This window comes from Zootoca vivipara, chromosome Z1 (assembly GCF_965207765.1).
Source record: "Zootoca vivipara chromosome Z1, rZooViv2.hap1.1, whole genome shotgun sequence".
NCBI lineage: Eukaryota > Metazoa > Chordata > Lepidosauria > Squamata > Lacertidae > Zootoca > Zootoca vivipara.
The window spans coordinates 2,963,790-3,035,878 of record NC_142583.1 but is presented as its reverse complement, the minus strand read 5'-3'; the positions used below and the strand labels follow the sequence as shown (position 1 = coordinate 3,035,878).

The 72,089-nt window shown below is 42.9% G+C and overlaps 1 protein-coding gene across 5 annotated transcripts; it reads right to left on the bottom strand.

Annotated features, from left to right (window-relative positions):
* Positions 1–24,385: 24,385 nt before the first annotated feature.
* Positions 24,386–70,616, bottom strand: LOC132592688 (uncharacterized). 5 transcript variants are annotated; one of them, XR_015946927.1, is made up of 9 exons: positions 70,515–70,616; positions 69,541–69,685; positions 68,415–68,496; positions 66,149–66,273; positions 53,165–53,309; positions 49,867–49,908; positions 32,317–32,439; positions 29,076–29,229; positions 24,386–25,133 (listed from the first exon to the last, which is right to left on the bottom strand). XR_015946927.1 is itself a non-coding variant. In XM_088657401.1 (6 exons), exons 2-6 carry the CDS (start codon positions 69,541–69,543, stop codon positions 32,361–32,363), a joined length of 390 nt encoding a protein of 129 aa, XP_088513527.1. In that variant the 5' UTR covers positions 69,544–69,685; positions 70,515–70,616; the 3' UTR covers positions 30,291–32,360. The 5 variants fall into 5 exon arrangements, 1 of the variants encoding a protein (XP_088513527.1); XR_015946925.1 differs by having other exon boundaries at positions 24,387–25,133; positions 53,169–53,309; positions 66,149–66,269; XR_015946924.1 differs by having other exon boundaries at positions 24,419–25,133; positions 53,169–53,309.
* Between the last annotated feature and the right edge of the window lie 1,473 nt (positions 70,617–72,089).

Genomic DNA, 72,089 nt, shown 5'->3' with positions numbered 1-72,089 from the left:
TTTTCAAGATAGGATCATAACTAGCAAATCCAGGGAAGTTTCTTTTCCCTGTTTAAAATCTGAAATAATTTTTGCCCTCTTTGTCAGCTGAAAAATCCCATAGAATCATAGGATCATAGTATTGCAAAGTTGGAAGGGACCCCAAGGGTCATCTAGGGAAACCCCCTGCAATGCAGGAAAGCCAAGTATAGAATCATAGAATCATAGAGTTGGAAGAGACGACAAGGGCCATCCAGTCCAACCCCCTGCCAAGCAGGAAACACCATCAAAGCATTCCTGACATATGCCTGTCAAGCCTCTGCTTAAAGACCTCCAAAGAAGGAGACTCCACCACACTCCTTGGCAGCAAATTCCACTGCCGAACAGCTCTTACTGTCAGGAAGTTCTTCCTAATGTTTAGGTGGAATCGTCTTTCTTGTAGTTTGAATCCATTGCTCCGTGTCCGATTCTCTGGAGCAGCAGAAAGCAACCTTTCACCCTCCTCTATATGACATCCTTTTATATATTTGAACATGGCTATCATATCACCCCTTAACCTTTTCTTCTCCAGGCTAAACATACCCAGCTCCCTAAGTATACAGATTACCTATACTGGCTTAGCAAGAACAGCAAACTTTAATAATAAAAGCAGAAGATCAAAGGACATAGGGTGGTTTCTTTATACGGTAGCTGCACATATGCAGCACCTAGCTGAAGGATTTTAATTCGGGAATAGAATGTATAATTAAAACAGACACGGGCTCGAGGAAGAAGTGTAGGTGATACACTTCAATCAGATTCATCCTACTGCAGTCCACAACATTGCCCCAATTATTTGCAGTCCACAACATTGCCCCAATTATTTGAGGTGCTGTCAGGTGGAAATGTTTTAAGAAACACTAACAGCCTCGTTTTTCTGCAGTTTTTCTCCAGATTGTAGCATGGTGCTACAAAAATTGCAAGTGGGTCCTAAAATTGAATATTCTGTTTCTGGAATGGCTAGTATTCAATGTAATATTCCCATTTCCCACGGTTTGTTTTTCAGCCGGAACTCAGTTGCCTTTGCCATTATAAGAGAACAAGTTCATGGTGACTTCCTGCACCTCTTTTTCTAGCAAAATAGCACTGAATATTCCTCTTTTGCTTATGCAGCATACATTTAAGTGACAGGACTAGGCTGAGATTAAAGGCGGTGTTGCCTGAGACGCATATTCCAGCCCTTTTTAATGTAACCATGTTGCCATTTTGTATTTTGTCTTTGCTGGAAGGAAGTTTTGGGCCTGAGATGAAAATTAGACGATGTTAAGTGCTATTCTAGGGGTGAAAACAGGTTACAAATTTACCACATGGGAAGGTATTCTACCACGTAGCCATTAGATCCTTTTCAATAAAAAATGTGGTCTGATGGGTTTCTTTCCCTACCATACATTCTAGCATGTGGTGGTTATTGTTTATTAAATTTCTATACTGCCCTTCATCTGCAGGCCACCCAGGTGGTATACAAGATAAAAACTCAAAAACACATAACATAGTAACAAATGAAACACATAGTTCAAAAGGCCGTAGAGGAACATTTTCATCTGGTGCCTGAAGATATGTAAGGAAGGCTCCAGGCGAGCCTCCCTGGGGAGAGCATTTCACAAATGGAGAGCCACTGCAGAAAAATTCCATTCGCGTTTTGCTACCCTCTGGACCTCTTGTGCAGGAGGCACATGAAGAAAGGTCTCAGAGGATGATCACAGGATCTGGATTCTAGTGACATATGCTGCAGTAGTGCCATGAGAAGGGAGGGAGGCAAGCCAGACAGTTTAAACAGGTCCTCCATCTTCTTAACTCTACTGATGCCACCCATTTGATATCTGCCCCTGCCATAGCTGCCAAGTCTCCCGTATTCCCCGGGAAATCCCCATTTTTCCAGCTGTTCCTAGCTGAAAAAATGGATTTTTTTGTTTTTCCCCAGTTTATTCTGGCGCGGCGGCCATTTTGGAACTGGGCAGAGCATGCCCAGAAGCGACTTTTGATGCTGCTCTGCCCAGTTCCAAAATGGCTGCAGTGCGACTTCTGGCGCGGTGGCCATTTTGGAACTGGGCAAAGCAGCATCAAAAGTCACTTCTGAGCATGCTCCGCCCAGTTCCAAAATGGCGGCAGCGCTACTTCCAGTCTGCCATTTCTGGCCCGGTCCCTTATTTCTCTGACAGCAACTTGGCAGGTATGGTTGTTACAGGTATAGATGGTTCATTGAATAATTCCATCCCAAACTAAATTAAGCTTTAAGGGTCATGACCAGCACATGTTTAAATGGGGGAAGGTGTAGTAGACTTTCAGTCAATGCAAACAGGAACTGGGCAGGAAGAGCGAACAGTCTCTCATGTACCATGGATCTTTGAGGGGATATTACTGAGACTTTTTTTACAGGCATCATAAGAGGCACCATGGTGGCAAGATTTTATTGGAAGAGGCTCAAGTAGATGGTATCCACATTGCTGACTGTATTGGTAGGTTGCTATTGTTTCTAGGCATGCACATACTTCTTTTCTTTCAGTTCTATATACATCTGCTCAAAATTAAGTCCCCATGAGTTCAATAGGACTTCCTTCCTCCTCACCAGGGCCAGCCAAGCAAATGAACTCAGATCTCAGACCACCAGTACCCACCTACTGCCTAACCTAGGGCAAACCAAGGTTGCTCTTGCCTGCCGCCTTTTGGCATTTTCCATTTTGCTGGCGTAACTAGGTGATATTTAATATAAGTGAAGCTTTCCTCCATCAGTGGTTTGGCTGATAGAAGATTAAAGTATTTGGCCATCATCACCTCATTACAAACCATTTCTCTTGCAATGATTAAACTGGGAAATAAAATGAAAGTGAGAATCGAGAGCTTGTTATATTACTTATAGGTTTTGCTTGTTATAACAGGTAGACTTCCATTTCTCCCTCCCAACACCCCCCCTTTTTTTAGTTTGTAAATCACCTCTTTAGATAATTGCAACCATTTACATGTTATATCCAGGCTTGAGTGAATGCACAACTGGGGATGTTTCAGTCATGTGAGCTCATACTTAGGGAGATGATTTCCTGGAACTGAATGCATTTGAACAGTGGCAGACCTTGAAGTCTCACATTTCAGCAGCGCCCTATGTGCATAGCTGCCAAGTCTCCCGTTTTCCCCGGGAAACCCCCGTTTTTACTTACCTTTTCCCGGTGGTCCCCCGTATCACTTCGTCTCCCGTTTTTCTCCGTTATTTTCTCCTGCCGGCGGCCTTTTTTTTCTTTCTGATTTGCCCTTCTATGGGCACAAAAAATGCCCGCCGTCGGCTTCAAAAGTCGCATCTACGCATGACCAGAAGTGCGTAGATGCGACTTCCGGTGTCGGCGGCGGCCATTTTGGTGCCCATAGATGGGCGGGGCAACACCGGAAGTTGCGTTGACGCACTTCCGGTCATGCGTAGAAGCTACTTTTGAAGCCGGCGGTGGCCATTTTTGGTGCCCATAGAAGGGCAAAGCGACACCGGAAGTTACGTCGACACAACTTCCAGTGTCACACGGCTGCCGGTCCCGGATTCTGCAGTCCGGGACTTGGAAGGTAAGCCTATATGTTGTCTAACACACACACACACACACACACACCCCAACCTCAACCTCTTGCTTTCCATTTTACATTAGAGTTGTGGCATTCCCCCCCTTCCCTGGCTCCACACTCAGTGAGACGAAACTGGCCGTGCTCCCCTGAATCCACCTCTGATTTGATTGGCATTCTAATTCTCTTCTCCCTCCCCTGACAATTTTGCCTCCTTGCCCCCCATCCACAAGCACGGGACCCTTTTCAAATTCAGGTTTCTGAGGCCTTCACACTTTTTGGCTGCTTTCTCAGCCCCTGCTCGTTCCATTATGGTGACCCACATGTCTGTGCCATGAAGGCAGCTTGACAAATCAATGTCAAAGGCTTCACCAGCACCACAAAATCCCTTAGCACATTATAATATAGAAATTCGCTTCTTTACTTTGGCGGCTTTAAACTAGGCCCTTCAGATTCTCTTGGCAGGGCTATGTGGTTTTACAGGATTGGCTTCTCTGTTTTGTTTAAGGATATATCACAAGCAATTCTTTTAGAACTTTAAGCATGCAATAAAAAAAAATAAAGATGACTAATAGCTGTTTAGCAAGTAATGATGGCTTAGCAATATTTACCACTCTGATTTAGCCTCTCTGGCTCCATTACTTAGGGTATTTTCCTGAATTAAACTCCCCTCAGTTCTACAGCCAAGAGCTGTCCACCAGAGAGAGAGAAAACATCTTGTATCCTCCAGAAAGAATGATTTCATATTTCTAATAAGATCTTGTAACTGCTAACCAAAAAGGGTTCTTGTGCATATTCTATCAAGTCGCTTATCAAATTAGCTGCATTAAAGCAGAATATCCTTTGCCTTATTTAAAATATTTTCATCAACTGTCACTTTTATTCAAGTTTTGATGACCACCAGACCAAATGCAACCACTGGGGACCTGATAATTTTTTGTATTTTTCCTGCCTCCCTTGGACCACAAAACAGTGTGTGGGTTAATCACATGGCAGGCCTCTCTGTGTGGCTGCATTTGGCCACATGAGACACAAGTAGGGATGGTGATGAAGTTTGTGAAAAGTAAGAAAAAGAGTCCATTCCTTTAGAGTTCACACAGAAACCAAGCTCTTGCCTTACATGCAAGAGTTCTCAATTGGTCTTTGATACCAGCATTTCTTTCTGTGTGCAAGAGACATATATATATATATATATATATATATATATATATATATATATATATATCAGTATACAGCAAGAGTGCAACTATAATGCAGCCGTAATACTAATAAACAGTGCTTTTTTCTGGGGGTACGCAGGGGTATGCATAGCTCAAAACGTTTTGTGAATCTTCGTACTTTTGTCCATTTACTGTATTTATTTTTCCCAATTTGAACTATAAAATGGTGATTTTCTTGATTCAAAATGAGAGTACTCCTAAACATTTTTTTAGAAATAAAGCACAACTAAAAATAACAAATAATAACAAAATGGAGACTGCAGTTATACTCAACACATATATTTTGGCAGCAAAAAGAATACTATTTACAAAATCTAATACTTTTAACTAAATCATAACTGATTTCTCAAAAGCTCTGTGAGACAGACTAACAGGTACTATTAGCCAAATGACTAACAAGGCCCATTTGCTAAATGAACCTTATGAGGAACAGTTGAGGGAGTTGGGTATGTTTAGGAGCCTGAGAGAAGATATGATAGCCATCTTCAAATACCTCAAGGGCTGTCACATGGAAGAGGGAACAAGTTTGTTTTCTCCTGCTCTGGAGGGTCAGACCCGAACCAATGGGTTCAAGAACGATCTGACAATAAGAATTGTTTGACAATGGAATGGACTCCCTCAGAAGGTGGTGGACTCTCCTTCCTTGGAAGTTCAGAAGCAGAGATTGGATGGCCATTTTTTTCAGTGGGGGTTGAAGTTCTGAGTCAAAGGACCTCATTCCTTTCAGTGGTTTTGAGTATGGCCTTCTGGTACCGATATACTTAATTTTTGTCCATTCTACCTGCTTACAAACTTGATCATAACAAGAGAATATCCATATGAAATTTAAGGACTACGCTGCATTGTTCCTCTTCCTATATATGGCACACGGGATCAGATTTAATTTTTTTTGAAAAAATCCCTAACAATTTCACCAAAAATCTGACGTTATCCAATTCACTCAGTGTTGCTGGATTCAAACTCCCATCAGCCCTGGCCACGGCTGGCCAAATATCAAGGACAGGGGTGGATTCAGGGCAGGGCGAGTGGTGTAGTTGCACCAGGTACTCAGCCAAGAAGAGCACCTTCTCAAAGCTTGGTAAGCACTTACAGGTTTTGGGAAAGCTCTAGGATTTGTCCAGAGCCTCATGCCTCCTTCCAAAATCCTGGCTTAAGCCAGAACCACAAGGACTGAGGGTTGGGTGACAAATGGCCTTGCATAGGGCAGCATATTACTAAACTCCACCCCTGTCAGGGAGGTAAAGTCCAAAAACATATAGAATACTACTGGCTCCCTGTCTTTGATATAATTACTACAGCAATCATCACACGCTGTACATAAGCCATCCTGAACTGGTTGAGGAATTCTTCTCCCCTCCAATAAATTGTTTAGACAACTGTAAGCCTCTTTCAGCAAATTTTCTGTTTGGAAGCCTGACCACCGACTTCACTATCAGCATCAGAGAAATTGTTTGGATCGTTATTATTATTGTTATCATTAGTAGCAGCCGTTCATTTCTATACTCACCCTTCATCCAAATAATGCAGGGTGGCATACAACGCAATTATTTTAAGCCTATAAAATAAAACTTCAGTATATCTTAAAACATCATAAAAAGGAACATAAAAATAAACTGACAGTGAAGAGCGGTCTCCATGACTCAAGCGTGTACTAATGCTTCAGCTTCTCCAAAGGCCTGAATAAATAGAGATGCCTTTAAAAGGAGACTAACCTTTGCAATTCAAGAAACCTTTAATAAAAAATATTTTAAAACTAAAGAAAAAGGAGACTAAAAGATAGAACTCTTGCTAGCTCCAGTTGTACCTCCAGCAGAAGGGCATTTCCACCCATGGGCTGCCACGTTGGAGAATGCAGTGCCCTATGTCATTGCCAACTTGGGGGCACCCATTCCTGGAACCACCATAATGGCCTAGGGGCAATGAGACAGTCCATAACATTGTTGTTGTTTAATCGTTTAGTCATGTCCGACTCTTCATCTATCCATTCTCAGATGTGCACATACAATGGGCAATACCACATCCTGTCCCCTTCTTTCCAAGAAGCGAAGAGCTAAGTCATATTCCTTGCATGCTGTTGTATCTAGGGTAGCTGTTATTGCATGAACCAGAGTTTGTTGTTGTTTAGTCGTTTAGTCGTGTCCGACTCTTCGTGACCCCATGGACCAGAGCACGCCAGGCACTCCTGTCTTGCACTGCCTCCCGCAGTTTGGTCAAACTCATGTTCGTAGCTTCGAAAACACTGTCCAACCATCTCATCCTCTGTCGTCCCCTTCTCCTTGTGAAGGGGATCGTGAAGCTGTGGCTTCCAACATATATTAAAACCTAATGAAGCATTATCTCCTTGGCTCAGGGGTCGCATAACTCCAAATCCTCCAACATTTCTCTGATGAAAATAGGGGCATCCTAAGGAAAAGTGGGACATTCCAAGACCAAATCAGAAACCAGTAAATCAGTAAATCCGGGGCTGTCCCTAGAAAATAGGGAGGCTTGAACTTCAGAAGGCTGTTCCATTCAGATGAAAATGGCCTCTCCCTTAGTTGTTCATTTTGCTTTGTTTTAAACCAATCTTTAGTTGTTGTTTTTAGCTGTTTTTAAAACTATGTTTTATGGAATATTTGTAAATTGCCTTGAGGCATATAGAAAAGGTGATTCATAAATATAAATAATATGAGAATAATGATATGTCACCATGGGGAATATAAGGCTAATTCAACCTAAAGCACACAGGCCACTGTAGGTTTAGCACAGAATTGGTTCTTTAATTTGTGAACTGCAATAAAATAACAGTTTAAACAGGTAAGGATTGGTTTGATACAAAAACAATTATTTTAAAAAATGTCCATAATTCAAAGTGAAATTCTTAACCATTATCAGATGGAGGAAACCACACAGGAATGCATAATAAAGTTTTCAAGACCCAGTAAGATTGCTGTAATAGTACTTTTTTGTCAAACATAAAAACATATTATTGATTTTATGAATAAATACATTTTCTTCAATGATTTAGAAAGCTCTGTGTATTCATATACAGACAGTGTTTAGAATATGTAGCAGCCAGTATGTCTGCAGATATATTTATGTTGGGCTGTTTAGATTGGCTACACCTCTGTAATAATTTATAACAGTTTCAATGTAAACCTGCCATTGAGGAGGTCATAAAGGTCCTGCGTTTTAACCATCATAGTTTCAGATAAAGCCACAAAACTATTTCTCGAAGGAAATCTCCAGTTAAACCTGAAATGTCTTAGGGACAAAAAAAATGGTTTTTTTATTTAAGTAATTTTGACGACCCATAAAGGCTGCATTTTAACTCAGTGTTTGATATTTCAGAACCAGTGATAACTTAGAATGCATTTTTGTTTTGTTTTATGGCAGAACCACTTCACCAGCACTTATTAATACAAAATTTCACCCATTCATCGATGGCTGAGTAAGACAAAGGGGCTGTTCACTCAAAAGTGTACATTATGCCCCCAGAATGTTAGAATAAACACATTAGAGATTTCTCCCACCACACCCAAGCAATGGAGGCAGAGCGATAGTCTTTGTGCTCCATTTGGTATATTTTCCAGTATGCAGACCTGGGGAAAGTTGGGGAGAGAAGGCACTTTTAACCATGTAATGAAAACATTTTTCTACTTTAATAGCTTTTTTAATGATAAGCTAAAATTCATTTTTCTAAAGTTTTGATGCATGTTGCTATATTGTGAAGTCACAGCAATTTTAAAATGCCATTTGATTAGAAACAATCAAGTATTTCTGTATTTGTGTCATTTTATTTATGAAATATTTATACCACCCTTCATCCAAGGATCACAGGGTAGTTTTCAATATAAAACCACAAAAATGCATACCATAATAACAAACAAAAACAATACACCCTCCACAAAGACAGTTTAAAAGACCATATATCGTTTAATTGGCCAAAAGGCCTGGGAGAAGTGGAACACTTTTTTCATGGTGTCTAAAGATATGTAATGAAGGTGCCAGGCGAGTCTCCCTGGGGAAAGCATTCCACAAGTGCCTGGAGTCCAGCGACTGAGGAGGGAGCACAAGGGCTTCTGCCTCTTGGATTTGTGTGACTGTCCAGGCTTGTGTGTGTGTTTGTTTCTGGCCGGTGACCTTGGAAGTGTGCTCTCCCTGAGCACATGGTCTGAGGGGGCGGGGCTTCTGTGGAGTCAGGTGAGTCAGGTGACTAGCTGTGGGCGGAGTTTAACCCATCTTTTAGATTTAGGGGAGCTAGTCTTAAACGTTTATTGGGGGAGAGCTAGGCTTCTTCTTCTTCTTCTTCTTCTTCTTCTTCTTCCTCCTCCTCCTCCTCCTCCTCCTCCTCCTCCTCCCTGACTTCAAGCTTTTCAACATGGAGGGTAAGGGAACAACTGCAGTCACCTGCAATTCCTGCGCAATGTTTGTATTCTTGCCAAACGATGTAGGCAGCTACACCTGCAGCAATTGCAAGTTGATTGCCCTACTAGAAGACAAGGTCCAGCAACTTCAGGCTCGTGTATCTACGCTCCAGAGAATTAAAGAGCTGGAGCTTTTCTTGGATGCAGCAGAGCACACTGTCTGCACCAAGGAGGAGACAGGGGACATCCCTGAGGAGGAGGTCAGTTCCCCAACACAGGAACCAGATGTATGGAGGAACGTGACTCATAGAAGTAGAAGGCCCAGGGATCGCTCTGAGGGTTTAGAACTACACAATCGATTTGAAGTGCTCTCCCTTAACATGGAAGATGAAGAACAGACTCCATTTGAAGATCTCTCCCTCATCACAGTTGATCAGAAATATGAAGACGAGCAGCAAAGTCAGTCCTCCAGGAATATGCAGGTGACCTTGTAAGGGACAACACATGGAAGAATCCCGACCGAGCCTATGAGGAGGCGTGTAGTGGTGATAGGGGATTCCCTACTGAGGGGTACAGAAGCAGTGATCTGTGGGCCTGATAAGACGTCTCGAGAGGTGTGCTGTCTCCCTGGGGCCAAGATTCAAGATGTAACGGAACGGCTGCAAGGAATCATAAAACCCACTGACAAATACCCCTTCCTTTTGGTCCATGTGGGAACCAATGGCACTGCAAACCATAGGCTTCAGAAGATCAAAAATGATTATGAGGCTCTCGGCAGGAAGTTGAAGCAATTAAATGCACAAATTGTCATCTCATCTGTCCTCCCAGTTGAACGACGTGGCACAGGGAGAGAGGGGAAAATAGGGGAAGTGAACAACTGGCTTCGCAAATGGTGCAAGAAGGAACGGTTTGGATTCTTAGATCACGGTCTGCAGTTTCTTGAAGATGGACTTCTGGCATGTGATGGGCTGCACCTCACAAGCATTGGGAGGAAAGTTTTTGCCATGAAACTCAAAAACCTCATCAGGAGGTCTTTAAACTGACTTATGTGGGGGAGGGAGACAGTGGTCCTGAAGGTAGGAGTCTACCAAGTGCTGAAGATGATCACCCAAATGTCAAGGACCAAATGGAGCAAACAGCACACAAACTTAGTGGTGGGAGGAAAAAATCCTTAAATAAGAGACATGGGGGAATGATCAATGGTCTTCAATGTCTGTATACTAATGCACAGAGCATGGAAAATAAACAAGATGAATTTGAGCTCTTGGTACAGCAAACTAAATATGACATAATAGGCATCACTGAAACCTGGTGGGATGAGTCTCATGATTGGAATGTAGTAATAGAGGGATACAATCTATTTTGGAGAAATAGACCAAACAGGAAAGAAGGAGGAGTGTCGTTATACGTCAGGGATGTGTATACCTGTGAAGAGATCCAGGATTTAAAACTTCAAAGCCATATTGAGAGTATCTGGGTCAAAATTAAAGGAGAGAAAAATAACAGTGATTTCATTGTGGGATCTCACTGTGGGATCTGAAGAAGTGTGCATGCACACGAAAGCTCATACCTATGACAAACTTAGTTGGTCTCTAAGGTGCTACTGGAAGGATTTTTTTATTTTGTTTTGACTGCGTCAGACCAACACGGCTACCTACCTGTAACTCATTGTGGGAGTTTACTATAGATCCCCAAGCCAAACTAAGGACACAGATGAAGCCTTCCTGGAACAGATGACCAAGCATTCAAAAGGAAGTGAGATAGTAGTAATGGGGGATTTCAACTATCCTGATATTTGTTGGATGTCAAACTCAGCCAAGAGCATAAGGTCGAACAGATTCCTCACTGGCCTTGCAGACAACTTCATTGTCCAGAAAGTGGGAGAAGCAACAAGAGGATCAGCCATTTTAGATCTGATCCTAACCAATAGTGATGACCTGGTTAGTGGGGTAGAAGTGGCAGGATCATTAGGTGGGAGTGACCATGCTCTTCTGAAGTTTATTATACAGCAGAAAGGAGCAACCAAGCATACTAAGACTCATATTCTAGACTTTAAGAAAGCCAACTTCAGAAAACTTAGGGAAATGCTGGGTGAAATCCCATGGACAGAAATACTAAAAGGGAAGGGAGTTCATGATGGTTGGGAGTTTGTTAAAAGGGAGATACTAAAAGCACAACTTCAGGCAATACCAATGAGACGGAAACATGGAAGGTGCCTAAAGAAGCCAGGGTGGCTATCTAAAGAACTTTTAACTGAGTTAAGATTTAAAAGGGATATGTACAAAAAATGGGAAAGGGGGAAACCACCACAGAGGAATTCAAACAAATAGCCAGCACGTGTAGAGACAAAGTCAGAAAAGCTAAAGCACAGAATGAACTCAGGCTTGCTAGAGAGGTTAAAAGCAACAAAAGGGGCTTTTATGGGTATGTCTGTAGCAAAAGGAAGAACAAGGAAACTGTGGGGTCACTTAGAGGAGAAGATGGTGAAATGCAAACAGGGGACAGAGAAAGGGCAGAACTCTTCAATGCCTTCATTGCCTCAGTCTTCTCCAAAAAAAGAAAACAATGCCGGACCTGAAGAATATGGAGCAGATGATTCAGCAGGGGAAACACAGCCCAGAACAAGTAAGGAGGTAGTACAAGAATACTTGGCTAGTTTAGATGTATTCAAGTCTCCAGGGCCAGATGAACTAAATCCAAGAGTATTAAAAGAACTGGCAGAGGTGATTTCAGAACCACTGGCAATAATCTTTGAGAATTCCTGGAGAACAGGCGAAGTCCCAGCAGACTGGAGGAGGGCAAATGTTGTCCCTATTTTCAAAAAGGGGAAAAGAGAGGACCCAAACAATTACCGCCCAGTCAGCCTGACATCAATACCAGGAAAGATTCTAGAGCAGATCATTAAGCAAATGGTCTGTGAGCACCTAGAAAGAAACACTGATCACTAAAAGTCAGCATGGGTTTCTGAAAAATAAGTCATGTCAGACTAATCTGATCTCATTTTTTGACAGAATTACAAGTCTGGTAGATGAAGGGAATGCTGTGGATATAGCCTATCTTGATTTCAGCAAGGCCTTTGACAAGGTACCCCATGATATGCTTGTAAAGAAGCTGGTAAAATGTGGGCTAGACAATGCTACCATTCAGTGGATTTGTAACTGGCTGGCTGACCGAACCCAAAGGGTGCTCATCAATGGCTCCTCTTCATCCTGGAGAGAAGTGACTAGCGGGGTGCCACAGGGTTCTGTCTTGGGCCCAGTCTTATTCAACATCTTTATCAATGACTTGGATAATGGGCTTGAGGGCACCCTGATCAAGTTTGCAGATGACACCAAATTGGGAGGGGTGGCTAATACCCCAGAGGACAGGATCACACTTCAAGATGACCTTAACAGATTAGACAACTGGGCCAAAGCAAGCAAGATGAATTTTAACAGGGGGAAATGTAAAGTACTACACTTGGGCAAAAAAAAATGAAAGGCACAAATACAGGATTGGAGACACCTGGCTTGAGAGCAGTACATGTGTAAAGGATCTAGGAGTCCTGGTAGAAACTTGACATGAATCAACAGTGTGATGCAGCAGCTAAAAAGCCAATGCAATTCTGCACTGCATCAATAGGAGTACAGCATCTAGATCAAGGGAAGTAATAGTAGCACTGACCCTCTGGTCAGACCTCACCTGGAATACTGTTTCCAGTTCTGGGAACCACAGTTCAAGAAGGATACTGACAAGCTGGAACGTGTTCAGAGGAAGGCAACCAAAATGGTCAAAGGCCTGGAAACAATGCCTTATGAGGAACGGCTTAGGGAGCTGGGCATGTTTAGGCTGGAGAAGAGAAGGTTAAGGGGTGATATGATAGCCATGTTCAAATATATAAAAGGATGTCATATAGAGGAGGGAGAAAGGTTGTTTTCTGCTGCTCCAGAGAAGCGGACATGGAGCAATGGATTCAAACTACAAGAAAGAAGATTCCACCTAAACATTAGGAAGAACTTCCTGACAGTAAGAGCTGTTCGGCAGTGGAATTTGCTGCCAAGGAGTGTGGTGGAGTCTCCTTCTTTGGAGATCTTTTAAGCAGAGGCTTGACAGCCATCTGTCAGGAATGCTTTGATGGTGTTTCTTGCTTGGCAGGGGGTTGTACTGGATGGCCCTTGTGGTCTCTTCCAACTCTATGATTCTATGATTCTATGTGCCAACAAAGAAAAGACCTGTTCTCATGTTTCCACCCTCCGGACTTCTCACAGAGGAGGCACACAAAGACAGGCCTCGGGTGATTATTTCAGGGTCCAGGTTGGTTGAAATGGAGAGAGGCAGTCCTTGAGGTCTTGAGCCATTTAAGGCTTTATAGGTAAAAAAAAAACCACCACATTGAATTGCTCAGCAATTTAGAGGTAAGTGGACGAAGAAAAAAGGATGGGTAGATTACCGTATATTCCCATGTATAAGACGAGGTTTTTTGATTTAAAAATTACGTTAAAAAAATGGATAGTGCAGAAGGTGGACTAGCGATTGGTTGCTGCCGTGAGCAGGAGATAGGTAGGCTGGCACTGCGGCAATTGGGCAGGTGATTGGCGGCTGCTGGTGGTGATCAGGTAGTCAATTGTTGGCTTCGGCAGCACATGCTATCGTCAGTGTTGTTCCGGTGGATGAGCAATTTAAGGCAATCCCCCCCCTCTCTTAAAAAAAGCTAAGCAACTCTGGGCAACCCTCCCGAAAAAAAGCTTAACAACTCGTGACAATCTCCCCTCATTTTATTAATTTGTAGTGCCCCCCCAACACGGTAGGGCGTGTTAAATACGGTAGATTAATTTTCGTTTTTAATTTGCGTTGTCATTTGCCCAACAGTGGCATTAGGGTTTCCTGTGCTCCTTGCCCTGTCTCTGAAAGACAGACCCCAATGTGCCTTATGAAACCATCGAGGGACACATGCTTGCAAAAAACGATGCCTGTATGCATCTTAGTGTGGCCTGGCCTCACCCTGGGGTCCCAAAGCTGTGTGGTTCTTCCACTTTTCTCTCCATGTCCCTATGCAGCGGCTGCACACTATACTTCCATCATATATTACTTGTGCTAGAGTGAAAGTCAGCTAAGAGTATTTCTTAGAAAAAGAAAAAGAAAATGGAACATTTTCACAGGTGCTGCCCAAGTCTTTCTGCCATCAATTGGCTTAAACAAAATGAACTTTATTGACACTTTAACAAGGGGAAGCATTTCCCTGAATGACTGCCTTATTCAAACATTACACTACAGAAATAGCTTAAGTGGAAAGGGAATTTCTGTTGTTCTTTATAGGACTCTCAAGGTCAAAAGGCAATTATGGTGTGCAAAGACATTCCTCCCTAAAAGAGATGGTGCAGTGTTTGGTTTTTCTGCTGCAGTGTGAAGCCTGCTTCCCCCTTGCACCATCTACATTCCTTTAACACAGATATTGTACCATCCAGACATTGAGGACTATAGCTCCCATCAACTCTAACCATTGGCCATGCTGCCTGGGCCTGATGGGAGTTGGAGTCCAAATTCTGAAGGGCACCACATACCCCTGCTTTAACAACATATGTAAAGGTAAAGGGACCCCTGACCATTAGGTCCAGTCGTGACAGACTCTGGGGTTGCGGTGCTCATCTCACATTATTGGCCGAGGCGTGGGATGCAAAGGGTTAAGTGCAGTCAAGTCACAACAATCCCTAAATAGTCCACTTGGAGGACTGAGGAGGAACACATGACTAAGCATAGTTTCCTGTTCCTCCAAATGAAATGAGATGGGGAAAGCGGCAGATAAATTCTCCAGCAAGCAGCCTGTTATGTACTGAGCTGAATCCTAGAACAATAGGATTCAGAATCAGCGGGAGCTACCCAATCCAACTCCAGGTGGAAGTGAATCCTCAACCTGATTGGCCTGCTGGAGCAGCCAATCAGGCGGCTGGCAGAAGTGAATCTGCTACCTGATTGGCCTGTAGGAGCAGCCAATCAGGCTGCAGGCAGAAGTCAATCCACAATATAATTGGCCCACAGGTGTAGCCCTGAAGTAGCCAATCACGCAAGGCCCATTGTGTAAATAATGTATATAAGCAGACGGTTTGGGGAAAAGAGCCATTCGTCTTCTCTTCTCCTCCTTGATGACTATGAGCTGAATAAAGAGCATGAAATTCACTCTTGACTCCGAGTATATTTCACTGGCGACGAAGGTGGGATCCTGCTGAGCTGACCGCCACCACGCACTGCACCGCAGCACCGCCACCTGCTGCACCGCTGCATCGCACCGTGCATCCAGGCTTCAGCTCCAGGACCCAAGGAACCCAGAATGGCAACCGACAGCAGCTTCTCGCCATTCAAACCAGCATCAGGAGACTGGGAAGGGTACGCCGCCCGTTTCAACTTCCTCCTGCAAGCGAAAGAAGTCACCAATGATGCCATGAAGAGGGCAACATTCTTCAGCGTCTGTGGAGAGGAGACGTTTGAAATCGCCCGGGCTCTCCTTGCACCTAGAGATGTCGCTACCGTCTCTTACAAAACAATAATGGAACGGCTGAAGGAGCACTTCTCACCACAGCCCTCGGTGGTAGCTTGCCGAAATGCCTTCTACGCAAAGCGGCAAGCCCCGGGGGAAACCATAACTGGGTTTGTGACCTCCCTCCGCCAAGCTGCCCGGTTATGCAACTTCTCAGAGTTGGAGAACATGCTTCGTGACCGCCTCGTCGGTGGCCTGAGGGACGAGATGTTGCAACGACGCCTCTACGCCAAAAAAGACCTCACGTTCCAGATTGCTCTGGAGGAAGCCCTGGCAACCGAAGCCGCCGAGAGGTCAACGCAAGAGGCACGACCGGCCCCGCCATCCCAACCGAGGGTCTACCACGAAGACCTCACCGACGAATCCGAATCTGACAGGGAGGAAGTACACCGAGTACAGCGGCGCACTCAAGCAGCACACACACCACAGCAGCCTCGACGAGAAGGAGGGAACTGTGCAAGCTGCGGGGAGAACCACGAGAGGAGGACCTGTCGTTTCCGCAACGCAGAGTGCAGGCAGTGCAGAAAATTGGGACACATCGCCCGGGTGTGTCAGGCTCGACTCACTCGTCGACAAGCATCAGATGACCGACCCAGGAGCCCCAGGTCACACGGCACCATGCACCAAGGCAACTCGACGGAGATCACGGACTACCAGGTATTCCAGTTGCCCCATCCCAGCACAGAGAAAATTTATATAGAGGTACAGATAGAGGGAGCCCCATGCCGCATGGAGCTGGACACGGGTTCAACTCTATCCATAATCTCGGCCCGAACATTAAGGGAACTGTGCCCTAATGGGGGTCCCAAACTAAGGCCGGCCCCATTCACCCTCCGGGACTTCCAGAAACGTAAGGTCCCTACTATGGGGGTTGGGACCTTCAGGGTGCAATATCGAGGGCGAAAGCAACAATTGGACTTGCTGGTAGTTAAGGGCCCCTACGTTAGCTTACTGGGACTGGCATGGTTTGGACCTCTGGGGCTAGCCGTTACCGGGGTGAACCGCACTAGCTTACAAGTGGACGTGGACGCCATATGCAAAGAGTTTCCAGGGGTTTTCGATGGGGCATTGGGACGATATACAGGACCCCCCATTGCCCTACAGCTAGACCCCGCTGTACGACCCATCAGGCACAAGAAGTTGCGCACCATTCCACAAAAGATAGGGTCATCTCCCGGGTCCTGGACTGGGTGTGGCGAGGATGGCCCAGCAGCAGCCCCGGGCCAGAATTCGCTGGCTACACAAACCGCAAACATGAACTGTCGGCCCACAAGGGGTGCCTGTTATGGGGAAGCAGGGTTGTTGTTCCCCAGCCCCTCCGCAAAAGGGTCCTCACAGCCCTACACGAGACACACCCAGGGGTAGTGAGGATGAAGGCCCTTGCCAGGAGTTATGTGTGGTGGCCGGGGATTGACAGAGAGATAGAGGCCTGGGTCCAACACTGCCAGACCTGCCAAGAATCCCGCCCGGATCCCCCAAGGGCCCCAGTCCAGCCCTGGGAGTCCGCCCGACATCCATGGTCACGCTTGCACGTGGACTTCGCTGGCCCCTTCCAGGGAAAAACATTCTTCATAGTGGTGGATTCCTACACCAAATGGCTGGAGGTTGCACTGGTACCATCCACTTCTACGGCGGCGGCCATCCGGGTACTACGTAAGCTGTTTGCGACCCACGGGCTCCCTGACACCCTCGTCTCGGACAATGGAACCGCATTCACGTCAGAGGAGTTCCAGACCTTCACAGCGCAGAACGCCATCCGCCACATCCGCTCAGCACCATTCCACCCTGCCACCAATGGCCAAGCGGAGCGCATGGTGCGGACCACCAAGGACAGCCTCCGCCGCATGACACAAGGGGACTGGGAATACCGCCTTGCCGCATTTCTTCTAGCACAGCACAGCACCCCAAGCACAACGACGGGCCGGAGCCCAGCTGAATTACTAATGGGCCGGCGCCTTGCAACTAGACTGGACCGACTTCACCCCGACAGAGCTCAGGATGAGGTAGTGGTGGGGAAAGGCAGGAACCCCCGGACATTTGTGGCCCAGGACCCAGTGTATGCAAAGAATTTTGGGGCAGGCCCAGCATGGGTACCCGCCACAGTCACCAAGGTGACCGGTCCCGTGTCGTACGAGGTACTAACGGAAGGGGGGCAATGTTGGCGCCGCCACTGCGACCAGCTACGGCGACGATTCCCAGGAGGAACCCGGGAGGAGAGCGGGACAGAGGGGTCCCAAGGGGACAGCAGGGCAGTGAGGCCTGTAGAGCAAGAGGGGTGGGCAGGGGAAGCAGAAGCAGTAGGCACAGAGGGGCGCCCCGAGGCTGGAAGGACACCGGAACCAGAGCTACAACCTAGTGGTTCAGTGGCGCCAGACCAGACAGCCCTGGCACAGCCAGCAGCCTCGGAACACGAGCCAGAACCAGAACCCCTGACCAAGGAACACCCCAGGCCACAACGCACACGGAGGCGGCCAGCAGACCTTGGGGACTACGAATGCAACTTCCCGGGCAGGACTGGAACTTAGAGGGGAGGGGTGTTATGTACTGAACTGAATCCTAGAACAATAGGATTCAGAATCAGCGGGAGCTACCCAATCCAACTCCAGGTGGAAGTGAATCCTCAACCTGATTGGCCTGCTGGAGCAGCCAATCAGGCGGCTGGCAGAAGTGAATCTGCTACCTGATTGGCCTGTAGGAGCAGCCAATCAGGCTGCAGGCAGAAGTCAATCCACAATATAATTGGCCCACAGGTGTAGCCCTGAAGTAGCCAATCACGCAAGGCCCATTGTGTAAATAATGTATATAAGCAGACGGTTTGGGGAAAAGAGCCATTCGTCTTCTCTTCTCCTCCTTGATGACTATGAGCTGAATAAAGAGCATGAAATTCACTCTTGACTCCGAGTATATTTCACAGCCATTTCCCTCTCTTACACTCTTCCTCTCTTGGATTTCAAGGACTCAACATCTAGTGAGGATTCTCTCTCTAGGCTTCCAGCCAACAGAGAGAGATGAGATGGAGTCTCACTTCTTATAAGTGAACTTCACAATGTATATATTACTTTTTACCTAAGCAAGTCTACCTCTTGAGTATGCTGTATCTCAGGAAGATTGTAAGTAAACATCTTTTATACTTTTAAGAGCATTGTGTCGTGTCTTTTTTAAAAAGAGGGATAAAGGGGAAAATACTAGGAAAATACACTTTATATTAGTGGCTTAAATCAGTGTTTCCCAACAGGTGGTCCGCGGACCCCCAGGGGTCCGCGAGCTATGCCAGAGGGGCCCGCAAGTTGGCGGAGCCAGAATGGAGGGGCGCTGGCCAGCCTGCCCGCCACCCGCCGCCCAGTGCTCCCCGCGGCTTTGTACAAGTGAGGATAGCAGGTTTTTGCCCTGCTTCAGGGCGGCAGCGCCCGTTGGCGAGCTTGGCTTTCGCATGCTTTTTCCTCCCCTTACGAGGCGGAGCAAAGAGAAGCTGAATGAGGTGGAGGCGGAAAGGCTCTTCCCTCCTCTCTGCCAGCGCGGGGAAGGGGTGGGCAGTTGCCCCTCCCTAGAAGCAGGGCTGGTGGGCAGAGCCAGAGGCGGAGCACAGCCAAGCGGAACGCGAGTTCGCCGTTCCCGCCCGCCGCGTCCTCCCTCCAGCTCCCTGTCGTTCCCTCCGGCAAGGCCAAGCGCGGCGGGGAACCAGATAGCGTGGCATGGGGGGAAGGCTGAACTAGCGCTCCGCTCCGCTGGGCTGTGCTCTGCCTCCGCCCACCAGCCCCGCAGGCAGCGCTGCTCTTGGCCGGCTTCTTCCTTGGCGCGGGGCAGGCTGGAGGGCGCGGGGCAGGCTGGCCGGAGGGGCAACAACAGCAGCCCAGCAAGCCGAAGGGAAGCGCTGCTGCTGCTGCTACTGCTATGTGGGGCTCGTTCTTCCTGCCCTTGCCCGGAAAGAAGTCCCCAGTCGCAGCTTCCTCTCATTTTCCTACGTGCCCGTGGCATGCTTTTAGATGACACTTTGGCATGCTTTTAGGTAATTTTGTGCAGGAATTTAGTGAGCAAACCTCCATGTCAATGCAAGGGAGCAGAGCATAATAATAATAATAATAATAATAATAATAATAATAATAATAATAGTTTGTTTTTGCTCACCACGTTAAACAGCAGCAACTGACTATGCAAAAAATGGCACACATGAAAATGACACTTGCTTAGATTCCCTTTTGCTGACATTCTCATTTTTTATGCACTGAAAGTTTGGGATGTGTTTTCTGTGTTTTCTGAAAATCACTCCCACTGCAAGCTTTCCTAGGCTTGTCAGTCAGTAACATCTCTGAACACAGTGATGCAGTATTGTGAGTACCTGTCCATTTCATTTCTCTCCATTTCCTGATTTTTCCAATCTTAAATTTGGTTGTTTCTTTAGCAATTTGCAAATTTTTCCTTTAAAAAAACCCCTCAAAAAAACTGCAGCCTTTCAATGCACATTTCTTCTAAAGCTTCTTGTGTGACATTACATTTTTGCAAGTAATTTCTGCATTTTGTATGTTATTTTCACCAATATATTCATTATGATGCACGTTTCCCTATTACTTGCATTCTCCTTTGTGTTGGAGCAGGGGTTCCCAACAAAATTTTCTCGAGGACCCCTCATCGAGCCGCTATTGTGACAAGGACCTCCATTAATTCCTAATCCAAAAATTAAAAAGACAGGGTACCTGCGCAGTACCGATGGCCTGTGCTCCACCTCCGGCTCTGCCCACCAGCCCTGCTTCTAGGGAGGGGCAACTGCCCACCCCTTCCCCGCGCTGGGTACGCCCATGGGCGGAGCAAAGAGAAGCTGAATGAGGCGGAGGCGGAGAGGAGGGAAGAGCCTTTCCGCCTCCGCCTCATTCAGCTTCTCTTTGCTCCGCCTCGTGAGGGGAGGAAAAAGCGTGCGAAAAGCCAAGCTCGCCAACGGGCGTTGCCGCCCTGAAGCAGGGCAAAAACCTGCTATCCTCACTTGTACAAAGCCGCGGGGAGCACTGGGCGGCGGGTGGCGGGCAGGCTGGCCAGCGCCCCTCCATTCTGGCTCCGCCAAGTTGCGGGCCCCTCTGGCATAGCTCGCGGACCCCTGGGGGTCCGCGGACCACCTGTTGGGAAACACTGTTTTGGAGGATCACTGCAAAATTTGGATACATGTGGCCCCTCCCCTACTGTGCATTGCTCCCCTGCCCCCCCTAGTTTTGATCCTGGGTACGCCCCTGGCTCCGCCTCGTGAGGGGAGAAAAAGCATGCGAAAGCCAAGCTCGCCAACGGGCACTGCCGCCCTGAAGCAGGGCAAAAATCTGCTGTCATGGCCGGGTCGCTGGGCGCCTGCCTTGCCCGGAGCCGCTTCTTCGGCGGCTTCGTGTGCGGGGCAGCGCTGGGAGCCGCGGCCTCCACACTGACTGACCGCAAACCCCTCGGGGAGCCCCGTCTCCCACCCGTGTCCCTGCAGAGCTCCGTGGCCGCCACCCCGCCTGGGCAAAACAGCAAACCCTGAGTGACTGAGCTGATTATCACCCTTCCCCAAGGTCAGATCAAAGGCTCATTTCGCCCAGCATACTGTTTTCTACAGGCCAGCGGCTGAAAATGAAATGCTTACATTTCTCTTCAATACTTAAACTGATTTTTTAAAGATATTTATCTAGACTCTACTTTTAAGTGGGACTCCTGGTGGTCTCCCATTCATATCTATCTATCTTTAGTTAATTTTCCCCCCTTCTATAGCCACTAGAACCCTGTTAGCAATTTCTAAACAAAAAAAATTTTGCACAAATTTACAGTGAATTTGCCTTTCATTAATATGGCATTTTAGGTCCTTAGGAGACCTGCTAGTTACATTTTACAGCAGGTCTGAAAAAACTGTGCACAAGAGAACAAAGTATTGGTTTCTTTCTCTCTCTCTCTCTCTCTCTCTCTCTCTCTCTCTCTCTCTCTCTCTCTCTCTCTCTCTGTGTGTGTGTGTGTGTGTGTGTGTGTGTGTGTGTGTGTGTTTTAAATCTCTCCCCCATTCTCAGCATCCCTGGGTAGGACAGACATCTAACAAAATAACTAAATAAAGCATGCTAATATCCAGCCATCGGTGACCTCTGACCAGTGATGTTGGCAAGCTTCAGAGTTGGGTTGATGAAAAGAACCACCCTCAACAAGTGTTTCATGGTTTTGAATTCAGAATCCCTTTGAATTTTGGCTAGGTGTGCTGAAATGCTTGTGGCGTTCCAACCTGCTTCTGTTCCTCCCCTTTCCACGTTCCAACCTGCTTCTGTTCCTCCCCTTTCCCCGAAATGACTGGGATCGGGAATGATGCTCTTTAGGCCTTAAAAGCCTTTAGACTCAAAGCCTTATGAACAGGGTATTTCCATGGCAAAGGCTCCTTTGTAAGGACCCATATTTTATTTTTTTATTTTTATTTTTATTTTATTCCACTTTTATTTTTTCTAAAAAAGGTCAACAACTCTGGGAAATTGGGGGGGAGGTGATCTCGCCTAGGGCGCAAAAAACCCTAGCACCGGTCCTGTTCGCAAGATGCTATTAGAATAAAAAATATATTAAATATATTTTGTATGATAAAATATATTTTGTATGATAACAGATTTTTTGTTTTGGCCGCTTCCTGCATGAGCAGAGTCTAGCGCAAAACTAGAATTAGATAGAGGCAGTAGTTCTGCTGTATGCCGTTAGGTGGCGCTTTACAAACACTACTGTTTTGCAAAGAGGCAGCGCGCGCATTCTACTAATGCTCACCTCCCCAAGATGCTTTGCGCGCGTCGGCTTCATTTGTGCGCTACTGCGCAGGTACCCTGTCTTTTTAATTTTAGGATTAGGAATTAATGGGGGTCCTTGTCACAATAGCGGCTCGATGAGGGGTCCTCGAGAAAATTTTGTTGGGAACCCCTGGCTTAAATCAAGCCTGCGCAAACGCTTTTCTGCTGTGTATTTTGCAAAAGGGGAATGTTTTTACTCTGCTAAAGTTTGGTGCTTGCTAGCACAAGCAGGGATACGATATATTAAACAATATCTCCTCATCCACATCCCTGAACATTCCCACACGAGGGAGCCGGTGTACAGCTTCCAGGTCATGTGGCCAGCATGACAAACAACATATGTACCTGACTCCAAGTCCAGGTAGTTGTTTGGATTATTATTAATTTTCGAGTGCCTGGCATGTTTATCTGGTGGAAATGTTTTATCATGTGTCTTTTTTAACAGCCAGCTCTCCTTTCCCCCTTTTAAACACTGCTCTGAGCAAGAGAGGGGAATAGTGTCATGATAGTCTAATGGTTGACCAATAAGTATTTTCTGAGTATCACAAGGCTCACCCTTTTAGTAGTAGCACGACCATCTTTCTCTCTGAGCAGCTTTCTTCTCTGAAGTAGTTTGCATTTCTGCCCCAAATGGACAATGCACTACTTTAGCTATGCATTGCTGCCACAGTCACCATCCATGAGACAGACAGAAGCAGCTGCAGAGTCCACGGGGCGCCATTGCAGAGGGGTCAGAGTTTGAATGCAGTGAAAGAAAGGTAAAACGCTACATAGGAACATATCAGCAGTGTTTCACCAATATAGCAGCATTAAAAATTAAGCGATTAAAAAGACAAGCTAATAATGCATAATGAGCCTTCCTTTTATGAATTCTAGGTGCTGAAATCCCAAGGGAGCAGAAAAGACTATTTATGCATGTGACCACAGCTGTGCGGATGTTATTGGCCCAGAGATGGAAAGTGTTATGTATTAAGTTAACTGCAGTACTCCTTCTGGCCACCGTGGCTGCAGTTCTTACCCTGCCCACTGTGGCTGCAGTTCTCACTCAGGTCCACAACATGCAAATGAAGAATTGAGAGTGCTGTTCACGGATTGGGTGGCTAGGGGAAGTTTGTTACTGTTGCAAGTTACTGAGTACTATATAAGCCAGTTGGCTAAGCTACTGTTCAGTCTGGATTCAGAGCTAGAATAAAGAGCTGGTTGTCTTGAGAGCTGTGTCTTCATCCTTCTTACCCACTATTGTACAGAAAGAATATAAAATTCCTACCAGAGAAGAATGGCAAATGAAGTTGATGGAATATGCTGAAATGGCTAAAATGACCGGAAGAGTGAGAAATCAGGAAGACCAAAATTTTAATAAGGAATGGGGGAAATTTATAATGTATCTTTAAAAACCATTGTAAACAGTTAAAACCGTTAGTAGGAATGGAAGAACACTTGTAGTTTAATGGTGAATTTTGAACACAATGGAGAGGTAAAAGATTTGGGTTTTTATAAAAGATGCAGGAGGAAATGATTAACAATAGGACCCACAAAGGAGAGGACAAAAGCCCAGGAGATTCTTTGGAATCTTATTTCTATGTTGTAAATGTTGGATATGTGACTGTAAAATTTTAATCTGAAAAACCAAATAAATAACTTTTTAAAAAACAAACAAATGCACTATTAACGTTAAAAGTACGGCAAAAAAGTACGGCAAAAGGAATTAAAAGAGAGAACAGAGAAAAGAGATCCGTCCTCATGACTGATATCCAGACAAATAGCTTCATTCAAGGATTACATTTTTCTCTTATTGGGGTACAGTTCAAACTGCTAGCAAAATTCCTGACAGAAGGAAGTTGCTTTCTAAACGTTTCTAAAGGATATACTAATATTGTATACCATAATAAAGAATTTAGTAATATTAGCAAAGATCCTAAGTCACAGTAGTTTGTCTGGTAAGTCAGTACAGAAAATGTGGCAATATTTATTTGTACAAAAGATGTTTATTCGGCTTTATGCCCATCATAAAACACAACACAACAAAATAAATCAAATAAAACAGCGGACTCGTACAAGCCACAAATAATATAACACAATTCACAGCTCACAAGGATAAATATTAACAATTCAAAAAGAAAAGTTTAAGATTATGATTAAAAATTTAGCCACTACGCTAAAATCAATATCTGATGACATTATAGAAAATTCTTATAACTATAAATAATCAGCTATAAATAATCAGGCAATATTTATTTGTTAGTTTCCAGGTCTTTGTAAGCTGCCCTTTCGAGCAGGTTGCAAAGTAAGTTTCCTGCAATACTCCATATCATAGTGAAGCAGAGGTTCTTCTTTTCCCCCTAGACTAGTGGTACAGAATGGTAACTGTTTACACCAAAAATTGGTTGAGAATGACATGTTGAAATGGGATATATATATCCAGTGCTTTCTGTTTCTAAATGGCCATATTTATAATTGCACTCTGTCTGACACCTGTGGGACTCAAGCGAAAACAAAATGTCCCCTCTCCAAGGAATATTCTTCGTTTTTAAGAATTAAAATAAACAAAGTGTTCTGGGCAAACAGCAGCTCTGCCCCAAAGTTCTTTTGTAGATTCTGGAATTTGTTCTTTCCATCACGTTCTTTTTCACGTAATAGCATACAGTTTATTCTGAGTCTCTCAAGGGCCAGGGGATACTTACATAAGCAACGCATGCATTATCTCTGGCTCTTCGGCATGGCAGGCATGGTCTGTGTCTACCTACAAAGGAGAAAGTGAATAATGAGGGAAGTGCAGGGCATGGACAAGTGTGGGGCGCTGGACAGATGAAGCCCTGCTTCATTTCCCATGGAGAATCCAGGCCATAAGGCACCGCATGACCCCACAGCTCAGGCAGCTTGCAGCTTAGGCCCTGGTTCTCTGCATCACTAACTGCTAGAGGTGCTGGCTGGGCATTCACACAACAGTTCGCTGTAGTGGTGAGAGTGCTGGACCTGTTCAGACCTCAGCCATGAGGAAGAAGAGGAGGGGAGGAGGAGGAGGAAGAAGAAGAGTTTGGATTTGATATCCCGCTTTATCACTACCCTAAGGAGTCTCAAAGCGGCTAACATTCTCCTTTCCCTTCCTCCCCCACAACAGACATCCTGTGAGGTGGGTGGGGCTGAGAGACTTCAAAGAAGTGTGACTAGCCCAAGGTCACCCAGCAGCTGCATGTGGAGGAGCGGAGACGCGAACCCGGTTCACCATATTACGAGTCTACCGCTCTTAACCACTACACCACACTGGTTCATTAGGTGTCCTTGTGCCAGTCACCGTCTCTCAGCCTAACCTAACAGGATTGTTGTGAGGATAAAATGAGGAGGGGGGATACCATGTACACTGTTTTGAACTCCCTGGAAGAAATGTAACAAGAAAATGAATAAAATGATTACTGTTGGGGGTTGGACTGAGGAGGAATGGCTTCCTGAACCTTCCAAATCCAAACTCTTCTTCTTCCCGAGAACAGTAGGACAGTATAGATTTCGAACAGTGGTTTGCAGAAGGCCATCGTTCAGAGGCTGCAGAGGGGAGAAGCTGGGGGATATTGGGAGAGGAACAGCAGAAAGAATCAGCACCAGGGGAGAGACAGCTGACAGACTCGGTGTCTTTGGAGAGCATTCCTGAGCCCCCTCTCCCGGGACTAGGAGAGTAGTTGAACAGAAAGCTCAGAGGCAGAAGCCCAGATCAGCCAGTGCAGGGGTAACGGAGGATAAGAGAGACGGAGGGGGTGGGACTTTACTCAGAGCAACGTGATTATCTTAGGGAGACTGCATTCCTTCGTGTCTCTCTGTGAATTATGGAATAAATTACTTGGTAAAAACTCTTCTTGTTTATCTGCTTCTTGGCTGCCCCTGTGGGAGGGATCAGATTCCCTGAAGCCTGACAGTTAAGAATGAACCTGCATAACAAAACGAGGTGACACTAAAATCCAGTCTCAGACCTCTCTCCGCTATGGAGATTTACCAAGGAATTCTGCTCATTGTGATTTTTCCCATAAGCTCACACCCTCCAACATTTTCGTTCCAAAAATGGGGACGTCAGCAGGGCTGTGCCAGAGCGCCTTCCAGTCCAGTACTCTGGCTCACGTCAGAATTGTTCCAGAAGGCACTCTGGCACAAACCTGCTGACAAGTACCAGAGTGAGCATCTTTTGGTCTAGCGCTCTGGCATGAGGAGCGCCAGCCCAGACCAAAAACTGGGACATTCCATGATGCAAACAGAAACCAGGATTGGCTTCTATGATTCTGGGGTGCCCTGCTTAAAACTGGACAGTTGGGGAGTGTGTTAGCTGTCATTTGCTGTCTGGCTTACCACCAGAGGAAAATGTGAAATGCTGGGCCTGCAGGAAGTTTATTTAGAACCCAACACTAGCCATCCAACAAGAGGTATAAAATAAACTATCCCTTAAATTGTCCGAGCTGGGTATTAATAGGGGGGAGGGGGGATCTTCAGCACATGATAACAAATACACCTTGCAACGTAAGCGAATGTCTGGAAAATTAATACCACCTTCACATACTGGCAGCTGGGTTTGCCAAAGTGAAAAACATGGTGAATTATCCCAAATAAACTTCCTAAATCTCCCATTAATCGTTTGAAAATATACTTGTGGAAATACCACAAAGTACATATATTATCCGTGGTAATGTATTCATTATAAGTGTATTAGCCTTACCCCAAATGCTAAATTTAAGTTTCCAATCTTAAGTGTAGTTTCTCACATTTTCATGTCAGCCTGCATCTGCAATTGCAAAAGTCCTCATGAAATTTGCCAGGTTTTTAGGGCACATTTATCCTAATACAGTATATACTTTTAACAAGTAATTTACCTTAATGTAATGCATTTTTGTATGCTTTTTCCCTATTCATTTTATGCATACTTTCACCTTCTATATCCATCTTTGTATGCATTTTTTGTCTGGAAAACTGCATTACACAATCTGTAGAATTTGCTAATTTTTAAGAATAACTATCATATTGGTTCATGACCTCTTCCTAGCTTGGTCAGTAGAGCATGATACTTATAATCTCAGGATCATGGGTTCGAGACCCACATTAGGCAAAAGATTCCCTCATTGCAGGGGGTTGGACTAGATGACCCTCATGGTCCCTTCCAACTTTACAATTCTATGATTCTATATTGTTTTGCAAAATGCAAATTAGTGAGCTTCATATTAAAATGCTAACTGAACCAAATTTCTTCCACATCCCTAGGGCTGGGAAATACCTGAATGAGGCCTCATCTGCACTGTACCACTTTAAACAGCCATGGCTTTCCCTAAATAACCCTGGGAACTGTAATTCTAAGAGTTGTTAGGAGACCCCTGTTCCTCTTATAGAGGTAGAATTCCCAGAATTCTCCAGGGAGAAGGATTGACAGTTCAACCACTCTGAAAATTGAACCTCCATGAAGGCAATAGAGGTCTCTGAACCCCTCTCAGCACCAGTGGACTACAATTCTCAGGATTCTTTGAGGGTAGCCAGGACTGTTTAAAGATGATCACAATATTAGTTTTTGACCCATCTGCCTAATTTGAAACCAAGTTTTATGTTCACTTGTTTAAAACACAAACACACACACACACAGAGAGAGAGAGACAGACAGACAGACAGACAGACAGACAGACAGACAGACAGACAGACATGGAAGGGACTTAAACAAGAGGCATTATTGGAGAGGAAGAGGCTGCAACCCTAAAACCATTCCTAACAGGCAGAGGCTTGTACTGTAAAAGCACTTCATAAATTTGTTCTAGAAATATTTCATTGTAATGTAGTATTGTGTTAGATTGGGATGCGGGTGGCGCTGTGGTCTAAACCACTGAGCCTCTAGGGCTTGCCGATCAGAAGGTCGGAGGTTCGAATCCCTGCGACGGGGTGAGCTCCCGTTGCTTTGCCCCAACTCCTGCCCACCTAGCAGTTCGAAAGCACGTGTAAGTAGATAAATAGGTACCGCTTCGGCAGGAAGGTAAACGGCGTTTCTGTGCGCTGCTCTGGTTTGCCAGAAGCGGCTTAGCCATGCTGGCCACATGACCTGGAAGCTGTACGCTGGCTCCCTCGGCCAACAAAGTGAGATGAGCGCCGCAACCCCAGAGTCGGTCACGACTGGACCTGATGGTCAGGGGTCCCTTTACCTTTATCTTTATTGTGTTAGATATTTATACAACACCCTTCAATCCAATGGCTCTTCGCAACAAAACAAGAAAATCAACAAGCAAAATCACAGTGGACACCAGCAATTGAAAGCAGCAGATAAAAAAATCAAAAAGCTATGAGAACAAACAAGTATTTTCACTGAATGCATATTAAAGTCAGCACTAATCAAACCTTCCGGGGAGAAAAGTCCGTAAGTGGACACCACTGCACACTTTTCCTGACTACGCCCCACCTCACCTCAAACGATGGAGGAGTCCGGAATGTTAATAATTCCTGTAAACAGGTTTGTTGATACAGATATTAAGAACATAAGAGGAGCCTGCTGGATCAGGCCAATGGCTCATCTAGTCCAGCATCCTGTTCTCACAGTGGCTAACCAGATGCCTTTGGGAAACCAATGAGCAGAACATGAGCACAGAAGCTCTCATCCCTCCCCTGGTTTCCAGCAACTGGTACCCGGAAGCAGAGCATAATCACCATGGCTGGTATCCATCAATAGCCTTCTCACCCGTGAATTTGTCCAGTCCCCTTTTAAAGCCATCCAAACTGGTGGCCACCACTGCCTCCTGTGTGAGTTCCGTAGTTTGAAATAATAATAATAATAATAATAAATAGTTTACTGCCCTTCATCCGAAGAGCACAGGGTGGTTCACAATATAAACCTGCAAAAGGAAAACACAAAATAAATAGTAAAGAAAAACCAAAACAAACCCATACAGTAACTCCCTCCCACATTTAAAAGGCCATAGAATGTTAAGCAGCCCAACGTCTGGTTGAGGAGAAACGTTTTGGCCTGGCTCCTAAAGATACATAATGAATGTACAATCTCCTGCTATATGGGAGAACATTGGATGAAATGGTAAAGTCAGCACAGATAAAATGGGCACAGGACGTAGGTCACAATATACAACTTGAAGACTGGGAAAAGATGTGGAAAGTGAATTTAAAATTTACAGATTGTATTTTACTGAAAGAGAATTATATGAAAATGATGTATAGATGGTATATTGCACCAGAGAAAGTGGCTAAAATGCATAAAAATAGATCAGAAATTTGTTGGAAATGTAAAGGAAAAGATGGTACACTTTATCATATGTGGTGGGAATGCAAAAAGGTTAGAAATTATTGGGAAATGATAGATAATGAATTGAAAAAGATGTTTTTAAAACTTTTGTTAAAAAACCAGAAGCATTTCTCCTAGGAATTTTAGATCAAGATATAAAAAAGGGAAATTGGAAATTATTTATGTATGCAACAACAGCGGCAAGAATTACATTAGCACAAGCTTGGAAGGGAAACTTATGGAACATGCAGAACTGGCAAAACTAACAGATAAACTACATGAAAAAGACAACAAAGACTTTAAAAGAGAATGGGAACCACTTACAATATATATGAAGAGACAATATAAAGAACTGGATTCATTGGCAGGGTTTGAGTAAACAATCACAATTGTATATAATAAAAAATAAGATTATATGTATTGGGGAAATGTTGGGGAAACAATATGCAGGGTGAACAATATAGAAATAAAACAAAATGGGAGTTTGAGGGAAGTGCAGGGGAGGGGGGGAGGAAAATATGGAAAACTGTTAGAGAAACATTGTTAGAGGATGTATATATGGAAAAACCAATAAAAATACTTTAAAATAAAATAAAGATACATATCGAAGGCACCAGCCATGAGGAAGGACTTCCTTTTTTAAAAAAAATAATGCTTTATTTAGAATTCAACAATAATGTTAAAAAACCACAATAATTAGGTACTACATTGATTCATTACAATTGACCATCTTTAACACTTATTAAACAATAATTCAAAAATTGCTAAACATCATTTTAACTTACTCAAATATTCATATTTAATTTTTGCCTTTTTATCTCTTTCTTGCAGTTCAAAAAGAAAAGGACCAAAGAAGGAGGTACAAAAAAGGGGAAAGAAGAAAAAAGAAAAGAAGGGGGGAAGCAAAACAAAATAAACACATTTAACTTCCAATTAGACTTGTTGTGTTCTTGTTTCTACTAATTTTTAACACACAGTTGTATTTACTTTCTTTGTTTTACTCAGATACCCCAAAAAAAGCATTGTATTTCTTTTCAAGGATCATTCTATTTCTGCCAGGAGGTATTTATTTTTATAATACTTTTCCAAATATTCTTTAAAAAATTTCCATTCTTTTTGAACTTTCTGTTTTGGATATAGTCTCCCTGTCATCATGGCCATTTGCAGGTATTCTATCATTTGGACCTGCCACTCATTTATTGTAGGTGTCTTGTCACTTTTCCAGTTTCTTGCAATTAAGATCCTGGCTGCTACTGTTGTATACATAAAAAGTGGTCTAATTTCTTTTTTAATTTCTGATATCATTATACCTAGGAGGAAGGTTTCAGCTTTTTTCTTAAATGATAATTTAAATTATATATTTTTAGTTCATTATAGATGTTATTTCAAAATTCCTTAATGACTATGCATTCCCACCACATGTGCATATATGACCCTATACCATCTTTATACCTACTGCAGGTTAGTGATCTATTTTTGTACATCTTTGCAAGTTTTGCTGGAGTGTGGTGCCATCTGTATTGCATTTTCATAATATTTTCTCTCAGATTATAGCACGCCGTAAATTTAATACCCTCCCTCTACAATATCTCCCATTGATCCATATAAATGTTGTCCCTAGGTCTTGCGCCCATTTCACCATTGATCCTTTCACCAATTCTTCTTTCACCTCCCATTCTAGGAGAAGGTTATAAATTCTTGAAATGTATTTTCCTTTATATTGAATTAGTTCTTTTTCAAATCTAGATATTTCCTTTGCAAGACCTTCCTTTTTATCCATATTCAATCTTTCATTTATTTGAAAATATTGTAGCCAGTCTGTCAGATGTCTTCTGATTTCTTCAGATTCTTTTAATTTGATGTCATCATTAGTTTTTTCTATTAGTACTCTTTATATGGCCCAGTCTCCTTGCATATTTTTCTTTTTAACCACCAGGGCTTCTGTCGGTGATGTCCATAAAGGGATTTTTGGTTCTAATATTCCTTTATATTTTATCCAGATCTTGTATAATGATTTCCTTATTATATGATTTAAGAATCCCTTATGGACCCTCACCTTTTCATATACAGTGGTACCTCTACTTACGAATTTAATGCGTTCCGAATGCACATTCGTAAGTAGGAAAAAAATGTAAGTCAAATCCCATAGGAATGCATTGGGAGAAAAAAATTGTAAGTCGAAGCAACCCCATCTAAAAATTCGTAAGTAGAAAAAATCCTATCTAAACCGCATCCAAGATGGCAGACGGAGCTCTATTCGTAAGTAGAGTTATTCGTAAGTAGAGGAACCACTGTATTAAATAGGCATTCCACCCGTATCAGCCGGGGCACCCGGGGTCTGTGGCGATGTCAGCCCCCACCACCCCGACCCATCTTGAAACACGGAGCAAGGAAGGACTTCCTTTTATCTGCCTTAAATCTTCCAACATTCAGCTTCATTGGATGTCCACAAGTTCCAGTGTTATGAGAGAAAATACTTTTCTCTAATAATCCCTGGACACACGCTGGATACAGACATTGCATGCCGCTTTGTGGGTGGCAATCATTCATTACTGTACTTCATGACTGACATCTAAGGCTACAGTCACTGCCCTTTGTCTCATAGAGAAGCAGCATGCCCACTTCCACTCCTCCACAAAGCAGCGCCAGACACCATAATGATGACCAGCTTCCACAATTCTTTCACCTTAATTGATGGAGGAGATTGCACAAAAACCAGAGTCCAAGCAATCAGGTGTCCACCTGAAGGCCTCCAATGTATGCCTCGTTCTTGCAGTGTTCTTCCACCATACAAAGCTCAGTCATTATACTGAAAGAAAAGCATTGCATTTGAAGTTATGTGAGTCAAAATGAAAATTCTATTTGTGGTTTTATTTCTGTCACAGTCTGTGAAAGGACTCAGTTGAGTAGGATGTGTAAAGGTTGACATTACTGAGTGAAGAACATCTGCATATGAACCAATCCCATTTACCATATCCTTGTTCATGTTTAGACTTCAGATCTCACATTTTGCAGGTTCCACTGATCAACTCATTTTTTCAAGTAGACTTAGTGTCCCACAAAGCAGCTGAAATATAGTTTCAATCAACTTTGTCAATTAAACATTGACTAAAAGCATTTTTTCCGCTTTGACACAAATATTAGTATTTCCTTCGAGGTTGCAGTGCTACAAATAGAACTGCTAAAATCACTTAAGAGATTTATTTTTTCTTTCTTTCAATAAAAGTTCAGATAATTACACTGTGCCTTCCTCTGTATGCATCTTGGACTCTACTAAATAAACAAATATAATGTTTAATGGTAATTGGCAATATAAAAACTACATTCCTTCTTCCCTTTGCTCAGGCTTGATGCCATTGCATTTTTTTTAAAAAAAAATCTTCATTTCCATGATTTACAGTTGAGCAGAGCTTATAAATCAGAACAGTTCTGGGGGTTATGAATAAGAATGTATGTTTTTCCAAAATGTCCAGATGAAATACTTTGAAATACACTAAAAGGACTTCACAGTTCTCCTGGCAGCCATAATTGAAGTTAATAACACTTGTTTTGATGGAGGAAAGTCTTTGACATCTAGGACTATTTTTTAATAAAATGATCAAACAATTATCATCTAGTCTTTAAAAAATCAAAGCAGTGACTTGTGGCATTATGTCATATTGAATCTTGCAGCCATTCATCTAACAAATTTAGCAATGTTGGGTGGGTGGGTGGGTGGGTGGGTGGGTGTGGGTGTGAGTGAGAGAGAGAGAGATCCTGTAATCTTAACCTTTAACATTTTTGAAACTGGTATGCAAAAATCATGAAATGATTTTGTAATTTTGCTGTGTCTGGGACACCAAGTCACTCTAGACATTCATCTATCCATTCTCAGATGTGCACATACAATGGGCAATACCACATCCTGTCCCCTTCTTTCCAAGAAGCGAAGAGCTAAGTCATATTCCTTGCATGCTGTTGTATCTAGGGTAGCTATTATTGCATGAACCAGAGTTTGTTGTTGTTTAGTCGTTTAGTCGTGTCCGACTCTTCGTGACCCCATGGACCATAGCACGCCAGGCACTCCTGTCTTGCACTGCCTCCCGCAGTTTGGTCAAACTCATGTTCGTAGCTTCGAGAACACTGTCCAACCATCTTGTCCCCTGACGTCCCCCTCTCCTAGTGCCCTCAATCTTTCCCAACATCAGGGTCTTTTCCAAGGATTCTTCTCTTCTCATGAGGTGGCCAAAGTATTGGAGCCTCAGCTTCACGATCTGTCCTTCCAGGGAGCACTCAGGGCTGATTTCCTTAAGAATGGATAGGTTTGATCTTCTTGCAGTCCATGGGACTCTCAAGAGTCTCCTCCAGCACCATAATTCAAAAGCATCAATTCTTCGGCGATCAGCCTTCTTTATGGTCCAGCTCTCACTTCCATACATCACTACTGGGAAAACCATAGCTTTAACTATACGGACCTTTGTCGGCAAGGTGATGTCTCTGCTTTTTAAGATGCTGTCTAGGTTTGTCATTGCTTTTCTCCCAAGAAGCAGGCGTCTTTTAATTTCATGACTGCTGTCACCATCTGCAGTGATCAAGGAGCCCAAGAAGGTAAAATCTCTCACTGCCTCCAGAGTTTAACCAGAGTTTAACGAATGTATAATAATCAAGCATAACATTAAGAAATAAAAGTGAATGTTAGTTGTAGTAACCTTGTGACTTAACCACTTAAAGATTACAGTTTACCAAGCAAACAGGAAAAAAGCACTTTCATTTTGTATGTAATCAATATATTCCAAATGAGTGTTATGAAACAGAAGTACAGAAATGCAGCCTCAAAGAAATTTGCATTTTGTTTTGCACAAGATTTTTGCTCCAAGATTTTTACCCAAAAAAACATTCTAGGGAGTGCTAGCATCTAGGACTATATACTATAAGGCGGTGCTGTTGGTCATATTTTCAATCCCTAAATAAATAAAAATTTGTGTTTGTGTTTATTTTTCTAAATTTCAAAGTCAATTCCAAAGGTGATTATTCGGCTTGTGGCTGGATAGAGAGCAATGGTATTAAAAGCCATTGCTTATTGATTTCCATGCTGATTTTACTTAATAGCAACTAAACAACTTATTGCCCATTATATAAATACCAATTAAAAGTTGACAGCAAGTAAGTAACTAAGAGGGATTCTGTTTATTTATTCAAATCATCAGAGAGAGTATTCATGCCAAACACAACTTCCTGCAAACGCAGAGGAGGATGGAAAAACGATGTTACATTGGCAGATGGCTTAGCTTTGAAGATGAATACACCAAAAAGCAAAGACAAAATCAATAATCAATCTTGACCTTTCCTCGGGGGAACCATTATACCATTTTCTTTGTGGTTAAATTCTAGTGGTCCATCTTATTCAACACACAAATGGCTCTTGGAAAGGGAACATTATAGATCAGTGTTCTAGTGTTAAATATCTGGGGATCCACTTTCATTAACTCATTTCTTTCAAATGTGTCTACCCTTGGAGTGTCATTCTCAAGACACCCTGAAAGAGACTCTATGTTTTATAGATCCACTAGATGGCCCGGCCACGCGTTGCTGTGGGTTTTTGTGTTAAATCAGGCATCCCCAAACTTCAGCCCTCCAGATGTTTTGGACTACAATTCCCATCATCCCTGACCACTGGTCCAGTTAGCTAGGGATCATGGGAGTTGTAGGCCAAAACATCTGGAGGGCCACAGTTTGGGGGTGCCTGTGTTAAATGGACCTTTTTCTGTTAAATGGACCTTCAGAGTCTCCCTTTAGAGTCCCCTCACCTGCCCTGTCCCAACCCTGACTCCCCTACTGTAAGTTTCAAAAATAAGACTCCCCCACCCACGTGTGTTCCTGAAAATGTCCCCACCCCCACTGCTTTGGCTAACTCAGGGTCCTACCTCCCCCCCCCCATGGCTATGTGCTTCCCCCCTCCCTTTGTTGTGCCCCATCCCTGTGATTCCCCCACCCTGTGAAAGGCCCATATACTGTTTGTTTTTGCCTGTGGCCTACTGTCCCAACCCACCCACCCCCACCCCACTGCTTTGGCTGACTCAGGGTTCTTCTCCCCCCCCTTTGTTGTTCCTCATTCCTGTGCCACCCCCCCCCATTGTGAAAGCCCCATATTCTGTTTGTTTTTGCCTGTGGCCTACTGGGCAATGGTGAGGCCTACTCATTTTTCCCTGCTGGGCAATGCTGCGGCCTACTCAGTTTTCCCTGTCCCAACCCACCCCCCACTGCTTTGGCTGACTCAGGGTCCCCCCTCTCCCCATGGCTATGTGCTTCCCCCCTACCTTTGTTGTGCCTTATCCCTGTGCCCCCCCCATTGTGAAAGGCCCTATTCTGTTTGTTTTTCCCTGCTTGGCAATGCTGCAGTCTATTGAAAAAGCTGGGCCTTGTTGCTGCAAAAGGACTGTTTTCAGTTGGTTGCTGTGGAATTTTGTGATGTCATCTGGCGGCGCAGCTTTGGAGGCAGCAGCATGCGATCTGCCTTTCTATTGGATGCTGCTGGAGTTTTCAGAGCTTCTGGTGGTGATGTCTAATTTAGGTGCCACTTTTTGTGTTTAATCATTATGTTAGGTGTGAAAGGTGTGGTTTTTTGGAATTTTTTTATGCCAGATCCCTCCCTGATGGGCATAGAACGTTGTGGCCAAATTTGTTACATTACGGTTCAGCAGTTACGGAGAAAGGCTGTGACCTCCGCGCGCACAATGCCTACATTTTTATATATAGAGATGGGGTGGCAGCAGTGTTTAAAATCTAGGTGGCCAAAGCCATATATCCTAAGCGTTTTATGGTAGAAGTTGAAGTGTGCAATGGAAATTCTCAAGAATCTGATCCTGAGATAGTTGCAACACTGCAACCCTCTTTAGGGCAGTGAATGGTCTGTGCTGTGTTAAGACTAGAATTTGTAAGGCCAAGTTAAGAAAAATGTCGCCTCCCTATGCTGCAGTATCAGAAGTTGGAACAGGTGGCAGAAGTTGCAAGCGCAGTGAATGGTCTGTGCTGTGTTAAGACTAGAATTTGTAAGGCCAAGTTAAGAAAAATGTCGCCTCCCTATGCTGCAGTATCAGAAGTTGGAACAGGTGGCAGAAGTTGCAAGCGCTACTGTAGCATTGTGCATTCAAAGGGGCTCAGTACCAGGTGGAAGCAGCAGCCTTGGCATAACTGATTAGGTTTGATGATGTTGTGGCTGCAGCCGTTGCATTACGGCTGGGTTGGTGTTTCTGGTGTGTGTTTTCTGGAATGGTGTTTTTATTGGGTTGCTTGCTGCCCTGAACAATAAGAAGCAGGGTGGGGTACAAATATGTTAAATACAGGAGACTCACAACTTAAACTGGGCTTACATTCCAGGGATAGCACCTAAAGCCATAATTGGGTATAGTCCAAACACATTGGGTTCTATGGTGGGTGCTATTGCCAAAAAAAAAAATAATTGCCAAGCATGTAAAGCTGAACATGCATAAGTTAAATGTGCATATGTTATGAGTTACCTGTAAACAAACACTGCATTTAGGATGTGTTTTATGAGTTATATGTAGGTAAGTTGTATTACATATATTAATGTTGCACAGTATGAAGTGACTGGGTGCATGAAAACTGACTCCTTTCTGGAAATAAATCATTGTCAAGGCCCATAAGTTTAATTAAAACTTTACTTGCAGAACTTTCTTCAAAACAAAACAAAAACATCAAATGCTAAATCCAGACAGCTGCATAAGACATATGCCAGTCCAAGGCATAGGCTCAGCATCTTACAAAAAATGAAATAATCCAAATCGACCTATAAGCAAAGGTCTGCCTCTCCTCACAGCCTTGCATTCCAGCCTGCATCCTGCCTTAGGCTGTTTACCTGGAGAGCTTCATTTACACAATCCTTACTTCACAAATACTAAAGTCAACTCGCTTCAAAATGGTGATTTGCAATTCAATACATCACATGTGGTAAAGGTAAAGGGACCCCTGACCATTAGGTCCAGTCGTGACCGACTCTGGGGTTGCACGCTCATCTCGCATTATTGGCCAAGGGAGCCGGCGTACAGCTTCCAGATCATGTGGCCAGCATGACAAAGCCGCTTCTGGCAAACCAGAGCAGCACATGGAAACACCGTTTACCTTCCCGCTGTAAAGGTAAAGGTAAAGGTAAAGGGACCCCTGACCATTAGGTCCAGTCGTGACCGACTCTGGGGTTGCGCGCTCATCTCGCATTATTGGCCGAGGGAGCCGGCGTATAGCTTCCAGGTCATGTGGCCAGCATGACAAAGCCGCTTCTGGCAAAGCAGAGCATCACACGGAAACACCGTTTACCTTCCCGCTGTAGCGGTTCCTATTTATCTACTTGCATTTTGACATGCTTTCGAACTGCTAGGTTGGCAGGAGCTGGGACCAAGCAACAGGAGCTCACCCCGTCACAGGGCTCCCGTATTTTACTTCACAAATACTAAAGTATTTTACTTCACAAATACTAAAGTCAACTGGCTTCAAAATGGTGATTTGCAATTCAATACATCACATGTGATCTAATGTTAAATACTCACACGTGACTTCAGAAAACAACAATAGTTAATTATCAACTCAGTTATATCTCAGAGAGCCCTTTTTGCTCTTAATTTAGCTTCAATGGAATCTTCAAGTTAAACCCTTTCACCATTCCCATTTCAGTGTCAATTAAACCAATTACACTTATCAAGCAGTGGTTTCTTTCTATCTTTCTTTTGCAGCAGTTCTCTCACTGATTTGGCCTGTTTGGCAGCAGGCAACATTAAAAAATAAAAAATCCAGTTCGTTATCTGAGTAGTTTTGCTATTGGGGCAAAACATTGGAAAGTGTGAGGTTTTATTCTTATTTTGTTTATTTTTACTGAGCAATTAAGGAAAAAGTTGAGTGTCTACAGGTATTTTTAAAATGTAAAAGTAAATAATCATAAGGAGGAGGAGAATTTTTAGAATGGAATCAAATCACTTTCCTATCCCTATACCCCCATCCCCAGTGGCCTATGATAACTCATCTTAAAAATCAAGAAGCACACCAACCTGGGAGTAAACTCAATTGAGCACAAGTGGGATTTATGCATCTAGCATGTAGTAATCAGGCCAGATTAAGATTGGTTGAAGCCTTGTGGGTCAGCCCAATGGTGGGGGGAGGGGCCCTGTACAGTACAAGGATGAATCATTCCGGTGAAAGAAACCACATTTTGAAACCTGTGAATGATATAAGCACTAAGTCCTCTTTAGCGACCATTTCATATCTTCTTAGAGTTGTTGGCTAGCACAAAGCAGGAAGTGAGCAAAAACCATGATGAGTTAAGTGAGTTTAAAATGTGAAACTTCACATTCTCATACTATTTTTTGTACAAAATAAAAAAAATCCTTCCGTAGCACCTTAAAGACCAACTAAGTTTTTATTTTGGTATGAGCTTTCGTGTGCATGCACACTTCATCAGATACACTGAAACAGAAGTGTACTATTTTTTTGTAGTCCACAAACCCTAATGCTACAGTAAACTTCTAAGCCTTTAAGGCAGCACAACAATTGTTTAATAGTACCTTATTTCCTGTGTCCTTTTGGGGAGAATGGGGGCCCTATTTTGGAAAATGCACCAGGACACACACACACACACACACACACACACACACACACACACACGGTCACCTTAACATGATCTTGCTCAAAAAAAAGCCAATGTGAAGCTTTAGCTACAACTCAGCTCCCAAGGAACTGGACACTTCTCTCAGAGGAATCTAATCTAAGACAGCTGAGCCAATTGCTGCTAAGAGGCTTTGTCGCTGCCGCTACCAGCTCTGCAAAAAGAAAATGAAAAATCTTTAGCAAATAAGATAGAAAAATGATGGCCATGAAAACAATACGACTCAACCAGTGGCTAGTGTCTCCATATTTCAGGCAGAGTTGGGGTTTTTTTTTGTTAAAATGCTACTTAATTTCCCCAATACATAAGTCACTTTTACTTGCTGTTTCAAAGACTAAATTCAAAACAGATCGAAAAACAGGGACTGTAATACAAATTACTTTTGCAGAATTCAATAATGATTTTCACTGGAGACAAAAGGCATCTAAAACAAACGGAGTCCCTACTTAATCTGTATCAACTATGGACCTGCCGAGTCTCTGCTTCTTGAGAGTTCTTTTCTTTTCTTTTTGTTTCCCAGGTGCCTAATAGATTTGTATAACAAGTCCACAGACCTTTTCAGGACAAAATCCCCATATCTTTCAATGGAAAATATTACATGCGCATGCAAGGGCAGCGTATTTAATGGGAAACAAGCAAACTTTTGTTTTGTTTTTTAAGGAAAAAGTAATAAAACTTTTGTCATTTCTAATAGGTTGTTAAATATATCCTTCACAAATATATCATAAGCCCGTGTGTGACTGCATAAATATCATCCTGTAAACTATCCGTTGGGCATCCCTTGATCTTAAGCAGAAGGCATGGTGACATTTTTACTGTAGGCCAGGAGCAGCCAACACATCCCCTCCAACTTTCCCCATGAAGTGGTGCCCATGAGATGCTACTGAACTCTAATCATCCCTGATCATTGACCAAGCTGAGCAGTGCTGGTGGCAAGGGTCTCCCAATACCATCTGGAGTGGCTATTCCTGGTCTAGGCTGCCCTGAGCTACAGTATAACTGATTAACTACTGTATTGTTTTCTGCTGGCTTACATGTGAGTGTTTAACATTAGATCACATGTGATGTATTGAACTGCAAGTCACTTGTCTCCCCACTCCTTATTGTAAGAAGTCTAAGTACGGAAGATCCATAGGTCTTTGAAAGATTTGCTGCTTAATGGAATTGCTTGTTAATTCATTATTTGAATAAAGTGTGTTTGATTATACACAGTATTTTAGAATAGCAGAAAATTGATTATGATACATTTGACAGAGTCCAATGCTGATCCACATATACAAAATCAGCCAGGCACAGGAATAGGTTTTTTCCCTTGTGCCATTAAATTGTTAAATTTGTAGATGTGTAGCTGAAGGGGAGGTCAATTATGGGTGGGTTTCTTTGCTTATTTGTATTGTGAGTGGAACAGTGTGTGTATGTTTACATTGCAAGGTAGCTGAAACAAATTGCAAGTATGTTGGGAAATGTACTTGGTCAATAATAAATTAGTAGTAGTAGTAAGTTATTTGATTTCTCACTATTCGGTTGCTCTGCACGTAACAACTGGCAGCCAAATATGTGAATCCACACAAGGGGAAATCACCATGTTTGAGATGACATAGGCTGATGATACGCAAAGTATTAACTTAAACCCTCGGCTGGCCCAATAGATTTTGCAGCCTGAAGCACATGACAAGGTGCTGACCTCCAACAGGGGAAAATGTTTGGAGAATAGAGGAGACAACTAATAGATGGCCACCATTGCCCCCAACATCTGCTGCCCCACTTTGCCTAATGAAGGGTCTTTATTGGCTCATTCACATGCAGGGAGTTTAACAGTTCAGCCATTGGCTGCCTAGTTGGTCTGTATTTTATTGCTATGTTTTATTGTCACTGTTGTATATTGGATTTAATCTGTTTTATTTTGGTCTCTCCCATGGATTCAATCAGTTGACAGCTTCGTTTACTTGTGGATAAAAAAGCAGGCATAAACATTAACCAAACATTGAAAAATAACTGCCTAATGGTCCCAGGTATTCTATTCAAAGGCCTATCAAACACTTCTTCCATTTTGGTCATGTTTTACTTCTCTGGTTTTCTTGGCTATTTGAAATCCTTCTTAACCAAAATGTTTAAAGGAGCTGAGGAGAAATGCTTTCCAATTTCTCTGAGGATCTCTTTGTCTTTTGTTTGGAAAAAAGGACTCTGGTACAATGCAGATAGCAGGAGTATGATGTCATTGGGGAACCATATGCTTATTTTTAAAGATTCTGCTGGGATTCCTTGGCATATGTAGAACCGCTCAGACTGAAGCTCACGTCCTTCTCAGCTGAGTCCTTGTGAGCTATAAAACAGGTTTCACTTGTCTCTCGTGTTATTAGTAAGTCTATGTATCAGTGAGATCAGAAAACTCTTATGCATTCTCTTTTTAAACATGTCCCAATAAGAAGTCTGTTATATTTCTGCTAGTGGGAGCATATTAGGTTACCTTTCAAGTTATTGCCAGTTGGGAGTGCCTTCACTGAAAGGGGAACTGAGGTTTTGCTTCAGGCTAGAACTTAGCCATAATCATGTTGTTTTAAGAATCTCATTTAGACTTTCTGTAAATCCAAAGTGTTGAGTTAGTCACGCTCTGTTTATTTGTAGAATATTTTCTGACACCTTGTTACACAATTAATCTACAACCTCCTTGATGACCTTGCTCCTAAGAATGGAGGCCAGCCGTACGAGGCCCATGCCACCTGTAGAATAATGCACTTCTTTCACATAGGCCCTCCTCCCTCTTCACTGTATTGTGTTCGCTGGTTTTTGTCCTAGACTCAGTGGATAAAAGGAACAATGGCAATCGAAAAGGCCCAAGACACTCTGATGTCTTTGGAAATATTTGAACGGGCCCAATACCTCCTCCCTTCACCTTTGTTACACTAAAGATGCTTGGTTTCTTTGTCTCTCCTCCCTATCAGTTCCCTTCCAGACCCTTTCACACTTTCATAGGAACCCTATGACCCTCATCTAACTTGTCAACATCCTGTCAGGAGTGGCCATACCAGAAACTAGAGAGGGTGGATTCCAACCACATCACTCTATAGTCTGGAACGCAAGGAAGGTTCTGCTCCATTAACCTGGCAAGAACAGAAACCCATGACCTTTCATTTATACCATACTAGAGTGTATTTTTGGGACACAGGTGGCGCTGTGGATTAAACCACTGAGCCTAGGGCTTGCCGATCAGGTCGGCGGTTCAAATCCCCACGACGGGGTGAGCTCACGTTGCTCGATCTCAGTTCTTGTCAACCTAGCAGTTCAAAAGCACATCAAAGTGCACAACAAAGTGCAAGTTCGAAAGCACATCAAAGTGCAAGTAGATAAATAGGTACCACTACAGAGGGAAAGTAAACGGCGTTTCTGTGTGCTGTTCTGGTTCGCCAAAAGCGGCTTTGTCATGCTGGCCACATGATCTGGAAGCTGTACGCCGGCTCCCTCGGCCAATAATGCGAGATGAGCACGCAACCCCAGAGTCTGTCACGACTGGACCTAATGGTCAGGGGTCCCTTTACCCCTTTACCTAAGTGTAAAAATTAATACAGTAACCTGATCCTATGTGTGTTTCTTTGGAAGGAAGTTCCACTGGTTTCAATTGTGATTGTTCCCAAGAAAGTGTGTGTAAGTATATACCCTTACCTGAGCAAGTCCCATTGAACTAAGTGAAGCTTACCTCTAAACCAGGGGCCGGATGTGGCCCAATCGCCTTCTCAATCCAGCCCATGGACGATCCAGGAATCAGCATGTTTTGACATGAGTAGAATGTGTCCTTTTATTTAAAATGCATCTCTGGGTTGTTGTGGGACATAGGAATTTGTTCAACCCCCCCCCCCATATAGTCTGGCCCACCACATGGTCTGAGGGACGGTGGACCGGCCCATGGCTGAAAAAGGTTGCTGACACCTGCTCTAAACAGACACACATAGATTGCACTGTAAGTTTCCCAAATTACCTGCTAAAGACACCCCCCCATGTCCTCTGGCATGTGATTTTTTATATCTCAGTCTTGAAATAAATTACCTTTAAAGTGTATTTTTATCCCAAGTCCAGGTTAAACCCACAGCTTGGTTAGGCTTTTGATGCTGCCCATTGGCATGAACTTTGGCAGTGCTACTACATCTGTATCATTGTAATATGCTGGACACCACCATGCTGAGGCCACTGCCCACCAGTGGTTACGAGTCATCTCAGTCCTGCTACAGAACCCTTGAACTTCCTGTTTATCACCACTTCTGTACATTGCTCCAGCAACAAACTCATTGACTATATACCACTTGCCATCACTTGGCAAGTCAACCCGAAGTAATTCAGCACCTAATTAGTTTGGGGCTAGTTGTTGTCAGTTCAGTTTATTAGTTGATGATGTCTAGAACTCGACTATTTGGGTAGGAATCAATGTTTCAATATTTATATATTTTAATTCAATTTACCAGTGTTGGATGCTTTATGGCGCATCTCTGATTTCTTTATGACGCATCTCTGATTTCTCTGATTCTAAGCAGCTGCCAAAAACAATGTGCATATCTTTTTTTTCCAAATAATTTTTATTCTTTTTCCAAATACAGAATCACAAAAAGCAAAACAAAAATTCAAAACAAGATATGAAACAAAGAAAAACAAAAAACAAAAACATAAATAAAACATAAAAAAGAAAAACTTCTCCAGTCTTATATTGTCTACTTAATATTGTTGAATTCCTCAATTCCCCCTCACTGGGTCCATTTTATAATTCCAGTTGAGCAGTTTTCATCTTATATCATAAATTCATCTAACACATTTTATCATTAACGCTCAAATATTCTGTTCTAAAAATATCATCTATTCTCCACCAATATTTAATCAATTTATCCAAATTAAAAATTATTTTCCCTTCCTTTATCTTCTGTTTCTCTCCTTAGCCTAGAAATTGTTACCAAGAACTTTCCATAAATTTAAATATAAATTCTTATATCATACAAACATTTATGATGTCCAGACATGCGTAGAAGCAACTTCTGATGCCGCGCCACTGCTCCCACATTTTTCAGCAGGAGACTTGGCAGCTATGCCTAGCAGACCATTCTGTACATTAATTATTTGCTAAACAAACACATTACTCTTATAGCCCATTCTCAATTTGTTTTTTGCTTTATTATTATGTATGCCTTGAAAGTCAAGTTCTGTTTTCAACGTAGTGCTGCTGTGAGGGGTAATCACAATCTATAAGAAGTCATTATGTAATTCAATTATGTCCCTATTAAGCTTTTGGAAAAGCCCCTCTCATTATCCATGCCTTTCAGGTTGGAGATCTTTCTGATTCTTTGTGGCTTGTAAAGTTCCTTAACAACTGTCCAACACAAAGTTACAAAACTTAAGTGCTCTCCTTAATTTAGAAGGATCCTGCTGCAAAGTAACATTTTAGGTGTTTTTCTTTAAAAAAAGAGCACTTTCAACAAGCTGGCAGCACTTTTGTATTCAAGAAAGTAATTGTTTTATGGCACACTGATTCAATGTGTGAGAGAATATATATTTTAAATATATTAAAATCCAAAAATTCGGTGTGTGGCCTGAACAGTGTGATTGATAGCTTACTTGGAACCCTTGAATGGACAATGCAATTTGGGCCTACATACATTCCATTTCTTTTTATGTACACCAACCCTAGTCATATAGGTCCTAGGGTGTTGGGGGGCTGGAAGCACAATCCTGCTCCCTCAACTCTTGTAGGGAGAAGATCAGAGACTATATTATGTAACCCAGGTGTGTCTCTTCCACAGCCTAAACAGAAGTAGTAAAGGGGTTGAATAAAATAAAATCATGATGACTTTGCAGTGTACTTTTAAAATAGCTTAAATTATGTTTGTGGTCTGGCATTGCAAGCATAGAACTGGTTCCTTCCAATGACAATCTTCCCTTTTTTGCTGTCTCTCCTCCCTTCCACCCCACTGACTCCCACCCACCCACCCTCTCGCCCACCGCCTAGACCAGGCACAAGTGCTTCTCTGAACAGTAGAAAAGCTTTTCTTTTCCTGTCTGGTCTCCTTGAGGCCCTCCCTTTAACCTGCTGGGTTCATACAGGAAACATAAAAGTTACTGAGGCCTCACTGACCTTGTCAAGGCCACGTGTGGGAATTTTTTTATAAAAAAAGGTTCAAGTTGCTTAAAATTATACCAATTAACCCCCCTCCCCAAAAAAGAAAGTGTATCAGAAAAGAAAAAGACATTTTTACCACCTGTCAAGTTTTCCCAAATGTTGTGTTCATCTGCCAGTCTAAAAAAAAGTCTTTTAGAAAAATATAAAGGGTATCTTTGGTGATGCCTGGACTCCAGATGTTGTTTAGCTTGTTGTGGCACTTGGTATAATTAACTCAGGTCTAATATGCACCAGTCAGAAGCCATTGACCTTTGCAGATGATGGTAAGGAGGGGAAAACTTTGATACTCTAGGATTTTTGAAGACAAAATGTCAAAGGTTTGGGTGTTCTGACAGGAAATTAGCTCTTGTGTGTCTAATTGCCAGCGTTTTTTAGCTTATCTAAGTAAATAATGAAATTGCAATACTTCAGCTGTGATGTCTAATCCTTGTCTCGTATTTCAAGTTTTCCCAGAGCGTGCATTGCGAAAAGTTTGATAGTTTCTAAAGGGGCAACTGTCAAAAGTCAAAAAGCTCAATTCACTTGCCAGCCAATGTCGGAATGGATTGCAAATAAAGGTGGGGAATAAGCAATGAACAGTGAAGGAATATTTGCTAAAACATAATACTGATGGGGATGTGTTCTGTGTGTGCTGTTGTTTTTTCATATTATTGCAGAAGCTCGGGATGGAAAGCACTTAAATGTAAATAGAAGAAATATCTGAATATCTGCTGAAATGGTAGCTCATATGTTTTTTTGATGGGGGAATAGACAAAATTATCAAAATATAGTGTGATTGAGCAGTCAGGCTGCAAGAACTCAGGATATGCAAAGTGTGACTCGTATGCTTTCTGCAGGACTTGCCACAATGTAGGAACCAAATAAATTACTATAAATAGCAGCTTCAGCTTTGAAATAATTTCTTACAATAGGTCTGTCCTAAAATAAGAAGAATAAGGTTTTCTTGGCAATTAGTTATAGATCATGGACTAAGTAGTCAAGCCAAGAGATAAAAGATAAAAGATAAAGGGACTCAAGACACTACTTTTAAAAATACACATTTCAGCAATTGTTTTACTGTTATCATGTTACCTTTGTGGATGCAGTATTTTTACTTTCTTCAAAAGCATCTGCTTTGGCAATTGTTACAGCATGCACTGGATTTGCTGGTGTACAGAAATAACACTGTGTTTTCCCTGTGTCCTTTCCTTTGAAGAGGCAGAACTATTGTTTCCCTTAAAGCACACCCGATATTCACTTAGATTCGCGAGGAGATCTTGGGCATCAAAGCTATGGAAAAGCTATGACAAACAAACAGTTTGGGAAATGAAGGAGGATAGTCTTACACTGGTTCATCTGCCGTATTCTCTACCAGCAAAGGAAGATCAAATGGGTTTAAAGAGAAATAATGGAAATAAAAATCCTTCTGTGCCAAAGCTTAAAGATTTCCAGCTTTTTTAAAGTTTCAAAGGGTGCTTTCGGAAGTGTGTTTATTGTGGAATTGGTGCTCTTTGTGCCTGCAAAGGTTTTGTAGTGTCCGTTCCCCTTCCCAACTGCCATTTAATCCAAATTTACCCTTTCTGGGCCAAATCCTATAAGTGACAAGTGATAAGGTCTAAACCACTAAGCCTCTTGGGCTTGCCGATCGGAAGGTTGGCACAACAGAGGAAGCTCCCGTTGCTCTGTCGCAGCTCCTGCCAACCTAGTAGTTCGAAAGCATGCCAGTGTAGTAGATAAATAAGTACTGCTGGGGCAGGAAGGTAAAGGGCATTTCTGTGCACTCTGGTTTCCCTTCCTTGCGCCAGAAGCAGTTTAGTCATGCTGGCCACATGACCCGGAAAGCTGTCTGTGGACAAACACCGGCTCCCTCGGCCTGAAAGCGAGATGAGCGACGCAACCCCATAGTCACCTTTGACTGCACTTAACCGTCCAGGGGTCCTTTACCTTTTTTTTTTTTGCCCTATAAGTGAAAACAAAAACCCTTTTAATCAACTGTTTGCAAATTAAGCCACTATAAAGAAACGTCTAAAAAAGAAATCATGGCTGTATCCACTAAGCAAGCAGCATGCGATGCATGCAAACTTTCATGATATTTCATTTGGCTCTTGGATGAGCGCCGCAACCCCAGAGTCATCTGCAACTGGACCTAACAGTCAGGGGTCCCTTTACCTTTACCTTTATGCTTGGGTAAATCATGAGAATGCAAAACCTACAGTGTCCAGAATGTCATTCACATTAGATTCAGATTCTGTTTTCCTGTTTCTAGTCATTGAATCATTACAACACAAAGTTTAACGATGCAAATGTTATTACAAGGTAGCAGAAATAGAAATTAACTTGGACACAACTACAGTGATCAAACATAAAATAATAATAATAATAATAATAATAATAATAATCTATTATTTATACCCCGCCCATCTGGCTGGGTTTCCCCAGCCACTCTGGGCGGCTTCCAAAAGAAAAATAAAATACAGTAATCGATTAAACATTAAAAGCCTCCCTAAACAGGGCTGCCTTCAGATGTCTTCTAAAAGTCAGGTAGTTGTTTTTCTCTTTGACATCTGATGGGAGGGCATTTCACAGGGCGGGTGCCACTACCGAGAAGGCCCTCTGCCTGGTTCCCTGCAACTTGGCTTCTCGTAACGAGGGAACCGCCAGACGGCCCTTGGTGCTGGACCTCAGTGTCCGGGCACAACGATGGGGGTGGAGATGCTCCATCAGGTATACTGGACGGAGGCCATTTAGGGCTTTAAAGGTCAGCACCAACACTTTGAATTGTGCTCGGAGCCAATATAGATCTTTCAAGACTGGTGTTATGTGGTCTCGGCGGCCACTCCCAGTCAGCAGTCTAGCTGCCGCATTCTGGATTAGTTGTAGCTTCCAGGTCACCTTCAAAGGTAGCCGCACGTAGAGCGCATTACAGTAGTTGTAGCGAGAGATAACTAGAGCATGCACCACTCTGGCGAGTCAGCCTGCGTACCAGATGGAGCTGATAAACAGCTGCCCTGGACACAGAATTGACCTGCGCCTCCATGGACAGCTGTGAGTCCAAAATGACTCCCAGGCTGTGCACCTGGTCCTTCAGGGGCACAGTTACCCCATTCAGGACCAGGGAGTCCCCCACACCTCCCGCCTCCTGTCCCCCACAAACAGTACTTCTGTCTTGTCAGGATTCAACCTCAATCTGTTAGCCACCATCCATCCTTTCCAACTGCCTCCAGGCACTCACACAGGACCTTCACCACCTTCACTGGTTCTGATTTGAAAGAGAGGTAGAGCTGGGTATCATCTGAATGCTGAATTTTCTTGGCAAACCACTCCTTGCCCCCCAAAATGGGAGGTTATTACTCTTGGTATTAAAATGGCTAAAAATAAATAAAATCTAAGATATGCAAATCTAAATAAAATTATGTAAAACCAGAATAAACTTAAAATTCTGAGTTCCCCTGGCAAAACACAGCATTCTCTTTTGCCTTCCTTTCTGCATGAAACACATCTGTGTTTAGCATAAACAGTTATTTCTCTGGAATAAAAATTAGTACCATATTGAACAATGAACATTTACATAATTTTACATGGGGGGGTATAAAATTATGTACTGTGATCCTATAATCATTTACTTTGCCATAAATCCCCTTGAACTCAATGTACCTTACTTCTGAGTAGATATGTATAGGATTAGAAGCAATGATAAAAAATATATATGCAGAGTATAATTGAAGGCAGAGTATTAATTTTTATTCCTTCGCTTTAGCAACATTATGCTCCCTGCAGAAAGCTTTTACGGCTTATATAGGGTATTAATTGCAGCCAGTCCTATAGGTATGTTAGCCTGCTTCTGCTATCAATAACAACTCCTAAAGGGGAATCGTGGCTGGTTTTTAGATTTTGTTATTGAAACACAGTGAGCAATATTTGCCATGGTGAATTTTCCACCCCTGACTGTTAATGTCTATTACAGTATACACTGTAATAGCTGTAAAAATTTACCACCCTCTGTGTTATAAACCACCAGAACATGGAGCCTAATGTAATTTCCTATGGTAATTTCCTGTGGTTTGATTCATCAAAAGGATAAGATAGATGTGTGCCTTTTTCCAGTTAGAAGATTAATAAGCAGCATTCAACTGCAACATTTTAGGCTAGCTGCTTAAGTTCTATTTACTGATTACACAGAGTTCTAAATAAATATCACTCTAAACACCACATTGCATTATAAATCTGCTGTGTGTATGAGCTCATCATTAACATCACTCCATTTATAAGGGCATAGGACTGTTTTTCTTCACATTGCCAGTTTAATTCATAGGACCCAGACAAGGGATCATTTTAGAGATAATTGGCAGTCAGGACTAATACTGACCACTATTTAGCCACATTGCTTCAGAGTAGTAGCTAAGATAAGTTAGCAGATGTAGGATATATCTTTGGATAAAGGGAGCAGTGCTTACCAGGGGTGCCTTGAAGAAGCTGAGCAGAAGGGTGGTATATTTCTTCCAGGAAGGCACAAAAAAGTACATCAGGAAACAGAAAATGCAGAATTCAACATCTTGAGAATCTCCACTTTCGTTTTATGAGAAAACAAGTTTTGAGCCTTTATAGTTGCAGAAATGCCTTCAAAGTGTGTGCGGCGAATGCATTTTAAAATCTTAGGTGCCAGAGAGATGGTTGAACAAGATTTCCAGCTTGGGGAGGGGGCGTTTCCTCATCCCACCCCAATACTCACAAAACTAGAATATTGTGGGAAATGAAAACAATTTGCAAATGCAGAACAAGAGCTATAACCTTAAGGTCTGCAGATTGTATAATTTCATTTTACTTGTTGCAGACCTTGAATTTCCCGGGCACAGAATTTTAATTCAGTGGACATAGCCTGCTGATAACTCCTTCTTTCTCACTTTCTTTGCTACGTGGAAGGATGAGGCATCCAGAAGAATTAAACAGAATCACATGGGGCAAATGGGAAGACAGAAGAATTAACAGCTGCAATGATGCCTGGAACATACAAGCGAAGCTGCCCACAGCCCTTGTGAATATTCAGATGCTCAGATTGGGTTCATACATGGACTTCAGCATGCATGGTGAAGGATGAATACAAAACAGGGCAAACACATTTAAGATATAAAGATTTCCTAGATTACTTTTTTTTCTTTTTTGCATGTGCAGGTTTTTTTGATGGAGAATTGTTTTATGTGCACATTCATTTTGAACACTCAACACTTTGTCAGTTTGCTGCACAAGTAATCCTTTAAAAGGGCAAGAATATCATGAAGCTGGGGAAAGATTCAGCTGCCTGCTGAGAAACATACAGGGGGGAGAGAGAAGGTCATAAGGACTGAGGCTATAAATCTCGGAAAGTTATTGTTGAACCAATGTAGAATTTCTCCGTGTTTTGCGTTAAGTTTAACATGGCAGACAGTTCTTGTGTGGTGGCAGGACCTAAACCAAAGTTTGCTTTTCTTCTCAATCTTCCTTGAAATCACAGAGGCTCAGGCAGAACTGCCTGCTTCCTTCAGGTATAAGGGGGATTTCTTAATGCTGCTTTGTGATATGAAAGCCAGGCATTATCGTCCATAAAATTTGCATGAAAGTGCACAGGCATCAAACTCAACAGCTCTGAAGAAATAGAACCTGTTTTCTGGGTCAGGCTGTTCCAAAGAAGTAAGTCCTGTGCTTCCCTTGAAGGGTACCTACAGAGGGGTTTCCAAAGTAACCACCTCTGTTCTGGGCCTGGGGCATCCCTCAAGCTGTGGAATTCCCTCCCCACAGAGGTGCAACTAGCACACACATTGGATAGTTTTTGTCCTATGTTGAATATGCACCCCTTTTCCCTTTCCCATGGCATCGGAGAGGTGTATATTTTAGGACCCACCCTATTGTTCTGATTGTAAATTGTTTAAACTGATTTTAACATTGCAGTTTTACATTCTTGTAACTGGCCTTGGGACCTTATAGTGAAGGATAGGGAATAATAATAATAATAATAATGGCAGCATGGCTGTCTGTGATATTCTCATAGAATTGTAGAGTTGTAAGGGACCCAAGGTTCATCTAGTCCAACCCCTTTCCAATGCAGAAAAAGGGTTACTGGTAAAGAAATATTTGAAATAGTTCACTGCTATGACCATGGTTGCGATTATGGTCTTTACATTTTATATGGTTTAAATTTGCTTTAAATGTTGCGAGCAGCCATGAGAAACTATTGTGATTTGAATACATAAATAAATAGTTGGCCATGCAGCCAGCTTGGAAGGGCCTGGTGTGTTTTCTTGTGTAGCAAGACACATTTCTCCAAGAGATAAGTTGAGAACAGAGGGATGTAGGAAGGTGCCTTATGCTGAGCCATTAAGTCATCTAGATCAGTATTGATTTTCAGTATGGCCGTGGAAGGAATTCTCCAAGGTTTCATACATAGAACACCAAAATCCTGGCGACTCGTGTGTGTGTGTGTGAGAGAGAGAGAGAGAGAGAGAGAGAGAGAGAGAGATCTCCAAGCTTCAGTGCCTATCTCTTAAACTCCTTCTCACCACCTTGTTACCCAAGCAGAAGTGATCTAAGAGACCCAAGAGAGAAATGACAAGTGCCAGTCTAGAAAAGGAAAGAGCAAAGAGGAAAACTTCTTTAAAATGTGCCTGATTCATTAAAGACCTTGCAAAGACTTTGACACCAAACTGGGAGGTGTAGCTAATACAACGGAAGAGAGAATGAGGATTCACTCTTGGAGTCCCTTCTAACTCTACAATTCTATTATTCTCTTGTGCTAGTAATACATGTGAAAAGGATCCAGAGGTCATAGCAGACCACAAGATGAACATGAGTCAACAGTGTGAGGCAGCAGCAAAAATAAGTAAGAATAGTCTAGGCTGCATCAACAGAAGTACGGTGTCCAGATAAAGAGAAGTAATAGTATCACTCTAATTCTTCCTTGGTCAAACAACACCCGGAATACAGCGTCCAGTTCTGGGCACCACAATTTAAGAAACATATGACAAGCTGGAACATGTGCAGAGGAAGGCAACCAGGATGATCAAGGGTCTGGAAACCAAGCCACATGGGGAAGAGTTGATTGAGCTGGGTATGTTTAGCCTTGAAAATAGGAGACTGAGAGGAGACATGAGAGCCATCTTCAAATATCTAAAGGGCTGTTACGTGGAAGATGGAGAAAGCTTGTTTTCTACTTCTCCGAGGACTAGGATTCATGCTAATTGTTTCAAGCTAGATTCCGACTAAACGTCTTACTTCTGATAGTAAAAGCTGTTTGGCAGTGGTACAGACGCCCATGGGAGGCTGTGGACTCTCCTTCCTTGGATGGCCTTCTGGGATGGAAGCTTTAGCTGAGATTCCTGCATTGCCGGGGTGTGTGGATTAGAGTAGCCTTGGGGTGCCTTCCAACACTATGATTCTATGGGATGTTTAATTGCTTAAGCATAGCAGTTTGACTTTCTTTATTGAACTTGGTATTGTTTTTATCTGCTTCAAGAAGTTCTAGCACAAGTGGGATGAAAATGTTTCTCCCCTGCAGCCCGCCACACAAACCCAAAATCAGTTCCATAGGGTTGAGGGACCCTCTTGAGAAGATTTCGGGGGCACTGTTGGTGCAAGGGGGGGAGGAAATAAAAGTGCTGATGTACCAGAAGATCTCCACTGGCGCTGTTTTGGATGCAACCCTTCGTCTGGGAAGCTGGGTATGGATTTAATGAATGGAACAGGCACACAATCCCATCCCTTCAACAGGTAAGAGTTACTTACTTACTCATTGCGTGGATATGCGCTGAATATTAATGATGCACTTGTGGCAGTGAAAGATGGCTTTTCTTTCACATCTGGTTCAAATAATTTCTCCACCTTGAAGCATTCGACCTGTGCAGCATCACAGCTGGTGGAGAGTCCAAGTCTGCAGAGTAACAAATTTGCAGCCTCTGAGAAGATACGATTACATCTCAGTCATTTGACATGATGAAGGATTTAAGTCCTCGTGTGGGAATTCCTTTTTTTTTAAGAGACGCTATAAACATTAAGGAAATATTAAAGATGTTATCCATGGGCAATAAAGCCATGTGCCAAGCCTAGAAAGGCCATACCAAACCTTCAGCTGGGCTAAAGTAGTAGCAACTCTATGCATGTTTATTCTGAAGTGTTCCTCCATGGGATCAACTGAGTTTCTTCCAAGTGAGCAGGTTTAGGATTGCAGCCTTAATTTATCATCAAAGTTTGTTCCAATGCCTCTAGACAGGTTAACAGTATGTGATTAAAAATTTAAACCACATATAAAAGGCTTAACTGTTATATAAAGTAAATTAGAGGAGCTTAATCCTGGTTGCTCAATGCCAAAGATTGGTTTTTAATTGGGAGGGTAGTTAGCTTTTTCTGTTCTCATGCTTTAAGTGGGCTAGGTAGGATTTTTCCCTGAAATAGATTTCCAAATGAGTATTTTAGTTTTAGTTTATTGCTTTTTATATAACTTGTCTTAAGGGCTTTCTTATTTCCATATTTATTGTGTAAATACTTTGAGACACCTTAGTGGGAAATTGTGGGTAATATTAAGAGCGATAATAATGTTTGCAATTAAAACAATTTCCCACTCCTGAAATATATCCAAACTTTGACAAACCTTATTTGATAACATACCATCATCAATGTACATGGCATTTTACACAATAATATTAAAAAAGATGAGATCCTTCAAAAATATAAACTTCATTTAGATATAGAGGGATTCCAAGCGGAGGGGGAGACTACAGTAAGGGTGGTTGAATCTTAAAATTTTGGTTTCAGTTTCTGATTCCCCGCCCCAGCCCACATTCAGTTCCACACAATTCCACATCAGTATGTGACATTTTAAAAGTACTCATGAAAATTCATCACCATTTCAGTGGCAATTTCTCCTCATATACACATATCTGCAGGCAATTTTTGTCTAATATACTCAATTTTGTATATAGTACATTTTGTGTATACTGTTTTCGCTAATATATGCATTTCCATGTACAATTTACTCTAGAACATGCATCTTTCGACACATTACTTGATTAAAGAACAACACTGCAAAATTCAGAGAAATGTGAATTTCAAAGGATAGCTGCAGTTTGGTTCCTGTTCTTGTGCATCTTTGGAAAGTTGTCTTTAAATGTGAAGTGTACCAAATTTCTCCCCCATGCCCAAAAGAATAATAGGGAAGAATGTCACAGTTATGCCACATTAAATTAAAATAATAATAGCAGCAGAAACAGAACAAAAACAAAGGCGTCTTTGGATCACAGAATTGTAGAGTTGGAAGGGACTACTAGAATCATCTGGTCCCTGCAATGCAGAAATCTTTTGCCCAATCTTTTACTTGAACCCATAGCCCTGAGATGAAGGATCTCATGCTCTGCAAACTGAGCTCTTCCCGGACTTGAGAGAAAGAAGACAATATTTCAATTGATCTTTCTGCCAAAGGCATGTCTACAACAGAAAGTCTTCTCTATGTGTGGAAGCTCCAAACACAATTTAGAACTCTGATCACCTACATGTGTCAAGAAGGCTCCCTGCTGCAAACATCATTGTCAATATGACATCAGTTGGAGGGGGGGCAGAGCTAAAGATACAGCCCCAAAAGCTCTGGTTTCAACACATTTGCCTTCTGCACATGAGGAACACATGAAGAGGTGTTAGATGTGAAAAGGAAGCAGGCTAAGCAAGCCTCCTAAGCTGCAGAGTACCACAGTCTGGGAGTTTCAGCAGAGAAGGTCCAACTTGTGTACCCCACCAATTGCACCTCTTTGGGGGGTGAAATATGGAGCAAAATACACCTTTTGCCTATCATCCATGCTGCCACTATTGTGGAAGGGGATTTGTTGGCTACCCTACCTCCTACCTACTCCCCATTATGATGGGCTGGGAGTGGGAAAGAGCTTACCCTTGTTTTAAATGGCTGTAACATGCCCTGGGATGTTAGAATTAATGGTGATGGTGATGGTGATGACTTAAAAAAATTATACAGTCTATTTTCTTCTACAGGTGTGATGAATCCCAGATGGGAGTAATGGTACCCCATGTAATAGGAGCACATTAAATCCCAGTTTCTTGGTCATATTAGGGTATGGCCAGAAGTGCTGTGTGTGTGTGTGTGTGTGTGTGTGTGTGTGTGTGTGTGTGTGTAGAAGTTTTCAATTATCCTGTAATATCTCAGAAATGTCTGGAAGTAAAATTCCAACTGGCATGTCAAGAATTGGAAGCCTCAGTTGGCACTTCTGAAATTATTCATAGTGAAATTTTGAATACATCCAAACTCCACCAGTTCACATTAGAGTTGAGACATTATGCCAAAGTCTGGCAGAGTGTGAAGAGCTCAGCAAACATATGGCTGCACTGGAGGAAGTCTAAGCAGTAATGACCAGAGTGATGTGGTTCAACAAGGTCACACACTCAACCAGCATAGATGGCTGTTTTTCTAATCTCAGAGAGGTTACAAATTCCAACCAGCGCAGCTGATGTTATGTAGGTGGGAGACTCAAATGGTTTCCATGTTGCCTCCTTTTCAGAATGGCCCTGCTCAGCGTGAGGGGATTCTACAGCTACAGATCACAGCATTAGGTCTCTATGAACAAGAACACCAAGTTTTCACAAATTCGTCTGGCTAGTCTCACAATTGTGGTGCAAAAATTATGCATCTTTCTCAGACTTTTTGCAACGAGTGGTGATAAAATACTGGCAGTGCTTCTCTCTAAGGGCTAGCAGATGAGACCGATCTGTGAACCAGTTTTGCCTCTGTCTTCTGATCACTAGGGGGGCTTAGGGAAATCACTATCTCCCAGCCTCAGGCCGGAATCTGTAACTCTAATAATAGTGACCTACCTTCTAGGGTTGTTACAGAGATTACGGGGATAATGCTTTGAACACTCTAAGGTATTATTAGAACAAACATTTCTGTAAGTGGTTTCCATCACCAGAAGAATAATTGCAGCATGAATTGTTTTGTTAATTATTATATTTTGCTGTTCTTAATCCTGAACCTCTGGGCACTTCATTCTGGTTTGGTCTACTTGGGGGATAGTTGGAATAGGAAGCAAAATTCTTTCCTACATATTCTTCTTTTAGCTTCTCAATAAATTAAATTGGTGGTTTTGACGTTTTTCTGCCTACTTGCTCCTCTATGTCTCTAAACAGAGCTTCCATGGTCTTTTCTGATACAACCTATCTTAGTGTTTATAAGGTGGTAGAAGTCGTGGAACTTATCAGCCAGCTTGCCAAGGTCAGCGTATGAGTATAGCCCCGCTTTATTAGACTTTGGAAGAGTTCCCATTTGGAGGTACGTTTTCAAATGCATAAACCTCACTTGGTAAAATACCACAACCTTCTAGCAACTTCTAAAGCAAAAAAATAAAAATAAAAAAGGCCCCTGCCTTCACCTCATTCATCAACATAAATCTAACTTGGATCACCATTTATGCCTCCTCCCTCGGCAGTTGAGCCGACACTCAGAGGTAATTGCTAAATTTCTTGTCTCCGGGGAGCCCTTCATAGGGACTGCTACTGTACCAGCTCAGTGAGAGTCATTCCTATCTTATTGGGCATTTGCCAGTAAAAAAAAAGAGAGACTTTCTCTATAAAAGCCACAGAGTTTTAAAACTAATGACGACAATAAATAATTCCAAGGAGACCCTCAGCTTGCTTTTTTACTCTCAGTCTGGGATCTCATTACAAAGGAGAACAAAGTTTGACCACAACCAACTCAAGCCACATTTTGACAAAAGGATGACACAGTCATGCCTCTCAGCAGGATGTCACATTTGTACCTCAAATAGGTGGGGTGCAATTTGTTGTTGTTTTTTAGAATACAGAATCTTTTTTTAAAAAAAAATCCACCTTTTCCATGAAGCTTTTGCTTTTTCACAAACGCATGCACTGGTCTTCATTCCCAACTGAAAAGGACCCTAAGGTTGCAACCCTGTTTATCTGCTTACTTGGGAGAACAAGCCACTTTGAACTCCATGTTGCTTATTTCAGATTAAACATGTGTAGGTTTGCATTGTCTGTAAGTATATATAACTGCAGCCACTCACATTCATACTTTTTTTTACCGTTCAGTAGACCCTGATGTTGGGAAAGATGGAGGGCACAAGGAGAAGGGGACGACAGAGGACAAGATGGTTGGACAGTGTTCTCGAAGCCACCAACATGAGTCTGAGCAAACTACAGGGCCTGCTACTACCTGCCAAGAATAAGCCCCTTTAAGAAATGTTGCTACCCAATTTCATCCCTCTCAGTCAAATGTTTTTTTCCTTTCCTTTCCTTTCTTTTTTCTTTCCTTTCCTTTTCTTTTCTTGTCACACTAGGTTCTTTGCAAAAGAAGCTTCCTCCAATATTTAATGGGGGGCAAAGGCACCTAGGCCTCTAGGAGTTGGCTGCTATGCCTAGGACAATTCAAGAAAGCAAAATATTTTTTCCTTGTTTTCCTCCTCTGAAAACTAGGTGCGTCCTATGGTCAGGTGTGTCCTTTGGAGCGAAAAATACAGTATATATAGAAGTCCATCTGTACTCCTCAAAATAACTTAGGTTCTTAATGAGGCTTGGCACAGAAAACCAACTATAAGTATTGGGGGGGGGAGCATACCAGAACCTCTGTAATTCAAAACATCATGATGAAAATCGCTTTGAAGTCCAAGCCAGGGACTGCAGGTTTTTTTTCTCAGTCTTCTTCAGTCCAGACTATGTCTGTTTATTGTCCAAATCTGATTATTTTATGAATCAGATATTTCCGGCTATGAGAGTGGCTTTGGAGAGTGCCAGCCGTATTGTGCCCTGACCCAGTGTCCTGCTGCTTGCACCTTGATGCAAGCTGACAATCTCGGACAATCTGTGGGTCTATGAGACAGTCCTCCCCCACCCTGGGGAGTCTGCCAGGGCTAATTAACCCCATTATCAGCCCTTAATTACTGGCACGGCTGGGGTCCGATCGTGTGGGAGTCAGCCATTTCTCACTGCCGGAAACAGGAAGCTCTAGTCAATAAACCATTCGGATGTTATTCCTTCACTTAATTTTCTTTATTTTTTGCAACCACCGATCTGTTCAAACTTTCGTCTTCATAGTTCTGTGTGAAATAATTTCCCCTGCTGTCCACATTCCAACAATTCCATTTTCAATTTCTGTCAACAGGAGCCATAATACGTCACAGTTCCAGACCAAAAGACACCATTAGTTCCGGGCAGCCATCCAGAATTCCCCTCCGTCTCGCACCATCTCCCAACATGCTGGTACCACTGCAAAAGCAAAGTAGCTCCAATCAAGAATTATTTCCTTCCTTCCACGGAGTAGATAGCAGCAGTGTTCTTTCAAACTTGCTTATTTCAAACCGTTGCCTTTCGGGGAAGGTTTACCAGGTAAAACTGCAAATACATATATATCAAAAGAGAATATAAAAGGCTCACCTCCCCTGGGGCTATACAATTAATCCATCAATTAATTCAATGAGTGGGTCAGTCCTTTGTACTGTTGTTTCTGCTCCTCAGTGATCTTTAGTTTCATTTTCTAACCAAGGAGATATTTTAACTGCGTCACAGTCCACCATTAATCCCGGGCAGATATCCAAAACTCTGTCTTGGCCTCCTTCCAGCTGTTAATGAGATGATGCCTCCATACTGAAACGATAGCTCCTTTCCTTTCATCTTTCTCTTAATGAATCATAGTCAAAATTTCACGCAGTTCGTTTCGTAAGATAGCATCCACTAACATATTTCAAGCCATTGTGTTTTGGTCCCGAAAAAAGTCTTTCCCCAGATCAAATCCTTCTCGGTTGCTGATTAAATTAGTAAGTTATTTTATCTCCGCTGGTTCAGAGCATGCCTGTTAGTTAAGTATGATTTTTTATCTTAAAAAACAGGTGTCCGGTGCTCATGGCGCTGGCTTTGGAGAGTTACCACAACCATGCAGCTTACACCCAGCGTCCCCTGCCCCCTCTTCCTTCTGGATGGGCAGCAGGTATTGGACTATCTGCAGGTGGAGTGCCCCCCCCAACCCTGGGGGTGGGGTTGGGAGGATAATTACTCCCATATTATCCTCAATTACCAGCACGGAAGGGCTCCAGTGTAATTGGCTTTTGTTTTCCTTTAGGTCTCAGTCCAGGCATCCCCAAACTGTGGCCCTCCAGATGTTTTGGACTACAACTCCCATGATCCCTAGCTAACAGGAACAGTGGTTGTGGAAGATGGGAATTGTAGTCCAAAACATCTGGAGGGCTGAAATTTGGGGATGCTTGTCTCAATCGTTTGAGAGCTATAGATCACAAAATGGTGAAAGAACATTTTGTAGAAGCCTATAATAATAATAATAATAATAATAATAATAATAATAATAATAATAATAATAATTTTTTTTAAAAAAATTATATCCTGCCCATCTGAAGTGCTCTGTTTTAGGTTTTTATTTCAGTGGACTCAAGCAATGCTTAATTCTTCTCTGGATTGCATTGAAACTACACCTGGCTTCCCCCTGAAAATCAGCTGCTAGGGGTTGAGAGCAAGACACAAGGAAATATGGGAATATTTTCAGAGCTAAACTGCAAGAAACTTGCTAAGTGCCTAGAAGCCCTACACAGGCAGTTAATATTACAATTCTTCTTAAGCAGCCATTTTCCCGTCCCTTCCCATTGTGCCCCGCCCCTTTCCCTGCAAGGGTTCAGGTGAGTGCAAAAGGCCTTGGGGCGCAGCAGGCTTTGGGGGGGCTGAGGGAAGATGCAATTCCAGTGGGTAGGTTTTCTATGAGGATTGTGTGCACTGAATTCTTTAAAATCTTTGTATTTGTACCATAGAGATAGAAAACTGTGGTGGCTTTTAACCTTTACTCTTTTTAATCTGTTCCAATTAGCCTTTTTGAGGCCCTGCTGTTGTATTTGGGAGTTCTTCTTTACAAAGTATTCCAGGAGCCAATCTCACAGCACAATGATAGCCCCTTCTGACCTTGGATTATATGAATCTGTGTTTATGTTTATACTTTGCAGAAAACTCAAGAACAGGTCGCTGCTCCCGAGCCAGTATGGCATGGAGTAATGACTGTGAGAGCGATAAGAGGAAATGATGGACGATAAGCGAGATGAGTAGGTGATGGGGTAAGTGGCAAGTGTTTGTCTTTCTTGTATAATGTATAGCCCAACACTAAGTGACCATGCAGCTGGCATGCTGAGAAAATTTTGCATAGACCTGCAGTTACATCGGGGGAAAGAGACAGAACGGAAAGCATAAGCGAGCAAGTAGTTTGAGACACTGGACTTAATGATCTTTAGTAAGGGGGGGGGCAACAATTTTCACAATAATTGCGCTTGCACCAGAGCTGAGCCTTGTTCACTTGCTTTGCAAGGCTTCATGCAAGTGTCAGTGGTAATTAGCAGCACAAAGTTAGCAGCAGCTTATGGAACCAGACCATTAGGACAGTGCAACCCATTTCATATCAAGGACAAACTTAGTTGGTCTCTAAGGTGCTACTAGAATGAATTTTTAAATTTTGTTTCCATTTCAATGTTGCATTGCTGAAATGTATATTCCCTTGAACTCTGCTTAACTGAGGTCTTGACAGGAGCTATTGTTCTCCTTCCAGTGATCACTATTAGTCATCTTGTCTCTCGTGTATAATTGATCAGACATGAATATCATGTTCTTCACTTATTTCTCATCCACAAGAAGGAGCAATGCAGACACGAATTTCTCCATCAAGCAGACATCAAGGAGAAGCTGGACATTCTAAGGAGAGACACAGTTTATGTGTTTACTTAAAATGTAAATCTTAGGTTGCAGAAAATATGTTTGAGGTTTCTTTTGTGCAATTAGATTTGTTTAAAGAGAAAACGGAATTCTTCATAAAGGCCAAGAGTTACTGTATCATATGTTTTTAGAAATGCTTACTTTAATTGCAGTTTAATGGTTTTCGTTTCTCTCCTATGTGTTTTGGGGAGGGTCTGGCAATGACTGACAGTTGGCATTTTCAACTGTTCTTAAAAATCACTGGCAGTAGTTGGTTTTTTCATTGGGACAGGTGTGTGGAGAACACAGAGAGAGCAGTCAGTGTGGTGTAATCTTCTGTACCAAATACATCAGCAAAAGAAATGAATCCAGGTATCTCTTACAATGTAGAGTGCAAAGCTAAGTGGACTATGGGTCTAATTCAGTATAAGGCAGATTCCTGGGAAAGGTGCAGAGGTGGTGAAGGGTTGAGCTGCTGTACAAACACACACACACCATTTCATCATTACAGATCTACCCATGAACCCGTGTGTGTGTGTGTGTGTGTGTGTGTGTGTTTCTCATTCATTCATTCACTCACACTCTCTCTCACACACAAACATGACACACAGTACAATATATGGATTTATGACTACAGATCATACCCTGTCCCATTGGTCAACATTCTCTCTTTCTTTTGCAAAAGTCATACATACAGACAAACAAACACAGACACAGCTCACCATGCAATACAAGATCTCTCCTCTTTGAAGAGGGGAGACTTTGCGAGCGGGATCCACTTCCCACACTAAGCAGGGGGGCGTGTTTTCGGCCCCCTGCTCCAGCCTATCCCTGCTGCCACGCCAAGCCTCTTGGCTGGCCAATAGGGCCGGCTGGGGGCGGGATTTGACTACATTTAAGCCAGCATGGCAGCATTCAAATCCTCTTTCTGCTGTTGTGGGTCCTCGAATCGCAATATGCTATTGCCAGAATGTTTTCGCTGTTAATAAAACTAATATCATTTATGTACATTATTGGGGTAGCCACAAATCCATTCATAACCATATCTGCTCAGCAATAGATCCCATTCAGCAGTTTTCAGTTTCTATTCAGCCTCCTTCATGCTTAAAACAAGAGTAGATGTGGAAACTTAGCAGACCAAATGGAATCAGGGAAATTTATCTTATTTACATAGGAAATGCATTTTGCTACTGATGCTACCAAATGAAAGGTCTTTTGTGAGATGGGCTGGAAAGAGCCTACATTTTGTCCTATCCAGCAGAATAAATATTCAACTTTTAAGTCTGCCCGTCAATTAGCACAAGCATTCTGAAAATAGAAGGGATGGTGGCAATTAGTCTCTTGGTGGATGTTTGCTTCATGGAAAACTTGTGTGTTTGAAAATAATCCAAGCTAGTTAGATGATCTAAATATATCTAAATTTCCAAGGCTTCTACTATTGGATATTCACAAATGTGTGGCTTAATATACACTGAATTTAATTTTTTGTAAAACAACAACAATAACAACTTATTATTTATACCACCGCCCATCTGGCTGGGTTTCCCTAGTGACTCAGTATTATGCAACAAACAAATAGTACTAGCAGAAATTAGATACTGTATATTCCTGCGTATAAGACTACTTCTTAACCCAGGAAAATCTTCTCAAAAGTTGGGGGTCGTCTTATACGCCGGGTTGTATTTCTTATACAGCGAGCATATCCCAAACTCTATATTTTAACTGGAAAAGTTGGGGGTCGTCTTATATGCGGGTAATTGATTTCAGTTCACCAAAGCTTAGGAAATTATGGATATTTTCTGAGAACAAATAAGAGCAGGGTAATAAGCAAAGTTATTGTTTATTGCCTATGGAAAGTGACTTAGTCCACATTGCTTAACATTGCTTTCTACAAGAAAGAAGCTTCCACCTAAACATTAGGAAGAACTTCCTGACTTCCTGACAGTAAGAGCTGTTCGACAGTGGAATTTGCTGCCAAGAAGTGTGGTGGAGTCTCCTTCTTTAGAGGTCTTTAAGCAGAGGCTTGACAGCCATATGTCAAGAATGCTTTGATGGTGTTTCCTGCTTGGCAGGGGGTTGGACTGGATGGCCCTTGTGGTCTCTTCCAACTCTATGATTCTATGATTCTATGAATTTTGGATCTAGTAGACCTAATCTGTAAGGGACCCAGGTGGCGCTGTGGGTTAAACCACAGAGTCTAGGGCTTGCTGATCAGAAGGTTGGCGGTTCGAATCCCTGCAACAGGGTGAGCTCCCGCTGCTCGGTCCCAGCTCCTGCCCACCTAGCAGTTTGAAAGCACATCAAAGTGCAAGTAGATAAATAGGGACCGCTCCGGTGGGAAGGTAAACGGCGTTTCCGTGTGCTGCTCTGGTTTGCCAGAAGCAGCTTTGTCATGCTGGCCACATGACCCAGAAGCTGTCTGCGGACAAACACCGGCTCCCTCGGCCTATAGAGCGAGATGAGCGCCGCAACCCCAGAGTCGGACACGACTGGAGCTGATGGTCAGGGGCCCCTTTACCTTTACCTTTAGACCTAATCTGAGTCAATTTGATTGATATTTTTGTTGCGTATATTTTAACAATCCCAAAGTTTGAGAGCCAGTGGCACAGACATTGTAAAAGTGTGATAATCTGTTGTAGAACAACCCCGTTGAAGATAATAACAGTGGTTACCCGGACCTCGTTGCTGGCTGTGAAGGGGCCCCCATGACAGCTCAAGCTTCAGGACTCAAAAATGTAGGTCTGTCACTGTCCGGAGGTGGTGCCATTCACTGCATTGGCAGCACTAAAGTGACCTCTCTGAGGCACAGGCCTAGGCAGTGTGTGGGGAGGTCCTGGGCTGCCCAGGCAACAGCTCTCTCTCAGCCTCAATTTGTGGTCCAAAGGAAAGCAGGCTTCTGGAGTTGCTGGAAGGAAGCCTACAATCTGCCATCCAACCATTTTAGGGACTCCATTCTGGATTTGCTTAGGGTTTACTCCTGAGCCTTTTCTTCTCCCAAATATATCCTGCAAGGCCGTGTAGGTTTAGGACCAGAGTCTTTTATTTCCTGTAAGGGCTCCCTTTCCAGGTTGACAAGCCACATCTGCACCAAATCCATCACTAATGCACTATTACTGTGTCCAGAACATGTTGCAGAATACAGTCATATTAAAACACCAGTCTGAAGAAGCCCATAAAATGCATTCCTAATCGTTCTTTGGGAACTGGCTTCGACATCTCATACATTAGAAAAGCCTTACTGGGTTTGGTTTCAATCAAGAACTTCCACATTGGAGATCCCTAATGAACCAAATTGCGTCAGTGCAGGTCAGGGGATCGGCAGTGATTTTCAAATTGGATCGGCTTGGATTGGCTATGCTCCAGTTTCCAACTAAGAGTGCAGTGTTGTAGGCAATCCCTGCTGAAGGTAGGGCTTGAAGACAGTGCTACAAGGGGGGGGGGAGGTCACCTGATGTTGTGGTGATGTTTGACAGGTGATCAGCCCCATCCATCTTTCAAAGTGGTGCTCCGGGATGGGTGACCTCAGGATACAGACTCCTGGGCTGAAAAGGTTGCCCACCCCTGCTTTGCCCTACTTGTCCCCTCTCCAATATTCACTTAAATGATAGGATGGCTCTTACATTACAGTGGTACCTCAGGTTACAAATGCTTCTGGTTACCAACACTTCAGGTAACGAGCTCCGCTAACCCGGAAGTAGCTGCTCCTGGTTGCGAACTTTGCCCCAGGATGCAAACGGAAATTGTGTGTCGGACGTACGCGCACAACGGGAGGCCCCATTAGCAAAAGTGCATCTTTTAGGAATGGTTTCAGCTTAAGAATGGACCTCTGGAACGAATTAAGTTTGTAGCCAGAGGTACCACTGTAGAAGCAACACACGGTCCCCCAAATGATTTAAAGCAAATCTGCGAAAAACATTGCTAGTTGTCATGGTGTCAGCTAGATACTCTTTTAGCAAGTGACATCATAGTTTAGTATTACAGTGGAACCTCGGTTTATGAACACCTCGGTTTATGAATTTTCGGTTTATGAACACTGTGGACCCATCTGGAACGGATTAATTCATTTTCCATTACTTTCAATGGGAAAGTTCGCTGCAGTTTATGAACAGACTTCCGGAACCAATTACACCCATGCTTCAGTTTATGAACGCTTCAGTTTAAGTACTCCGCGGACCCGTCTGGAACGGATTAATCCACTTTCCATTACTTTCAATGGGAAAGTTCGCTTCAGTTTATGAACGCTTCAGTTTAAGTACTCTGCGGACCGTCTGGAACGGATTAATCCACTTTCCATTACTTTCAATGGAAAAGTTCGCTTCAGTTTATGAACGCTTCAGTTTATGAACAGACTTCCGGAACCAATTGTGTTCATAAACAGAGGTACCACTGTAGTCTCATGTAGACTGAATAACTTAAGGAGGTGTTATATAATTTTCGGGTGCAGCCATGGAGAGAGGACATGGAGTGGCAACAGGATCCCTTGCTGCTTCAACTGCTGCTGCCACCGCTCAAGACAAGTAAGTGCTGACTCATCCACCTGCCCAAGCTTGCCATCGGCAGCACTGATGGGGGAATTAGGGACCTTCTGGGATCAAATTAGAAGCCAGGATGGCTTTCGTAATTCCGTGACTACCCCAGGAAAATCAGAACACTTGGAGGGTATGGTCTACTCACAAGTAATCCCACTAAGTTCAATGGGACTTACTCCCGGATAAATGGGCACAGAATTGTAGCATGAATGATCTAAACACACCTGACTCAGGGATAACGGGGACTTATTCTACTCCAGTAAAAGGCATCTGAAAGGAAGCGAGAAAAAAGGGATCGTATGGAGAGGCAGCAGGCAGCCGCCTCTGCAGATAGATTCTTTGGGCCCATGTGGCCTTTAATTGTTTCATTTTGCAGTTTTTTCATGGCACAATGTTTAGAAATTACTCTTCTAATCTCACCTCATTTCCTGCACCACATTAATGGCCAAGGCCTAACTCAAAAAGTCAAAGAAAGGGTCAACAAGATTACCCTTCTCTTTTCACACTGGCCTCTCCTGGCCAGTCTGTTACTATACGATCGACTTCGTTTGGCACAGCCTGGGTTTCACAGAGCGCTGCTGGCAATGGCTCACTGGCCTCCTCTGTTCCATCTGTCTGCAAATAAACAGAAGTCAATCTATGGGGTCTATTTTGAAGAGATAATTCTCTCAGGACCAGTTCTCCTCAGACGGCGGTCAGTGAAGCCAGCCTGAATTTCAAAATTGTTCATGCAGTACTTATAGCTAGCTAAGCTGCTGTGAAAGAACCAGTCATAGGTTTGGAGGACTCCGGGGACAGCTTATTAGAAGACAGGGGGCATCATGAGCTGCATGATAATTAGAAGAGTTTGCAAAGTACTAATGGTTTTATGAAGGAACAGTGAATAGGAGGGGAAAGCAAAGGGAAATCTTTTAACAGAATGTAGACTTCTGCTTCTTCTGCCAGCCAATGGAAGGTTTACAGTGTTGGAGAAGGAAATAACGTTTGAGTTAGATGAGCAACGAGAGCAACCCTGGCCTCACTACGTACAAAGTGAGCCACCCCTATTTGTGGTAAGATTTCTGGGGGTGTTCATAGGATTTGGATGAATTCTGAACATAGCTGCCAAGTTATCCCTTTTTTAAAGGGATTTTCCATTATGCTGAATAGGCTTCCTCGCGAGAAAAGGGAAAACTTGGCAGCTATGATTCTGAATCCTGAGCTGAAGTAGGGTGCGTGGGAAATATTTTTGACTTGTCAAAAGCAAAGCAGGTTCTGCATGAGGTAGCACAAGTCTAAGTGGGGAGCCCTAAAGTGTCTTGGGGCAGCATCTCAGTGACCCAGACGTCCCCAAAATGCTATGCACCTTCTGAAAGTAATGGCTTTAAGCTTACCTCATAAACCACATGGAATAACACTAAGATGGGAGACAGTGAACACTAGACTGGGAAGAGAAAGGAGGAGGAGTTCTGTTGTGACTAACTTTTAATTAGAGGGAATGAATTTACCCCAAAAGTGAATCCCTTTTAGTTCTTCCCATACCAATATAAACTTTAAAGGTGCCTAGCATAAAAGCCTCTGGATTTAATTGTCTTTAGCTCAATGGTTTTTCCTAGGGACACCAATTTTCAGACCAATTACCCACAAAATACTAGATTGGGATAGGTAAAAACAGAACCAAACCGTAATGGCTGACATTGTAGCAAAACCACAGCAGCCATCCTTCTGAAATTTGGCCAGATTCATGCCCTCAAGAAAGGATGAAGTTACGGATGTTTCCTTGGGGCGGGGGGGGGGGCGTAATGTAAAGGGGCTCAATGCAAAATCCTCTGGACTTACTTTCCTGTAGTTCAGTAGGCTTTATCCACTCTGGAAAGGCTGGGATATCTGCAAATTCCACTCACTTCTTCCCAAAGAACAAAATTAAATAAGATCTCAATAGTGAATGAGGGGAATGAAACGGATGCAGATGAACCACCTAAACATTAGGAAGAACTTCCTGACAGTAAGAGCTGTCCAACAGTGGAATTTGCTGCCAAGGAGTGTGGTGGAGTCTCCTTCTTTGGAGGTCTTTAAGCAGAGGCTTGACAGGCATATGTCAGGAATGCTTTGATGGTGTTTCCTGCTTGGCAGGGGGTTGGACTGGATGGCCCTTGTGGTCTCTTCCAACTCTAGGATTCTATGATTCTAACCTTGAGGCAAATCAACCAGCCTACGAACTGCCTTGGACCAAATGGGTAGCCTGGCTCATGCATCTCATGCCCCCAGGCCTGCTCCCTGGTGTTTTCCATACTGTTACTGATTAATTATAACCTTATTTGGAGTGTATATGTCTTACTTTTTACTATGGGTTATTCATAATTAAGGATATTGATGGTAATGTATGTTTGATTTAATAATAACAACAATGCTCCATGTCCACCTGATGTTCTAAGTGGCAATGAGGGACAGGGCTTTCTCAATCAACATGCCTGAAATGAGGTTGTGCTTGCCTACTTGCTTGCTTTCTGAACCTTTAGTATTTCCAAACACTCTAAGTGGTAGCATATCTTGCTTGGTTATTCACTTGTGAGTGGAACTAAGGTTCCTCCCTGCCTGAAAACCCTCAGATAATGTTAATGCAGCTAGTGATTTGATAAAGATGATCGGTGAAGCAGGGTAGAAATGGCCTGGAATATTCAGCAGGTAGAGGATGAGTTGCTGCACTGGTAGGAGAAAAATGCAAAAGTGAGCTGAAGCCGTGCGCACTGTGAACATGAAGAGCATATGGTACATACGGTACACTACAGTCCCAGACTTCAATATTCACCAGCCCACCACAGAAGGCACTCAGGTATATATATAGGCCTCTTCAGAGGACTAGGAATGATACAGGCAAACCAGGGATTAAATTCAGGTCTTGTATACAGATATAAGATACATTTCAATACAGTGATCTCCAGAGCAACCATACTCAACAATGAACATAAGTGCAAGATGATAATTGCTTCTGCTTCCAAGGTGCCAATGAAGATGCCTACCTTCTTCCTTCATCTATATATATAAAAATGTAAACTGGCCATGTCCATTAGTATCCATGTTTCACCAAAACCGCTTGACCGATTGCGTTCAAATTTTGACACAATGCTGCATGCAAATATGAGACCAACCCCGTACCGTTTTCAAAGACAGATGTCACACCTGTGCCAGGTAAAACCCAAAAAAACCCATGTTTCAAAACACACCACTCAGACAAAAAAAATGCATTCTGGGAAAAGAAACAGGTTGCAAACCAGCACCCTCTAGCAGCAGCTACACTGGTACTCATAGCTGCCAAGTTATCCCTTTTTAAAGGGATTTTCCCTTATGCTGAATAGGCTTCCTCGCGAGAAAAGGTAAAACTTGGCAGCTATGCTGGTACTACACCTATAAAACCTTCCCTCTCAACAGCACCTCAGCTCTTGTTGGCCAAAGCCTTTACAGACTAGGCTGAATGGAGGTACTGACTTGCCTGGGTGGGGGTTGGGGGGAGGGGACAGGACGGGACAGGACGGGATAGGTCAGGACATGGTGGGACCAGTCACAGGGATGAACCAGGGGGTGAGGGAAGAGGGAGTGTGATATGTCATAGGTCAGGACAGGGTGGGGGGAAATCACAGGGATAAGCCGCGGTGGGGGGAGGGGAGGGATACGTCATGGATCAGCACAGGGTGGGGGGACTGACAGGGATGCACCTGCGTAAACAGAACATGTGTAAAACAGGGAGACTCTGAAGGTGAGGGGAGTCTGAAGGGGGACTCTGAGTCTCCATTTAACAGACTGAGCCACAGCAACGCATGGCAGGGCCAGCTAGTATATATATATATTTCACAACAGCCTTCCCCAAATTTGTTGAGCCCATCATAATGCTGTTGGTCACCTCACCATGATGTCAATGTGTAGAGCAGCTCCTTCTCATCCTCACAAAAGCCACTTGGGAAGGAACTGGTTGGGAAGATCACCATCTCATTGGTACAAAGCCAGGTTGATCTTGGTTGTTTCTGAATTTCCAATGGTGTTTTTTGAGTAACTGAGAGTTTAGAAAGGGGAGTCATTGTCATGTCATCTGAAACCAACATCATTCAAAGCCAGAAATGTAATGTACCTTTTACCTAATAGTTTAAACTCTCTCTCACACACACACATGAAAAGTTTGGTTTTTCAGGAAAGTGTACGCACCATGAATACAGAGCTGTTCACTAGTAATTCTCTTCATGAAGATTTAATGGATGAATCTAATTCAAATTCCCCTAATGGACATACAGAAGCACTGAATTTTTCATTCCCAACCTGCATACATTAAATTTTCAAACAATGGCAATAGCCCTTGAAACAAAGATGACAGATTTTACATTAAACAAGCTCTTCTCTCACCTCCGCCTTCACTTCCCCCTGCTCCTTCTCCCTCCTCCTCCTCCTCCTCCTCTCTCTATCTTTTGTTTATTCAGTGTTTGAACTCCAGGAAACCAATTCCTAACCTGCAATATCTCAATTCCAAAAATGACTAAACTGGGGAAATGATTAAACAGAGAAAGTATTTGCGGGATTGTTTAAAAATTAAGTTTTACCTCAACTGAAAACATCCCATCATAAAATTAAAATAATCAGAGCAACATCCGCCTGAAGTGGATATTGTCAAAAGTAAAATAGTTGTCTCTAAGTGAAGTCTAGTAAGTTGAAAGCCTGGCTGCAAATCTATCCCTTCGACAACACTGTACATTATTTAGATTACATTCTGCACCTGATTAATGACAGCAGGAGATCAAATGTTAATAGCTTAAGAATCTCCTCTGCTCTCTGCACATAAGGGGTACTTTAAAGTGCACCATAATTTCACAATAATAAATAAGAGCTCTCACCTAAATTATACAAGCATTGTCCTTTGGTTGCTGCAGAAGTGTCTATTCAATGTGGAGTTTTTATTGCTGGTTTGTTCGGTAGAAGATTCCCATATATGGTCTATGAGACAACCAGAAGGGGAAATGATGTGGATTGCAGAAACATTTAATTCACATTCCTGTTCTGCTTTCTGTACAGCTTTTGAGCTTATGGCAGCTGTATTCTACAGGCTATATGTTTTGTATTATCAAATGCTGCAAAATGCCTACTTGAAATGTCAAGTAAGACTGTGCAGTAGAGCAATGGGACTATATATTATGTTATATAGAGCATAGGGAGGAGTCGCTATGAGCCAGAGGACTAAAGGACAAAATCTGATGAATAATGAAATTAAAATCAGATGAAATGAAAGTTTGCATTAGTGATGGTGCAGAATTTTGTGATTACTGACTTCAAGGTACACATTTGCCCACCTTATAATACTCGGCTGTATTATGAAGTGAGTAGAATTTCTCCCATAAGTTCTTTTATGTCCTGCTTAGAAGGTTCCACATGCACACAGCTCCTTCATAGGGAAGAAAGCAGAAGTGTTTTAAATTTAACCTCCTACTCTTGATGAAATTATTAGTAAACTAGGTAACTAGGTATAAAGTAAGTGACACTTGATCTTCTGAGAAAATAGCTGACATTTTGGGTCAATGATAGATTTCTTGTAAATATCATATATGTCCAGATCTAGAACCCTTTCTTGTTCTTCTGTTCATTGAAGCAAAGACAGCTGGATTTCCAAGCTGTCAGTCATCATGAATGGTACTATGTGTTGAATGCAGTGAAATGGACACCCCAGTGGATAATACAAAAGTGTGTATGTGTGCGTCACTGCACAGACTGAGGGAGACAGATAAGGTTTTCCCATACATTCAGCAAGAAAGCTTCTAAATACTGGCCTGACTCTAAATTGAGACAAGGGGATCAGTTTAGCTCTACCTTCAAGAGATGCTGCATTACATTCCAATTTCTTTTCAGACATATATATGGATTATTTCCAGGGTAGAGAGAGAGGTTGGAAAATAGCCATAATACTTATGGGTAAGTCAATAGGCCATCCAATCCTTGGTTTTCCAACAAGCAGGCTGGTCATAGGTTAATTTATGTTACACATTTTTTAATTTGTCAAAATAGAGTCGTGCAATTGGAGCTCCAGGCTCCCCTTCCTTTCCCCATAGTCATCCTGTATAACTCATATGTGTCATGGGTGTTGTTGTTTTTAACATGGCCTGAGCAGCAGCTGTTGTGAAACTAGCCTTTTAGAACATCCCATCATGCCTGGGCCATACACCTTTAGGGGCAATAAATTAGAGATTCATTATATCAGTAAGTCTGGACGCTGCAGATTCCTAAAGTCGAAGTGCCCGTTTTCAACCAGATACAGCATCTGCATCAAGTCTCTTGCCAAGCCAAGAAACCTTTTGATCACGTTGAAAAGGAAACCCCCAGAGTTCTGTCATGTGTAGCCTTTGCAATCGAGTCCTCCTGAAACATCATTCTAGAGTGACTCTGTCAAACAGTGATCTCATCTGGAGTGTGACCTTTCT

Coding starts and splice junctions, on each gene's coding strand:
- LOC132592688 (XM_088657401.1), bottom strand. Junction 49,909..53,168: donor AGCGCATATCCACGCAATGA/GTAAGTAAGTAA, acceptor CCTTCCTGGAAG/AAATATACCACCCTTCTGCT. Junction 32,440..49,866: donor GCTTCTTCAAGGCACCCCTG/GTAAGCACTGCT, acceptor CTTTTCTTTCAG/TATAATGACTGAGCTTTGTA.